Raw genomic sequence first — 64,112 nt, forward strand, 5'->3', positions numbered from 1 at the left:
CGCCTCCTGCCGCCGCCGCCATCTTACACAGAGCCCCCAAGCCGCGGCCCCGCCGAGATCCCGCGAGATCTGCGAATCCCGCGAGAACAGCGAGGTGGGGGGTGTGTGTGGAGAGGAGGGGCGGGGTTTGGGGAGTGGGAGAAGGGGGCGTGGCGTTGAACGCCGTCCAATAGGAAAGCGAGTGGCGCGGAGGGGAAGGCTCGCGAGAAGGGTGCGAGGGAACGGTGTGTGGGGGGGTGAAGTCTCGCGAGAGTTCGTGAGGAGAATGGGGGAGGGGAAGGGGTTCTCACGGAGAATGTGAGATTGTAACGGGGGAGGAACGGGGAACGGCTGCGTCTCGCCTCGTCACATAACGGCCCAAACGCCCCCGCGGTTCCCCCCCGGCGTTAACGGCAACCCCCCGTTCGTTCCATCCCGTGCAGCACCGGCACTCACCGGCGGGTTGAAGGGCGAGATCTCGCGAGGCGGCAGCGCTCGCGCCTTGAAACCTCGCGAGAGTCAGGCGGAGAGAGGAAGGGGGACGGGACCGAATCCGCTTTACCGGGAGATACCGGGAGAGATTGGGGGTGGGGATGGGGTAAACGGGAAAAGGGGGGGGGGGGGGGAACCGCGGCCGCTCCCTCAGCGACGGTAACGGCGGCGGCGCGCGGAGCTCTCGCGAGAGTTGGGCTGCTGAGGGGAGGACTAGATCTCGCGAGAGTTGGGCGGCGGAGAGAGAGAGATATCTCGCGAGCGTTGGGCGGCTGAAGGGAAGGCGAGATCTCGCGAGAGCTCGGAGGCCGAGGGGAATAATCTCGCGAGAATTCGGCGGGAGTTGCCGCGAGGCGCGCGCAAAAAGGGGGGGCGGGTCACGTGACTTTTGTTAATTACTAATTAATTTGAGTGGGTTTTTTTTTCTTTTTTTTATTCTAACAAATACAAAAGTGGGGGCGGGGCGGCGGCCTCCGGACACGCCTACAAAACCGGGAGGGGCAGCCAATGGCTAGAAGCCCCGCCCACCCGTCAATCAACCTGAAGACACGTAGGGGGTTCAAAAAAAAAAAAATCCTGTGGGGACCAATCAGAGAAAGCTCCGCCCCTTCTCCAGTCCAGAGGTAGGCCCGGCTCCTCCAATCGCCTCTTCTCAGGGCGGCGTCCAATGGGAAAGAAAGTCCCACCCCCTCCGGCTTGAGGACAGCCAATGGGAAGGAGCAGGCAGCGGTGTCAGGCAGTGGGCGTGGCCACACCCCCTCCGAGGGGCTGCAGGGGGTTTGACTGCCCAGGGGGTGTGGCCTGTCGATAGCCCCGCCCCGTGGGCGTGGTTCAACGTGGCCACACACCCCCCGGTCAGCCCTGGCTGCAGAGGATGGTTGGCAGTGGGGGGAAGGGGGCGTGGCCTGCTCTGCACCCCGCCCCCTCACGGGCAAGCCACACCCACTACGGACACAAGCCAGGCAGGGCTCCACCCCCAAAGGAGGCGTGGCCCGCAGCTGGCCACGCCCCTTCCCCACACACAAAGCCAAACTGCAAGGGGCAGCGGGGGGGCGGGGCGAAGGGGGCGTGGCCCACCGCAGGCTCCACCCACAAGGGGCGTGTCCCGCGCCGGGCCCCGCCCCCTCCCCTCAGAGCAGCAGCTTCCCGTTGCGATGGATCTTGAGGATGCGGCCCAGGCGCTGCTTGGCCGTGGCCAGCCCCTTCTTGGGGCGCTTTCCTGCCAAAAAACGGGGGGTCCCGTCACCAAAACCCCCCCCAAACATTTGGGGAAGGGCGGGGGGGGCACCCCAAGAGTGTATAAAAACCCCCTTACCCTGGGCGGCGGCGGCGGCGGGCCCGGCGGGGCGGCGGTGACTGAGGAAAACCCCCGGAGCCATGGGGGTAGTGGGCGAGCGGCCCGGTTGGGGGATCCCCCCGCCAAAACCCACCGGCGACGGCGACGGCGGAGTCACGCTCCCCGCGGCGGGACGAGCCGTGTATTCGTGATCGGCCAAACTCGGCGGGTAGGGAAGGTCCGGGGCCGAGGGGGGGGCGGCGGTTTCGGGGAGCGCCGCCGACCCCCCCCCGGGTTGAGGGCCGGGTACCGGGGGTTCGTCTTCTTCCTCTTCCTCTTCCGCTTCCTCTTCCTCAGGGGAAGGCGGGCTGGGCGGGCGGCGTTTGGCCGGGCCCTTCCGGCGTTGAAGCTTCCGGTGCTCCTGGGGTTTGGGGGGGGGGAACGACACACCCCAAAATAAACACCAAACATTTCCACACACGCACCCCCCCAGCTCCAAATTCCCCCCTAAACCCCCAAATATCCCCCTGAACCCCCAAATTCCCCCCTGAACCCCCAAAATATCCCCCTGCACTCCTGAAATATCCCCGTCCCCCCAAACTTCCACCCAACACCCTCCTGAACCCCCAAATCTCCCCCCGAACCCCTTAAAAACCCCCTGAACCCCCAAACCTTCCCCAAACTCCCCTGAACCCCCAAAATCTCCCCCCCGAACACCCTAAATACCCCCCAACACCCCCCCGAACCCCCAAATTCCCCTGAGGCCCCCCAAAACTCCATTGCCCCCCTATCCTGCCCCCCCAACACCCCCCTGAATCCCCAAATCTCCCCCCCAAACCCCTTAAATACCCCCTGAACCCCCTAAATTCCCCTTGAACCTCCTAAATCCCCCCAACCTCCCTTAAACACCCCCCTGAACCCCCAAAACCCCCTCCCCCCAAGCCTCCAAACCCCCCTGAACCCCTAAATTCGCCCCTGAACCCCCCAACACCCCCCCAAACCCCCAAATCTCCCCCCTGAACCCCCTAAATTCCCCCTTGAACCTCCTAAATCCCCCCCAACCTCCCTTAAACACCCCCCCGAACCCCCAAAACCCCCCCAAACCCCCCTCCCCCAAGCCCCCAAACCCCAAACCCCCCCCTGCACCCCAAAACCCCCAACCTGCTGGGCCAGCTTGGCGGCGGCGGCCGCCAGCCCCGTCTCCACCGACGCCACCCGCGTCCCCTCCCGCACCGGCCGGTTCTGCCGCGGCAAAGTCGGGGTGACCCGGGCTGCAAAAAAAAAGGGGGGGGCACCCCATTATTTTATTTTTTTGGGGGGACAGCATGTACCCCAAAAATGGAGTTATCTCTTCCCCCCCCTTTTCAAATGCCACCCCTAGGAACACCCCCAAAAAAAAATAATCAAAGGATTTGAAAGTGTTTCACCGCAAAATTCAGCCCCGGCCGCCCCCGAAATCTACCTGGGGACCCCCCCAAAATCCCCGGACCCCCCCTCAAGCCCCCCCAGCCCCTGGGGACCCCCCAAAATCCCCAATTCCTCACCCCTAAACCCCCTAGGGACCCCCAAAACCCACCCCCAGCCCCCCAAAAAGCCCCTAGGGACCCCCAAAACCCACTCCCAGCCCCCCCATAGCCCCCCAAAACCCCCAATTCCACCCCAGATCCCCCTCCACACCGCCTGGGGACCCCCAAAATCCCCAATGCCCCCCCAATTCCCTTCCCTAAAGCCCCTGGGGACCCCCAAAACCCACCCCCAGCCCCCCCAGAGCCCCCCAAAACCCCCCATTCCCCCCCCAAATCCCCCTCCACACCCCCGGGGACCCCCAAAATCTACAATCCCTCCCCACTAAGCAGCACAAGACCCCCAAAACCCAGCCCCCTAAAACCCCCTATTTGCCCCTCAAATCCCCCTCGGGCCCCCCAACACCCACCCCCAGCCCCCCCAAACCGCCTAAAGACCCACCCACACCCCCCCCAAAATAACCGGGGTACCCCCAAACCTTTGGGGCTCCAAGGTGCGTCGTCGGTGACCTTCTTCTTTTTGGGGAGCGATTTCAACGCTGGGTCGTCCTCGTCCGACTCCAGCGAGGGATAAACTTGGGGGGGGGAGAAAAAAGGGGGTTCAGGGGGAGAAAAATATTGGGGTGTCCCCCCCCCACACCCCAAAAAACTCACTGTATTCGGCGTCTTTAAAACAAGCCCCTAAACTGTCTTGCTCGTCCATGCTGGCTTCGTCCTCACTGTCGGTACTTCGGGGGGCTTGGGGGGGTCGTCGGGGTCCCCCCGATATTCCGGCCCCCCCCCGATCCGGTCCTGAACCCCCAGACCACCAATTTGGGGGGCCCAAGGGGGTCCCCGCGGGGAGGTTGGCCATGCAGAGCATCCCTTGGATGGCTTCGCGGGTGCTGGGGGAGGCGGGGGCCTCGCTGCGGGGGGGGGGGGGGCAGGTTTTGGGGGGTGCAAGGATTGGGGGGACCCCCCCCTAAATCTTGGAGCTCCCCCCCCCCCAAATCCCCTGGGGAAGGCCGACAGGCAGCTCGAGTCACGTCATTGCCCCCCTAAAGTCCCCACGGATCCCCAAAATCATCAGGGGTCCCCTCAAATCCTCCGGGGAAACCCAAAATCCAACCACAGCCCCCCAAAAAACCCCTGGGGAACCCCCAAATCCAGCCCCAGCCACCCCAGAGCCCCCCTAAACCCCCTGGGGAACCCCAAAACACAGCCCCAGCCCCGCCATGGTTCCCACAAACCCCCCAAATCCCCATGGGACCCCCAAAATCCAGCCCCAGCCACCCCAGAGCCCCCCCCAAACTCCTTGGGGACCCCCAAAACCCAGCCCCCGCCCCCCCCAACCCCTCCCCGGGGACCCCCCCAAATCCCCACCCCCCCCTCACCTAAGTTGGGGGTACTCCGAGCCCCCCACTTGCCGACTGGCCTTCAGCAGGTCGAGGATGCCGGCGGCGCTGCCCCCCGCTCCCCCCTCCTCTTCCTCCGTCGTGTAATCCTCCTGGGGGGGGGGCAGTGGTGAACCCCAAAACCCCCCTGGGACCCTCCCAGCACCCCAAACCCCCTCTGGGACACCCCCCCAGACTCTTCAACAGCCCCCCAAGACCCCCTCAGCACCCCAAAACTCCCCCGGGACCTGTCCCAGCCCCCCCCAAAACTCCCTCAGGAACCCCCCTAGCCCCCCCAAAAACCCATCTGCGACCCCCCCAAGACCCCTCAGCACCCCAAAATCCCCCTCAGGGGCCCCCCTGCCCCCCCAAAACCCCTCTGAGACCCCCCCCAAACTACCTCGATATCAAAGTCAACCTCTCCCGGCTCCCGCACCCGGTTGGGGTCCGAGCAGGGTTTGGCGCGGGGGAGTTTTCGGGGGAACCCTGGGGGGGGACACGAAATTTGGGGGGGCCCCAAGAAGTGGGGACCCCCCCAAAGTGGAATTTGGGGGGGGGGCCTGTCTGGGGGGGGTTAAAAGGGGATTTGGGGGGGTTTAAGGGGGGATTTGGGGGGGGATGGGGGTGCAAGGGGGGGGTTGGGGTTTGGGGGGGGTTTTGGGGTGCGGGGGGGGTCCCAGCTCACGGGGGAGGCGGCGGGGGCCGCGGCGGGGGGGGGTCTCGTCGATCTGAAGATCTTCCTCGGAATCCAGGTCCAGGGGGGGGCTGGGGGGGGAGCGGGGGGGGGTTTGGGGGGGCCGGGAACCCCAACGAACCCCCGGGCGGATCCGGCGGGACCTGGGGGGGGGGGTGAGGGGGGGTGGTAAGTGGGGGGACTCCCCCTGTACCCCAATGTTCAGTGAAGGGATCCCCCTCAGCCCCCCCAAACCCATCTAGGACCCCCCCCAGCCCTCCAAAACCCCCCGCAGTCCCTCTCAAGCCCCCCCAAAACCCCTCTAGAACCCCCCCTGCCCCCCAAACCCCTTCTGGGACCCCCCCCGGCCCCCCCAAACCCCCTCACCGAGCTCCGCCATTGGCCAGCAGAATTTGGGGGTCCCCCTCCGAATCGGGGTCCGTCTCCTCGGGGCTGGAACTGGGGGGGTCAGGCTGGAAAAGGAATTTTGGTGGGTGGGGGGAAGGCACCTCCAAATTTTAAAGGGGGGGGTCACAGGGGGGTTTTGGGGTTCACCCCCCCCAAAATCGCTCCTCACCTCTTCGTCCTCGGCCGGGGGGGCCGGGGGGGGTTTTGGGGTCCCCCCCTCAGCGGGGGGACGCGGGGCGGGGGGGCGCTGGCGGGGCCCCCCCTTTTTGAGGGGGGGGTCTTTGAGGGAGGGGGGAACCCCCCGGGGGGGGCCGAAGGGGGACCCCGACTTCCCGGCGCTCTGCTGGAACAGGTCCTGGGGGGGGGAGAGGGGGCGGAGGGGCTCCCAGTAACTCCCAGTAACTCCCAGTAACCCCCAAACCTCCTTGCCACCCCCCCCGGTGACCCCCCCCAATGCTCCCAGTCCCTCCCAGTAACCCCCAAACCTCTTCCAAACCCCTCCCAGTGCCTCCCAGTCTCTCCCAGTCCCCTCCCAGTGCCCCCCAGTCCCTTCTCATCCCCTCCCAGTCCCCTCCCAGTGCCCCCCAAACCTCCTCAAATCCCCCCCAGTCCCTCCCAGTGCCCCCCCAACTCCCCCCAGTCCCTCCCAGTGCCCCCCCCAGTGCCCTCTCACTGCCCCCCAGTTCCTCCCAGTGCCCCCCCAGTCCCTCCCAGTGCCCCACCTCCACCAGCCGTATCTCCTTGGCCAGTTCCCTGATGAGCTGCCCGGGCCGGACGGTGTCGGGGATCTCGTGTTCGTGTTCCCCCAAAACCTGATTTTTTGCGGGGGGGGGGGTGGGGGGTGTGTGTGGAGGGGGAGAACAGGGGGGACCCCAACTTTTACACCCCCCCCCCAACCTGGGGAACCCCTGAATGGGGGAGAACCCCCCCAAAAATATCTCCCCCCCAAAAAAAACCCTGGCTGCACCCATCCATCCCAACCCCGCCACAGCCCCCCAAAATCACCCCGTAGCCCCCCCAAAACCCCTCATAGCCCCCCAAAATCACCCTGTAGCCCCCCAAAACCCCTCAGAGCCCCCCATAGTCCCCCAAAAGCCCCTCAGAGCCCCCCAAAAATCCACCTGTAGCCCCCGCAAAACCCTGCAGCCCCCCAAAACCCCCCTGTAGCCCCCAAAAATCCCCCATAGCCCCCCAAACCCCCCCCTAAAACATGGGGGCCCCCCAAAATCCTCCCCCCCTCCCCAAACCCTGGTCCCAACCCAGCAATATCCCCCCTGTAACCCCCTCAACCCCCCCCGTAGCCCCCCAAAACCCCCCTGTAGCTGCCCAAAACCACCTGTAGCCCCCCCCAAACCCCCTGTAGCCCCCCCAAAATCCCTCAGGGGACCCCCCTAGCACCCCAAAACTCGCCCCCCCCCGTTACCTCCTTGCGGGTCCAGGCCCGGAAAGCGGCCGTCAGCGCCTTGGCCCCGTGGACCAGGTAGGCAGCAGGATGACGCCGGTTCTCCCGGAGCCCTGGGGAGAATTTGGGGGGGGGTGGTCAAAGAGGGGGGACCCCCAAATTTTTGGGGACCCCCAGGGGGTGGGGGACCCCCCAAGAAAAGCAGAGGAAGCATAGGGTGGGGGTGGGACAGCCAGGAGCACCCCCAAAATGAGATGCTCCCTTCTCAAGATGAGGTGGGGTAAGTAGGGGCACCCCAAAATTCCGCTGGGAGCCCCAAAAAATTCCCCCCCCCAAGATGGGGATGAGACCCCCGAAACCCCCCAGGATGGGGTTCAGGGCCCCTAAACCCCCCCCAAGGGACACCCCAAAACCCCCCTAGAACTCCCAAGATAGGGTTCAGGGCCCCCAAAAATGCCCTGGGTCCCCCCAGACAAAGGTTGAGGACCCCCAAAACCCCCGAGGACCCCCCAAAAGCCACTGAAATGATGTCAAAGACCCCCCCAGGACGGGGTTCAGGACCCCCAAAACCCCCATGGGACCCCCCAAACCCCCTCAGGATGGGGTTCAGGACCCCCAAAACCCCCTTAGAACCCCCCAAACCCCCTCAGGATGGGGTTCAGGACCCCCAAAACTGCCACAGGACCCCCCTGGATGGGGTTCAAGACCCCCAAAACCCCCATGGGACCTCCAAAACCCCCCAGGATGAAGTTCAGGACCCCCAAAACCCCCTTAGAACCCCCCCCAAACCCCCCAAAATGAAGTCAAGAACCCCCAGGATGGAGGTTGAGGACCCCCAAACCCCCCACCCCAGGACCCCCCAAATTCGGGGCAGGACCCACCTCGGAAGGTGTCCAGGAGGTGCCGTCCCACGTACCAACAGACGGTCTCGAAATTGGGGAATTTGAAGAGGTCGGCGGTGCTGAGGCGCCTCTCGATCTCGTATGCCCTGGCATAAAAATATCGGGGGGCTCTTAGGGGGCACCCCACGGCACCCCGAGGTGACCTGAAACGTCTTGCCGGATCCCCAAAAATCACCCCATAGATCCACTCACCCCTAACCCCAAAGCACACCCCCCCCCAAAACACCTCGAAGTGCCCCCCCAAAAGCCACGGCCCCCCCAAAAGCTCCCTCAAATCACCCCAAAATCACCCTGCGGCTCCCCAAATCACCCCCACAGACCCCCAAAACATCCCAAACCCCCTCAAACGACCCCACAGCCCCCCCAAATCACCCTAAAGCCCCCCAAACCACCCCAAATCCCCCCAAAAGCCCCATCAAACCACCCCAAAGCCCCCCTAAACCACCCTAAAGCCCCCCAAGCCCCCCAAATCACCCCAAAAGCCCCCCCAAAATCACCCCAAAAGCCCCCCCAAACCACCCCCAAACTACCCTAAAGCCCCAAAAGCCCCCCAAAACACCCCCCAGACCCCCAAATGACCCCACAGCCCTCCCCAAACCACCCCAAATGACCCCAAAGCCCCCCAAATCCCCCCAAACCACCCCAAATGACCCCAAAGCCCCCCCCGAACCACCCTAAAGCCCCCCAAAGCCCCCCCAAACCACCTCAAAGCCCCCCAAATCCCCCCAAAACCCCCCTCAAACCAGCCCAAATCCCCCCAAAGCCCCCCAAACCACCCCAAAGCCCCCCCAAACCCCCCTCAAACCAGCCCAAATCCCTCCAAACCACCCTAAAGCCCCCCCAAAGCCCCCCCCCCCCCCCAATCCCCTACTTGAGCTGCATGTCGATGTTGAGGCTGTGCAAGAAGTTCCCCCCAAAAGCCAAACAGTCGACGGGGGTCAGCACGGCGTGAATCCATCCTGGCAGGGGGTAGAAACACAATATGTGGGGCAGGAGACCCCGGAAAAGTTTCGGGGTCCCCTAAAACATCCCCCCAAAAAAATTAATTACCGGTGGGGATGAAGAGGGTTTGTCCTTGACGAAGGGGACAACGATAACAGCGATCGACTTGATCCCCAAAAAATAATTCGCCTTGGTTTCGGGAACTGCTCCAGGCCTCGAATAAAGCCAGGTTGGCCGCCGTGGGTCGCGCCAGGTAGAAGATCTTCTCGCCCTGCCGTGGGGCAGCCGTGGGGCAGGCGGTAAGCGGCACCCAAAGGTGGCCCGGGAAGGTTGGGGGGGGTATAGGGAACGCTAAAGCCACCCTATAGCTGCCCTAAATGCCACATAGATCCCAATTCCCACCCTATAGATACCCAAATCCCACCCTATAGGTGCCCAATCCCACCCTACAGGTGCCCCAGACACCCCGTAAACCCCCCAAATCCACTCTATACCTCCCCTAAACACCCCATAGCCCCCCAAAACCCATCCTAGAGTCCCCCAAACACCCCAAATTCCCCCCTAAACCCACCCTGTAGCTCTCCTAAACACCCCCAAGATCCCCAAATCCCACCCTATAGTCCCCCTGAACACCCCATAGCCCCCCCAAATCCCCCTCTAACCACCCCAAATCCCCCCTAAACCCCCTCTAACCACCCCAAACCCCTGCTAAGCTCCCTTTAACCACCCCCCAGCCCCCCAAATCCCCCCTAAACCCCCTCGCCCCCCAAATCCCCTTTAACCACCCCATAGGCTCCCAAACCCCCTCTAACCACCCCAAATCCCCCCTAAACCCCCTCCAACCACCCCGTAGCCCCCCAAATCCCCCTCAAATCCCCTCTAAACCCCCTCTAACCACCCCAAATCTCCCCCAAATCCCCCCTAAACCCCCTCTAACCACCCCCCAGCCCCCCAAATCCCTCCCAAATCCCCCCCAAACCTCCCCTAAAACCCCCTCTAACCCCCCCAAATCTCCCCTAAACCCCCTCTAACCCCCCCCGCCGTACCCTGAGGACGTGGTACCAGACGGAGGTCCCCCCGAAATCGATGTGGAAGTCGGTGTAGCTGTCGCGGGCCCCCATCAGACAATACTTCTGCACGCTGGGGCGTTCGCACGCCGACTCCCCCGGCCACAGGTTTTCCACCCACGAAAGTTTCCGGACGATCCGAGGGGTCTCCACCAGGTTTGAAAGGCTGAAAAATTGGGGGGGTGGGGGGGGTGTTATTTGGGGGACACACCCCCTAGGGTTGGGGATCCCCCCACCTGGAGTTGGGGATCCCCCTCCCTGGGGTTGGGGGGGGGAATGGGAGGGGGGATGTTGGGGCTGGGAGGGACCCAGGGATGGGGGGAGCTGGGAATGGGGGTTAAGGGGGGACCCCCAGATTTGGGGGGGTCCCTGGGAATGGGGGGACCCCAGAATTGGGGGTAGGGGGGTCCCTTTGGGGTCCCAAGGATGCTCTGGGGGGGGGTACTGGGATATACTGGGGGACACAGAACCCCCTTGGCGGAGGGGGGGGGTTGTCCCCCAATGCACCAAGCCCCGCCCCCTTCCCGACGTATGACATCACGCACCGCGTATCGGAGAACTCCAGGCTGATGACGTTGAGGACGCGGTCGCGGCGGGCGCCCCCCAGGTAAGCCACGAAGTCGCCCAGCCTCATCCTGCAGTCGGCTTGTCGCCCCACGTCGATGACGTCGACGATCTTCTCCCCCCCTATAGGTTCAAACCCCCCCCCCAACCAAAATCCCCTATAGAAAGGTCAAAGAGAACCCCCGCCCCTTTCGGTTTGCTCTATACCCCCCCCCCGAACCCCTAAACTCACCCACGTAATGTTCGACGTCGCGCGGGGTGAAGGTCGGGGGGGGTAAGGTCATCCCCAAACCTTCTTTACGGGCCACCAAGATGGGGACGCTGAAGGTTTTCTCCTCCAGGTATTCCACCGTCAGCTGGGCGCCGCTCGGCCGCAGCAGCACCTCGTCGGCACTACGGAACGTATAGAACCCCTATAGATAGCCCATAGCATCCCCGGTGTCTTCTCGTAGATCTCCTCTAAGTTCCATCGTGGCCTGAAGAACCATCGGGAGATGGTCGTTGAGTTGCTGCAACTCCCCAACTCAACCAACATGGCGGGTTGCTGAAGGACGGAGACCCTATAGATTCTATAATGGCCTAGAAAGGGTTCTATAGAGCCCTGAGAACCAACACAGACTCTTTAAGGTCTATACGGACCATAAACGGCTCCTATATGCCGCCGCGACGGACGATGGAGAAGTCGTCAGTCTTGAAAGAGCGTCGTACGTTGGTCGGATGGAGGTTCTATAGGTGCCAGGACGGCTCTATAGGGTTCCTATAGTGGTCTGATGAGTGATGCAGGTTCTATAGGGTGTCTATATGGGCGATGTAGGCCCTATAAGTCCCAGAATGGCTCCATAGGGTTCTTACAGTGGTCCAATGGGTGATGTATGTTCTATAGGATTCCTACATGGCATCATGATGGCCAACGTAGCCCATATAGCTCCTATAACAGCTCTATAAGGTTCCTATAGCAGTCCGATCGGTGATGCAGGTCCTATAGAGTTCCTATATGATGTCTATATGGATGATATAGATTCTACAGATTGTAGAAGAGTTCTATAGGATTTCTATACAGCGGCCCTACGAGTGATGGAACTCCTATAGATCCTATAATGGATTCCCAGGCTCCCTATAGTGCCCCAACGCACGCTGCACATTCTATAAGCCCTACGCCAGCTCTATAGGGTTCCTACACAGCGCTCCGCCGGGTACCGCAGCCCCTATAGCGCCTATACATCCCCTATAGGACCCTGAGAGACCGTACAGCCCCTATAGGGCTTTACTAGGGCCGCCGCCACACCCTAACGATCAATACGGCCCCTATAGATACCACAAGTCATATAGCACCATACTAAGGCTCCTATAGCACCCCAAGAATCTATATGGATTCTATAGAGCTCTTATAGGCTTCCCAGAGAGCATGCAGCCCTTATAGAGCCCAAAGACACCATAAAGCTTCTATATGGCACCAACAGGGCTCCTTTATCCCACCCAGAAGCCGTATAGCACCTATAGCGCCTCCACATCCCCTATAGCACCTATAGGAAGGGACGGCACGGCACCACCCTATAGGTGCTCCCCCCGTCCCCACCCTGACCAGCCCTCAGCTCACCCTCTGCCCGTAGGCGCACAGGGACCCTATAGACCTCCCCCGCGGGGCTCCTATAGAATCCGGAGAGCTCCTATAGAATCTATAGGGTAGTTTTCTATACGTCCCGCTCACCTGGGAAAGGTCCGGCTCCGGAGTTCCCGGATGAACTGGGCGCTGCCGGTGCGGACGGGGCGACCCGGCTCCATCTCCGGAGGCTTTGGGGGACCCCGGCGACGCTTCACTGCGGGGACGTATAGATCTATATGGACCCGGGGACGTATAGACCCGGTTCTATACAGCCCTGGGTACATATAGACCTGGTTCTATACAGCCCCCGTGGATAGAAGGAACCAGCTCCGGTTCTATACGGTTCAGGGTGGGGGAAGCGGCTTCAATTCTATACGTGCCTAGTTCTATACGGTTCCATATGGGCTGGGATGGGGGAACAAGGCCTAATTCCATATGGTCCCGGATCTATATGGTCCCATATGGACCGGGATGGGGGTAGCAGCCCAGCAAGACCCAACCGCAGCCCTGTACATCCCCCACCCCATACGTCCCCTGCCCCATAGGGCTCTGTAACACCCAGCTCTGATTCTATATGGCCCTATAAGACCCAGATCTGCTCCTATATGGTTCTATAAGGACCACACCCCATCCCATACAGCCCTATAGGGGAAAACCAGCCCACCCACCCACCCCCCATACATCCCCACCCCCATAGGGTTGTATAAGGCCCAGACCCAGTTCTGTATGGCCCACATCTGTCCTATAGGGTCCTGTAACGCCCAGACCAGGTCCCATATAGCTCAGATCTGTCCTATAGGGGCCTGTAAGGCTCGAACCAGGTTCTATAGAGCCCAGATGGGGTTCTATAGTGCTCTATAGGGCCCAGGCCCAGTCCTATACAATCGTGTAAAAGCTAGGTCCGGTCCTATAGGGCTCAGATGTGTTCTATAGGGCCCTATAAGACCCAGACTCAGTCCCATAGGGCCCAGCCCAAGTCCTATAGGGTGCTATAGGACTCAGATATGGTCCCATAGGGCCCAGACTCAGTTCTATAGGATGGTATAAGGCCCAACCCAGGTTCTATATGGCCCAGACTCAGTCTTATAGGGCCCAGACCTGGTCCTATATTGCCCAGCCCAGGTTCTATATGGCCCTATATGGCCTAGCCCAGGTCCTGTAGGATCCAGACCCAGTTGTATATAGCTCTATATGGCCCAGACCCAGTCCTATAAGGCCCTATACGGCTCAGACTCAGCCCTATATGGCCCAGCCCCAGCCCTATACGGCCCCATACGGCCCAGCCCCGGTCCCATAGGGCCCTATACGGCCCGGCCCGCCCCTATAGCGCTATAGGCACTCACTGACGGAGGGGCCGTGCAGCACCTCGCACTTGGGGCAGTGGTACAGGTCGATCTCGGCCGCCGCCTCCTCCTCCACCCCCACGCAGCTGCCGGGGCCTCGCTCAGACACCAGTGCTCCCAGTAACCCCCAGTAACCTCCCAGTAACCCCCCCAGTCCCAGTTACCCCCCAAACCCCAGGCACAGCCATTGCTACGTGCCTCCCAGTTGCTCCCAGTTTCCCCAGTGCCCTCCCAGTAACCCTCCCGACTCCCCCCAGTCCCTCCCAGTGCCCCCCAGTCCCTCCCAGTAACCCCCCAACTCCCCCCAGTCCCCCCCAGTAGCACCCCAATTACCCCCCAGTCCCTCCCAGTAGCCCCCAAACTCCACCCAGTCCTTCCCAGTAGCCCTCCAGGACCTCCCAGTAGCCCCCAAACTCCACACAGTTGCCCCCCAGTCTCTCCCAGTAGCCCCCAAATTCCCCCCAGTCCCTCCCAGTTGCCCCCAGCCCCTCCCAGTCACCCTCAAACTCCCCCCAGTCCCTCCCAGTCCCCCCCAGTCCCTCCCAGTCCCCCTCAAACTCCCCCCAGTCCCCCCCCAATCACCCTCAAACTCCCCCCAGTCCCTCCCAGTGCCCCCCAGTGCCGCACCTGCCGTGGAACCAGTCCTGGCAGCCGTCGCACTCGATCATGAAGCGGGTGACGTCGTAGGGCAGGCGGCACAGGCAGTATACGGGCACCGAGGCCATGGCCCCCCCTGCCCCTATAGGGCCCCCCCTGCCCCTATAGACCCTCCACCTGCCCCTATAGAACCCCCCAGACCCCTATAGACCCCCCCAGCCCCGCCCCCCAGCCCAGGACATCCGCCCCGTTACCCTATAGATCCCTATACCCCCCCTTTCCCACCCCCCACCCCCAATAAAACGCCTTCTTTTGGCTTTTCTATAGGTGATCCCCTATAGGAACCCTCTCCCTATAGCTGCCCACTGCCCTTTAGTGCTTCCCTATACGTTCTCTGCCCCGGGGGGGGGGGGGGGGGGCAGCTGAGGCTCCCTATAGGAGCCACAACACCCAGATCTATAGGTCCCTGGGACCCCCCCAAACAGATCCTATAGGCTCTCCCCTGCTCTATAGGTCCCTGGGTCCCCCCAAGGAGATCCTATAGGCTCTCCCCTGCTCTATAGGTCCCTGTGACCCCCCAAACGGATCCTATAGGCTCTCCCCTGCTCTATAGGGCCCTGGGACCCCCCCAAAAAAATCCTATAAGGTCTTCCCTGCTCTATAGATCCCTGGGACCCCCAAAAAGGTTCTATAGGTCTCTAGGACCCCCCCTCCAAAATATTCTATAGGCTCTCCCCTGCTCTGTAGGGTCCTGGGACCCCCTCAAAGGCCTACAGGGCTCTGGAACACCCCCAAGAGGACCTATAGATCCCAAGACACCCCCCTAAAAGTCTATAGGCTCTCCTCTGCCCTATAGGGCCCTGGAAGCCCCCCCCCAAAGGCCTATAGGGCCCTGAGACACCCTCCCCCCTAAAAAACGGGGCCTATAGAACTCCAAACGCTTACAGGGCCCCGGGTCCCCTTAAAGGGCCTATAGGGCCTCCCCCTCCTCCTTCCCCCGGCTCTATAGGGTCCTCACCCCCCTCCTCAGAGACCTATAGGGTCCGTCCCCCCACCTTGAGGCCTACAAGGCCCCAGGCGCCCCGCGAGGCCTACGCGTCTCCCACCGCCACCTTCCGATTAGGCCTCAGGCCTCACCGGCCGGGCCCGAGGCTTCTTCCCGTCGATCTATCACCACCTTCCGGTTACCGCAACCCGTTCCCGACCCGGCCCCGGTTCCGCCGCCACCGCCGAGGCTCCTGCCCGGCTACCGGCCACCCGATAAAGTTTTATTCAAACGCGGAAACGGGGAGGGAGAGGGCGGGGCCGAGGCGCCATTTTGACCGGGTGGCAACGCCATCTTGAGAAGGTCGCGGTCGCCATCTTGAGAAGGGCAAGCTCCTTACACTCCTCCCCATAGGCGGTGCATTGGGGGCGCCGCCATTTTGAGGAGGGCGCGGCCATTTTGAGGAGGGCGCCGCCATCTTGGGGGGCAGTCGCAGCGCTGCGGCCATCTTGGGAGTGGCAACCACCCCGCCACGCCTTTTTTTTTAATTTTTTTTTTTTTTAATTTTCGGGGGGGGGGGGGGGGTCGCGCTTTTTAACAATTTTCACTCCCAAAATAAACTACACCCCCCCCCCAACCCCGAACCCCCGGGAATTCACCTCAAAACTTCGCTGGTTGGCGAAGGGGTGAAGTAAATGGGCGGAAAACACAAAGAAATGACCCAAAAATGGGGGGGGAAGGGTGAAGTGGGGGGAGGGGCAGTCGCACCAGTACAACCAGTATTGGGGGGGGGGGGTCACCAGTAACACCAGTACAGCCAGTTTCGCCACAGCTGCACGAAGGGGAATTCCCAGGCCCGCGCTGGGGGGGGGATTTTGGGGCGAAATATGGTGGTTTTGTGGCTCTTGGTTGGTTTTTTTAGGGGAAAAAAATGAGGATTTTGGGAAAAATGAGGGGTAGGAGTCAAGCAATGGCGTTTTGGGGTGAAACGAGGCCGTTTAGGAGCTAAAAATTGGGGTGACCTCACTGGGAGGGCCCGTAAAAGGGCAATAGGCCCGAAAAAGGGGTTTTGGGGTAAAAAGTGGAGATTTTAGGGCCGAAAAGTGGGGTGAGCCATGGGGGGAAGGGCAAAACCCCAGGGTTTTGGGGTGAAATGAGGGGATTTGGGGGCTGAATTTGGGGTGACCCCATGAGGGGAGGGAAAGGGCCCCAAAAATGGGGAGTTTTGGGGTGAAATCAGGTGATTTGGGGGCTGAAAATTGGGGTCACCTAGTGGGGAAGGGAGGGGGCAAAATGGGAGTTTTTGGGGTGAAACCAGGCAATTTTGGGTCCGAAAAAAGTGGGTTCATCTCACAGGGGGAGGCACAAAAAAGGGGGAGTGCCCCCCCCCAAAAAAAGTCATTTTGGGGTAAAACAAGGCAATTTGGGGGCTGAAAAATGGGGGTTCATCCCTTGGAGGGGGGGAGAGCCCCGAAATAGGGAGATTTTGGGGTGAAACAAAGGGATTTGGGGAGGGAGAGAGCAGCGGTTTTAGGGGACCGGGGGGGAGGGGCACTTCACTCAGCCCCCGGTGGGAAGGGGGGAGCCCCTCCCCCCATGGAGGCTGTTTTTTTGGGGGGTACCCCCCATTTTTGGGGGGTCATCCGGGCAGTCACCCACGACGAGGTTCCCTGTGGGATTTGGGGGAAAAAAAAGGGGGTTTAGGTATTGGGGAACCCCCCCCAGCACTTCAAAAATGGGGTGTAGGGGTGCACAGCCCCTCCCCCCCAGCACCCCAAAAAAATGGGGGTTCGGGCCCCAAAAATTACCTGGGCTCGGGTCGTATCCTGCACCCACTCGTCCACCAACCGGTGCAGGTCGTCGGTGAAAAGTCCCTTTTTTTGGGGGGCTGGGGGGGGGTTTGGGGGCACCTGGGGGGTTGGGGGGCCTGTAGGGGGGAGGGGAAAGGGGTTTTTGGGGGGGCTAGCCAGGATTGGGGGGGGAAGGGGGAGCTCCCCGAATCCCTCCAGCGTACGGCAAAGCTCCCTATTGCACCCCCAAAAAAACCCCATTTCACCCCAAACCCCCCTGCACCCCCTTTCAGCCCCAAACCCCCATATTTCACCCCCAAAATGCCCCATTTCACCCCAAAACCCCCCTCCCCGCACCCCAACCCCCCTGCACCCCAAACCCCCCATTTCACCCCCAAATCCCTCCCTGCACCCCAAAACCCCCCATTTCACCCCCAAACCCCACCATTTCCCCCAAACCCCACCATTTCACCCCCAAACCCCTCCCTGCACCCCAAAACCCCCCATTTCCCCCCAAACCCCCCATTTCCCCCCAAACCCCACCATTTCACCCCAAAACCCCTCCCTGCACCCCAAACCCCCCCATTCCCCCCCCCCAAACCTGTCACGGCTGCTCCCTTTCCCCGTCCTCTTCCCTTGCCCCCCCTCATCCTTCTCGGGGATCCCCCAGAATCTCCCGGGGGGGGTCCCCCAAATTTTTGGGGTCCCCCTCGAGCTTCTTTCAGGGCTCGGAGACGCCCGTGCAGCTCCCGCAGCTCCTCGTCCTGCTGCGCCCGTAGCGTCACCACCTCCTGAATGTGCCTTTTTTGGGGGGGGGGGTTAGGGGTTCAGAGGGGGGGTACCCCAATATTGGGGTACCCCAAACTCTCCCCGTGACACACACACACCCCGCCCCTTAAATTTACTTTTCCCGAAGCCTTCGTAATTCCACCCGCAAATCTTCGTTTTCGGGGTCCGTCTCCGCGTCGTCGCTGCTCGTGGGGGACGATGGGGAACCCGGGGGGCGAGGGGGGGCTCCTGGGGGATGGGGGGGTCCCCCCTTGACCCCCCCGCTTTCGCTTTCCGAACTGGGTTCCCCCCAATCGGTTTCGGGGGGATCGGTCGATTCGGGGTTCGTTAGAGGCTGCTGGGGGGGGGGGGTAGGATATAGGGGAGGGGTGAGATTGAGGGGGGCTTTGGGGGTCCCAGGGATAGTTTTGGGGTCCCTGGGGTAATTTTGGGGGTCCCAGGGGCAGTTTTGAGGTCCCTGAGGGGAGTTTTGGGGGTCCCAGGGGCAGTTTTGGGGTCCCTGGGGACATTTTGGGAGGCCCTGGGATCAGTATTGGGTTCCCGGGGGGAGTTTTGGGGGTCCCTGGGCATGTTTTTAGGGTCCCAGATTCACTTTGGGGGTCCCAGAGGGGGAGTTTTGGGGTCCCAGGGTAATTTTGGGGGTCCCTGCACGGCAGCTTTGGGGTCCCCACGGCAGTTTTGGGGGTCCCTGGGGGTATTTTTGGGGTCCCCGGGGGTATTTTGGGGTCCCCCGGGCCCCCCCAGACCCACCTGGCAGCTCCCCCGCCGGGGGGGGTCCCCGAGTTCCTGCGCCTCCCCTGCGGGACAGGGGGGTAAATGGGGGGTATGGGGGGGTACAGAGGACATATAGGGGACATATAGGGGGATATAGGGGTGTATGGGGGGGTATAGAAAACATATGGGGGTATATAGGGAGTATATAGGGGTGTATGGGGGTATAGAGGACACATAGGGGACATATAGGGGTATATAGGGGTGCATAGGGGATACACAGGAGTATAGGGGGTGTATGGGGGTGTATAGGGGGTGTATGGGGGTGTATAGGGGATATAGGGGTATAGGAGGAATATAGAGGGTGTATGGGGGTGTATAGGGTGTATGTAGGAGATATAAAGGGAGTATGGGGGCATATATGGGGTAAGGGGGGTATAAGGGGTATATAGGGGATATATAGAGGGTTTATAGGGGTATATGGGAGCATGTAGGGGGGTGTACGGGGTGTATAGGGGTATATGGAGAGATATATATGGGGAAGGGTATATAGGGGAGAGGTAAGTACAAGTATAGGGAAAGATATGTAGAGCACAGATATATGAGGTACATATGGGAAAAGTATGTATGGAAGTGTGCACAAGCACGAATATATAGCACAGAAACATATATGGGTATATAAAAAGAGCTATATAGCACATAAGTATATGCATAGAGGCTATGTAGAAAAAGGTATATAGGAGAAGGGCATATAGGAGAATATAGAGCAAAGGATGTCGAAAAGCGCTATATAGGATTACAGAGAGCGAAGCACATAGAAGAGCAGCATATAGAGAGAACATACGATGACGAACATATAGGAGAAAGTTATATAATGAATATACGAATAGCATATATGGAGTGGGGCCGTATATATTGGGGGATATAGATGACATATAGGGGATATGTATAGGGAGAGTGTAAATGGGGGTAAGAGGAGGGGTATAAATCGGGGCACATATGGGGAGGGGGGTATGTGGCGGTATAGACAGGGCTATATATGGGAGAGTATATATGGTGCGGTATATCGGGGGTATATGTGAGATGGCATATATGGAGGGTATGTATGGGGGACTGTAAATGAGTGTATATGGGGGCTATGAATGGGAGGTACATATGGGTGGATATGCATAGGAGTATGTATGTGAGCGTATATATGTAGGTTATATATCGGAAATTATATATGGGGAATATATAGGGGACTATAAATGGGGGTATATATGGAGATATATATATGAAAAATATAGGCACGTGGATGTATACAGTGGTATATATGCGGGAGTATACACGTGGGCTATATATGGGGGGGTATATATGGAAACTATACAGGAGAGAGCATATACGAAAAAGTATATGTGAGCACTATATATGAGAAAGCACATATGGAGAACTACATAGGGGCATTATATACAAGAGAATATATATAGAAAAGTATATATGAGGGTTCTATAACAAAGATATGTATAGGAGTATATGTCGAGGAGTATACATGGGAGCGTATATGAGAAGGTATGGGGGTATATGTGTGGAGGTATATATGGGAGCGTATATGGGAAGGTATATATGGGAGCTATATGTGTGGGGGGATATATGGGGGCATATATGGGGGTATATATGGAGGTACAGATGTGGGGTACATATAGGATATATAGGGGCCACCCCCTACCTGCCCGGGGGGGTCCCCCTGCGCTGGGGGGGGGCTGGCGGAGGCGCCGGGCCCAGCTCTTGATCTTGCGGCCCCAGGTCTTCCTGCTGACGGGGTTCTTCAGGCGCGGGCAGGTGAAGCCCAGCGCGAAGTAGCCCCCGCCCGCGGCGGTGGGACGGCCCCAGGTCCTCGGCGGCGTGGGGGGCTGCGGAAACGGGGGTGGGAGGGGGGTGAGAGGGGCACCCCGAAAAAGGAAGGGGGTGGGGATGGTCAACGGGGGTCTTTGAGGGACAGCAGGGGGTTGAGGGACACCAAGGTTTTGGGTTGGGGATGGTCATTGATGGTCTTTGAGGGACGTCAAGGGCTTGGGGATGGTCATCGGGGGTCTTTGAGGGACATCAAGGGTTTGGGGTTTGAGGGACACCAAGGTTTTGGGTTAGGGATGGTCATTGATGGTCTTTGAGGGACGTCAAGGGCTTGGGGATGGTCATCGGGGGTCTTTGAGGGACATCAAGGGCTTGGGGATAGTGATCCAGGGTCTTTGAGGGACATCAGGGGTTTGAGAGACACGAAGGTCTTGAGGTTTGAGGGACAGGAAAGGCTTGGTGTGGGGACAGTCATTAGTGGTCTTTGAGGGACATCAAGATCTTGGGGTTTGAGCTACACCAAGGTCTGGGGACTGGGGTCTGAGGGACACCAAGGTCTTGGGTTGGGGACAGTCATCGATGGTCTTTGAGGGACATGAAGGTCTTGGGGTTTGGGGATGGTCATCGCTGGTCCTTGGGGGCCATAACAGTCTTGGGGTTGGGGACAATGGTCTCCAGTCCTTGGAGGATGTCTCGGTCTTGGGGTTTGGGGACAATCACCTCTGGTCCCGTGGGTGCATCCTGCTCCCAAGCTCCGGTGACGGTCGTCTCCAGTCCTCGGGGGACGTCCGGCTCTTGGGGTTTGGGGACGATGGTCTCTGATCCTTGGGGGACATCAAGGTCCTGGGGTTTGGGGACGATCATCTCTGGTCCCACAGGTTCATCCAGCTCTTGGGGTCCCCTGGGTCCATCCTGCTCCCAAGCACCAGTGACAATTGTCCCCTGTCCTTGGGGGACACCTGGGTCTTGGGGTGCGGTGACAACCATCTCCAGTCCTTGGGGGACACCCAGGTCACTGGCCTTGGGGACAATCATCTCCTGTCCTTGAGGGACACCAAGCTCATGGGGTTTGGGGACGATTGTCTCTGGTCCCTTGGGTACGTCCAGTTCATGGGGTTTGGGGACAATCATCTCCTGTCCTTCAGGGACACCCAGGTCACTGGCTTTGGACATCTCCAGTGCCCCAGGGCCATCCTGCTCCAACGCTCCAGTAATGACCATCCCTGGTCCTTGAGGGCCACCTGGATCTTGGGGTGCAGTGACAACCATCCCCGGTCCTTGAGGGTCACCAACATCTGGGACCACGTGGCCACCACAGGATGTCCCCAAAGCTTGCCGGTTGGGTGGGGGCCCCCCGGGACCTGTGAGAAGGTGACACCCACCAATCCATGGAGGTCAGGTGTGGGGACACTGGTGTGTCCCCCACCCCACCCATGTCCCCTCTAGGGTGACCCACCGGTGGCTTCGCGGTTCCTGATGGTCTGGTTGATGCAAAATCTCCAACGACCCACGGGTGACGATTGGGGGGCGACTTCTGGTGGGGGTGGGGTGGGGGGTGGGTGGTCAGGGTTGGGGAGGGGACATCGGTGTCCCCTCTCCCTTCCCTTCCCCCACTACTCACCACCTCCTGCCTGCTCAGAAGGTCCTGCCTGCGGGGAGACACGTTGGGGGGGGTCAACTGGGCTGGAGCCAAAAGGTCCATGTGGGGGGTGGGGGGGATGGGTGGAGCCGGGGGGGTGGGGCACCTGGAGGTCCACGGGGGGGCCACCGAGGAGCCCCCGCGCCTGCGCCACGATGGCCTTCAGCTCCTCCACAAACTTCTCCCGTTCGCCTTCCAGCACGAAGTTGTCCTCAACCTTCAAGGGGGTTGGGGACAATTTTGGGGTCGCGTTAATCGGGGGAGGGGTTTTTTTTGGGGGGGGGAGGAGTTTTGGGGTTCGAGGGTGGGGTGGGGTCACCATATAGCAAGCGATGTCCTCAGGAGCGTCTCCATCGGCGTCAAACTTGAAGGTCACCATCTTGCTGTCGTGGGTCTCCAGTTGACATTCCACCGTGTTGTCCCCGGGGGAAGAGACCTACAGGGTTGGGGACACAAATTATGGGGTGTCACCACATCCCTCGCGTGTGTCCCCCCCACAACGTCCCCCACCGACCTGGAGGACGGTCAGTTGGAAGCGAGGAACCCTCTCCGGGCGGGGGCAGGAGGCTCGGCGTTGCCGAACGCGGTCAGGTTTGACGCCGGGAGGTTCGGGGACAGCGGTGGCCTCGGGGACGCGGAGGAAGGCCACCGGATCTGGGAGGTTAGTGGAGGACGGCGGCGGATCGGGGTGAGGGGATGGGTCTTCGGGTGGGGGACACGCTGGTAGGGTGGGGAGTGGTGGCATCCCTGGGGTTGGTGGCATCCCCATGGCTGGTGGCATCCCAGATGGTGGTGGCATCCCTGGGGCTGATGGCATCCCTATTGCTGGTGGCATCTCCATGGCTGGTGGCATCCCTTGGGCTGGTGGCATCTCCATGGCTGGTGGCACCCCAGATGGAGGTGGCATCCCCATGGTTGGTGGCATCCCTTGGGCTGGTGGCATCTCCATGGCTGGTGGCACCCCAGATGGAGGTGGCATCCCCACAGCTGGTGGCATCCCCATGGTTGGTGGCAACCCCATGGCTGGTGGCATCCCGGATGGAGGTGGCATCCCCACGGTTGGTGGCATCTCCACGGCTGGTGGAATCCCAGATGGTGGTGGCAACCCAGACGGTGGTGGCATCTCCATGGCTGGTGGCATCTCCATGGCTGGTGGCATCCCAGATGGAGGTGGCATCCCCACGGTTGGTGGCATCCCTGGAGCTGGTGGCATCCCTATGGTTGGTGCCATCCCTGGAGCTGGTGGCATCCCAGACAGTGGTGGCATCCCCATGGTTGGTGGCATCCCTGGAGCTGGTGGCATCCCTGTGGCTGGGGCCATGGCCACAGTTGGTGGCATCCCTGGAGCTGGTGGCATGCCCGGAGCGGGTGGCTGCATGGTGGGCACCAGCTGTGGTGGCAACCCTGGAGCTGGTGGCATCCCTGGGGCCGGTGGCATCCCCTGGGCTGGTGGCATCGCCATAGGTGGTGGCATCCCTGGGGCTGGTGGCATCCCGGTTGGTGGTGGCATCCCAAGGGCTGGTGGCATCCCAGGAGCTGGTGGTGGCATCCCTGGGGCTGGTGGTGGCATTCCTGAAGCTGGTGGTGGCATCCCAGGAGCTGGTGGCATCCCCGGAGCCGGTGGCATCCCCAGAGCTGGCTGCACGCTGTGCAACGCCGATGTCATCACCGGACCCGGCGCCCCAGGAGCCGGCTGCAGCCGTGCCACCACCACCGATGACATCCCCCGGCTCTGCGTCACACCAACCCCCAGCTCTCCATCAACACCAGGTAGCTCCAGCACCGCTGTGGTGGCACCTCCGGTGACATCTGTTGATGTCCCCTCCACCCCATAGGGGACCTGTTGGATCAAGGTGTTGCGGTGGGAAGTGGTCCCACCATCCCCAACCCAACCCGGCATCACCGGGACCTACCGGCACCTGCAAGGGGACATTACAGCCACAAGTTGGGGACACTCCATCTTGGGGTGGTCCTGGTGACCCTCCTTGGTAGCACCCAAGGAGCTGCGCTGCAGGTTCGGGTGCCCCGGTGAGACCATGGGTGCTGGTGGCATCTGAGATGGGACCATTCTCCGAGAGTCCATCGGCTGTTGAGGAGCAACCAAGGGTGAGCAAATTTTGGGGGGGGCCACCAGCCATGGGGTGGGAGTTGGGGGTCTCACCAGCGGTGGGGGGTTGTTGCCGGAGGAGCTGCTGTCGGACATGTTGGTCCACCTCAGTGTCTTCGCTTTCGGGGAGCCCCCGACCTTCCGCTTGCTTCTTCTCCCTCGTCTTCCTCACCAACGTCAAACGATCCCGGATGGATTTGGCGACGGCTTTGGAGTCACTCTCGTGGAAGAAGCCGGATTTCACCTGGTTGGGGGAGACAGGGGGGTGTCCGTGGGGAGCAGGTGGTGGTGAACTTGGAGAACCGTTGGCTTTGGAAGGGTTTAAGATCAATTTGAGTGGCCAACCGTAGCGCTCAAGGCTAAATTTGGGGGATTGTTGGCTTTGGAAGGGGTTCGAGATGAGTTTGAGGGACCAACTGTAGGGCTCAAGGGTGAATTTGGAGGACTGTTGACTTTGGAACAGGTTCAAAATGAGGTTGAGTGGCCAACCGTAGGGTTCATGGAGGAATTTAGGGGATCACTGACTTCTGAACAGGTTCAAGATGAGTTTGAGGGACCAACTGTAGGGTTTATGGATGAATTTTGGGTAGTCGTTGGCTTTGGAAGGGGTTCAAGATGAGTTTGAGGGACCAACTGTTGGGTTCAGGGGTGAATTAGGAGGTTTACTGGCTTTGGAAGGGCTCATTGATGAGTTTGAGGAGCCAACTGTAGGGTTCATGGATGAATTTTGGGGTGTCGTTGACTTTGGAAAGGGTTCCAGAAGAATTTTTGGGGCCAACCATAGGATTCATGGCAAATTTAGAGGTTCGTTGACCTCGGGAAATTTGGAGGGGCCACGCCCAGAGGGGTTTTGGGGTCCCCGCCCGAACGCCACCACCCCTGGCCCCCGGCGCCGCTCACCATCTCGTAGGCCACCTCCTCGGGGACATCGGCCTCCAGATTGAAGCTAAACTCGATGGCTTCGTTGTCCTTGTGCTTCCCCTTTAGTTTTTTGGGGTCCTCCACCCATAACCGAAGCGCCAAGGAGGAATCGAGACCCGCGTCCTCCTCCGCCAACTCTACGCGTAGGCCGGTGTCTTCGGCGAAGAAAGCGTGGTTCAGAAGATCCCGGATGGAAAGCCTACGATGGGAGAGGCCGTGGTCAGCACCGAGATCGTCATCGGGGATGAGGGTCCCCAAATGTCACCTCGCTTCTCCCACCTCTCCGTTTTATTCTGCCGGATGCAACCTTCGATGATCTCCTTCACCTCCGGGTCCGTCACCTTGTCAAAACTTGCCGGTTTGATGCCCTACGAGAAGAAGAAGAACCATAATGGTGGTAGAAACCATCATGGCGGTAGAGGGCATCGGGCCGTGTTGGCAAGAACTGGGAACCCACGCTGGTGACTTTGCGGTAGATCTGGGCGGCGTTTTGGCACTCAGAGTAGGGATACTCGGAGGTTCCCATCTCCAACATGCACATCCCGAAGGCGTAGACGTCCACCGATTCATCGTAACGTTCCTCGTACATCTCCGGCGCCATGAATTCCGGCGTACCTACAAGACGGACGGTGAACGCCAACAACCGGCGACTGACGGCCGCATTTCGGCGTGGCGGCGGGTGGGGTCTTACCGATGACGCTCTTGGCAAAAGAGGTCCTCATGAGGGTGGCCAAGCCCAAATCGCCAATTTTGACGGAACCAGTGGGACCGGTGATGAAGATATTGTCGCATTTGAGGTCCCGGTGGATGATGGGCGGCGTACGGGTGTGCAGAAAGTGAAGACCCTTCAAAATCTGTCGGCACCAACTCCGTAACACCTTGGGTTTCATCACCTTGAACCTCTTGAGATACCTGCGAGACGAGAAGAACCCGATCGCCATCATCTCCCCCGCACGACGTCACCTCGCCCGCCACGAAATGCCCGTCGCTCACGTTTTGAGGGTGCCTGATGTCATCAGTTCAGTGACGAGGACGATGCACTTCTTGCCCTTGACTGTGGATTCCCAAGAGTCATAGAAACGAACGATATTGGGGTGCTGCAACCCCTTCAACATCTCCGCTTCTTCCTTGAACCGTTGTTGCTCCACCTTGGTCAACTTCCGGTCCTGGAGGGGGGCAAGAACCGACATCAACCCCCCCCCAAAATTCATAAATCATCATCATCATCCGTCTCCTTCACCGGCAAACCTCATCCCGCCGCGTCTAAAAGCTCTCTCAATTCCCCGCGGATCGTTTGGAGCGCGTTAAGAGATGCTGTAATTAATTAGCCGTGGCCTTGTGCCCAACTGTAGAAGCTGCCAAGGTTCACCGGCCGCTTGGGATGAGGAAATTTCGAGGGGTCAGAGGGGGCAAATGTAGGGTTCGTGGTGAATTTTGGGGGGTCACTGGCTTTGGAAGGAGGTCAAGATGAGTTGGGGGGGTCAATGGTAGGGTTCATGATGAATTTTGGGGTGTCATTGACTTTGGGAAGGGTTCAAGATGGATTTTAGGGGCCAACTGTAAGGTTTGTGATGAATTTTGGGGGGTCATTTGCTTTGGGGGGATCTTCCATGAATTTGAGGGGCCAACTGTAGGGTTCATGATGATTTTTTGGGGTGTCGTTGACTTTGGGGAGACCTTCAGGATGGATTTTAGGGGCCAACCACAGAGTCCATGATGATTTTTGGGGTGCCGTTGACTTGGGGAAGGGTTTGTGATGGATTTGAGGGGTCAATGATAGGGTTCATGATGGGGTTTGGGGTGTCATTGACTTTGGGAAGAATTTCAAGATGGATTTGAGGGGTCAACCGTAGGATCCATGATGATTTTTGGGGTGTTGTTGAGTTGAGGAAGAGCTTCAAGATGGATTTGAGGGGCTGACTGTAGGATCCATGAGGAATTTTGGGGTGTCGTTGACTTTGCAAAGAGTTCGAGATGGATTTCGGGGGGGTCAATCATAGGATTCATGATGGATTTTGAGGTGTCATTGACTTGGGGAAGACCTTCAAGATGGATTTGATGGGTCAATCACAACATCCATGCTGAATTTTGGGGCGTCGTTGACTTTGACCCCCCCCCAACCTTCGGCTTCACGCCCCACCAACCCCACCGCTGCCCCCCTCCGCCATCTTAAACCCTCTTAACGACCCCGCCCCTCAACGAAGCCCCCCCCCAAAACCTGATTTTTGGGGTTCACCTGCAGCTCGCACCACGCCACCTCCACCCAGGTATCGGTGTCGAAGCCCTTGAAGACGGTTTTGAAGGCGCCGCGCCCCAACTCGATGTCGAATTTGAGGAACCTTCCGCCCGGCGAGGTGGCCACCGCCTTCATCTCCGCTTCTTCTTCTACCTCTTCCCTTCCTCCGACGCCCCCCCGATATTTCGGGTCCCCCCGATATTTCGAGTCACCCCGAAATTGGAGAGCGTTCCGAAAATCAAGTTCTCCGCGAAATTCGGGGTCCCCCCCGTCGCTCGGTGACCCCCGATCTTCGTCCTCCAACAGTTCCACGCTCTTCCGGAAGAAACGTTTCGGGGGGGCGGGGGGGTCCCCCAAATCGGCAGCCATTGTCGTCACCCCTCCCCCTCGAAATATTGGGGTGCTCCCCCCCCCAAATTAACCCGAGGGACCCTATAGATCTATAGGGTGGGTGCGGGTGGGGGGGTGTCGCCTCGATTTTGGGGTCACCCCCCCCCTTATGGGGGGACCTGTTGGGGAAATAAAGAGGCTTCGTTAAGTTGGGGGGGGTAATTGATTGGGGGAGTTAATTAATTAGGGGAGGGGTTAATTAATTGGGGAGGGGTTGATTAATTGGGGGAGAGGTTGATTAATTAAGGGGGAGGGGGTTAATTAAGAAGGGGTCCCCAAAATTTGAGCCGCCTCCAGAGGGAGGAATTCTCAGGGGCAGGTGGCCTCCCCCTCCCCTATAGATTCTATAGGTACCCCAGGCCCCGCCTGCTCGCTGTGGGATCTATAGGTGTAGCTCTGCCCCCCCATCCTGTACCCCACCCCCTATAGATCCTATAGGCGCGGTGGATGCCCAGCCCCAACCAGTAGCCACCCCCTATAGCCCCTGTGTCCCCCCTATAGACCCTCTGTACCCCCACATCCCCTATAGACGCCGTGTGCCCCACACCCCCTATAGCCCCTATATGTCCCCCTACACCCCCTATAGCCCCTGTACATCCCACACACACCCTCTATAGCCCCCACGTGCCCCACACCCCCCATAGATCCCCTGCAGCCCTATAGCCCCCATATGCTTCCACATCCCCTATACCTGCCGTGTGCCCCTATAGCCCCCCACCCCTATAGCCCCCGTATCCCCTATAGATCCTGTACATCCCCACACCCCCATATGCCGCTGCGTGCCCCTATAGCCCCTGTATCCCCTATAGATCCTGTACATCCCCATATCCCCTATAGATCCTGTACATCCCTGTATCCCCTACAGCCCCCGCACCCCCATAGATCCCGTACATCCCTGTATCCTCCCACATCCCCTATAGATCCTGTACATCCCCGTATCCCCTATAGCCCCCGTATCCCCTACAGATCCCGTACACCCCCTATAGCCCCCGCACCCCCTATAGATCCCGTACATCCCCGTACCTCCTATAGCCCCCGCATCCTCCCCCAGCCCCCGCGCGCCCCTCCGGCCCCCCCCCCACCCCCCATCGCCTCCATACGTCCCCACAGCCCCTCGGCCCCCCCCCCCCCCCCCGCGCCCCTATGGCTCCCGCGCGCCCCACACCCCCCCGCCCACGGCCCCTCTACACCCGCCCCACCCCCCACAGCCCCCCCCCAGGGCCCCCCCCCATAGCCCCTATAGCCCCTATAGGGCCCCGCTCCCCTCCCTCCCTCCCCCCGCCCCTCCCGCTCACCTGCGTCACGTGACCGCCGCCGCGCGGGGGCCGATGGGAACTGTAGTACGCGCCGGCCTCCGCTTTAAGCCCCGCCTCCTCCTTTGGCACCGCCCACCGACACCGATCGCTCGGCGCTCGGCCCGCGATCGGTAACTCGGCGCTCGCTTAGGAAGGGCTTGAGTCAACGTCCAAGATGGCGGCGCCCGGGGTGGACGAGAGGGGCCTGTTCGCCCAGGGGGTGCGGGCGGTGCTGGGCGGCTGGGCCGCGCTGCAGGTGGGGGAGGGCGGCGAGAGGGGCGGGGGAGGGGGCCTGGGGGGGAGGGGAGGGGGTGGGGGGCACCGGGGGGGAGGGGGGAGGGACGGGGAGGGGGAAGGAGGGGGAGAAGGGGGGGAGGGGAGGGGGTGGGGGCACCGGGGGGGAGGGGGGAGGGACGGGGAGGGGGAAGGAGGGGGAGAAGGGGGGGAGGGGGAGGGAGGGAGTGGGGGGGAGGGGGCCTGGGGGGAGGGGAGGGGGTGGGGGGCATCGGGGGGGGAGGGGGCCTGAGGGGGGGGAGTGGGGGTGATAAAGGGGGAGGGGGTGTGGGGGAAGGGGGGACACCGGGGAGGGGGGACACCGGGGAGGGGGGAGGGGCCACGACACTTTGGGGTCCCCCAGTGAGACCTGAAGGGGTGGGGGGAGGGGAAATGGGGGGGAGGGGCCAAAGCGGCCCACGGGGTGGGGGAGGGGTTGTACGACACGCCCCTCCCCCCCCCAAAGCTGGCGCTGGCTCACGGTTTCGGGGGGCCCCAAGGACCCGAAAAAGCCGCTTGGTTGGCCGGAGCCCTCCAGGAGTTTTTCACCCAAAATGGTGAGGCCCCGCCCCTCCCCCACCCCTGCCCCTCCCCCACCCCTCAGGGTGGGGGGAGGGGTGACCAACACCACCACCCCCCCCCCCCCCCAAAATCCAGCGGAGCTGGGGGAGGAGGAGGTGGAGGAGTTCCTGGCCGAGGTCATGGACAACGAGTTCGACACCGTGGTGGAGGACGGCAGCCTGCGGCAGGTGGGCTCCCAGTATAAACCAGTATGAACCAGTATGAACCAGTAAGCCCCTAGTAGCCTCCCAGCCCCCCCCCCCAGTCACCCCCAGTACACCCCAGTTGCTCCCCCAGGCTTCCCTGGAGCAGCTGCTAGAGGGGCTGGTGCCCTCCAGTGGCTCCCAGTATATCCCAGTTCCTCCCAGTATATCCCAGTCCCCTCCCACTGCCTCCCAGTCCCCTCCAGTAGTCTCCCAGTGCCTCCAGTAGCCTCCCAGTGCCCTCCAGTAGCCTCCCAGTCCATCCCACTATATCCCAGTGCCCTCCCAGTCCCCTCCCAGTGCCCTCCCAGTCCCCTCCCAGTCCATCCCAGTAAGCATGTGCCGCAGGTGAGCCGGGAGCTGCTCTCGCTGTTCTCCCGCGCCAGCCGGGGGGACGTTGGGGGGGTGGGGGCGGCGCTGGGGGCTCTGGCTCGACGAGGCCCCGCCCTCCGTGCCGCCCTGGCTGCCGCCCACCCGGGGGATGGCCCCGCCCACCCGGACCCTGGCCACACCCACCTGGAGATTGGCCACGCCCACCCGGCCACACCCCCCGAGGAGGAAGAGAGCCGTGAGGAGGAGGAGGTGAGGGGCGGGGCGCTGGTGATGTCACTCCATTGGCGTGGGGCGCCGGTGATGTCACTTTACCGAGGGGAGGGCGCCGGGGATGCGGGCCGCGATGATGTCATTGAATCGCGGGGGAGACCCCGCCCCCCCCAGGAGTCCCTGGGGGGTTGGGCGGGGCAGTGGTGATGTCATCGAATTGGGGGGGTGGTGTTGATGATGTCATTGAATGGGGGTGGCACCCTGGAGACTCACAGGAGGGGGGATAAGTGATGATGTCATTGACTTGTGGGGAGGGGTCAGCAAATGGGGGATGATGGCGTGGGGTGGGGTAGCCACGCCCTGATGATGTCACCGAAAGAGGAGCGTGACACTGATGATGTCATCCCCCAACCCCCCCCTTCCAGGCGATGGAGTGCGGGACACCCCCTGCCCCCCCTGACGGCTGGACCCTGGTGCGGAGGCGGCGCCGATGAGGGGGGGGGGTGGGGTGTGTGTGATGCCCCTCCCCCCACCCTGCTCCCCAACTTGGGGGTCGCCCCTCCCCCACCCTCCCCCCCAACTCAGGGGCGGGGTCATGGGGGGCAATAAAGGGCCCCCCCCGATTTGGGGCATGGTGGAAAGAGGTGAAATGGTTTTTTGGGGGGGGGGGGGGAGGCACCACCCTATAGAGGCTCCACAGCCCCGTGGAGGCCCCTCCCAGCCCACCCGAGTATGTCCCAGTACCCCCAGCCCCTCCCAAAATGGCGGCCTCCACTCCCCGCCCCCAAAATGGCGGCCTCCACGCTCCTCCCCTTCCAAAATGGCGTCGCCCTACTTCGTCTCCACGGCAACGGGTGGGCCGGGTTCCTCCCGCATGCGGCGATTGGTCTTTCCTCACCGATGAGGTGGTGCTGTTCGGTGATTGGTTGCCGGCGCGCCGGAAGGCGTGTGCTAAGGAGTGGGGTGGGCGGGAGCGGGTTGTGATTGGTGGCTTCTGCCGGCGTGGGCGGGGCGAGGCGGGAGCGCGGGAAGAAGCAACGGCGATGGCTGCGGCGGGGCGGCTGGAGCGCGCGCGGGGGTGAGCGAGTGCGCATGCGCGGGGGGGCTCCTCAGGGGCCACGCGACGCCCCCCCGGTTCCTGAGGGGAGCCGCCATCTTGGATCGGTCTCCACGGGGGTCCCTCCGTCCCCACGCGTGTCCCTGGGGGGTTTCTGTGACCCCACGGGGGTCTCCGGCTCCTCACGCGTGTCCCTGGAGGGTCCCCGGTCTTCGTGGGGGTCCCCGGGCGGGTTTTCGTGTCCCCACGGGGGGGGGGTCCCAGGGAATCATCCCGTCCCTATGGGGGAGTGTGTGTGTGTCCCCAGCTCCCCACGCGTGTCCCTGGAGGGTCCCCGGGTCCTCATGAGGGTCCCCGGGGGGGAGGTTTCCGTGTCGCAACTGAGGGTCTCTGGCTCCCCACGCGTCTCTGGTGTGGGGGGTGTGTGTGTCTCATCCCCACGGGGGTCCCCGAAGTGTTCCCTTGATCCCACGCGTGTCCCTGGGGGGGGGGGTGTGTCCCTGTGTCCCCCCCACGCGTGTCCCCAGGGCGCTGGAAGCACTCGAGGCCGCCTTGGCCTTGGAGGAGGAGGAAGGCGAGGTCCCGGCTCGCGTCCTGGTCGAGCATCTGGTGGTGAGACCCACGGCTGCCCCACAGCACCCACAACCGCCCCCCCACGGCACCCACAACTGCTCCACAGCACATATAACTGCCCCATGGCACCTGTATCTGCCCCATAACTGTCCTACAGAGCCCCAAAATTGTCCCGCAGTACCCCATAACTGCCCCTTAGCACCCATAGCTGCCCCACAGCCACCCCATAGCACCCATAACTGCCCCATAGCACCCACATCTACCCCATAACTATTGTCTGCTACCCCCATCGCACGTCATGACTGCCCCACAGCACCCCATAAGTACCCACAGCACCCATTTCTGCCCACTGGCACCCCCATAACTGCCCCATAGCACCCATACCTACCCCGTAACTACCCTATGGTACCCCGCAGCACCCCAAACTACCAACTGGCGCCCCATTTTGCCCACAGCACCCCATAACCGCCCCATAGCACCCACATCTACCCCCCATAACTACTCTCTGGTACCCCACAGCGCCCTATAACCTCCCCTAACCCCCCCCCCCCTTCCCCAGGACACCCGCCGCAAGCAGAAGCTGTTGCTGACTCAGCTGCGAGTTCTGCGTCTTCTTCTGGGGGTGATCGAGAACCCGGGGCCCCCCCAAACTCCCCCAGACCCACGTGAGTGTCACGTTCCTCCCTCCCCCACCCCCAAAACCCCCCCTCCCCCCCCCGAAGGGGGGGGGAGGGGGGGTTTTGGGGGTGGGGGAGGGGATTAGTGGGGCGGGGCTTTTGAGAAAGGGGGTGTGGCTACTCAAGGCCCCTCCCCCCCCTTTGCGGGCGTGTCCCCGCAGGCGAAGCGGGGCGCTTGGCGCGGAGCCGTTGGCGGGAGCTGAAGTCGGGGTACGGGGGAGCCGTGGAGGTTCTGGGGGGGACCCTGCCCCCCGCCCTGACCCAGCTGGGGAAGGGACGGAACCTGCTGCGACGCTGGAGGGGGGCGCTGGGGGGGCGGCTGCGTCAGGTATGGCCGGGGATGGGGACTATAGGGGTTGGGGGGGGTCTTATAGGGGGTTGGGGGGGGTGTCTATGGGGGGGGTTCTATAGGGGGTGGGGATGGGGTCTTATAGGGGTTTGGGGGGTCTTTAGGGGGTTCTATAAGGGTTGGGGGGATCTATTGGGTTTGGGGGGTTCTATAGGGGGGTTCTATGGGGGTGTCTTATAGAGGTTTGGGGGGGTCTATAGGAGGGTTCTATAGGGGTTGGGGGGTTTTATAGGGGCTGGGGGGGTGTCTATGGGGGGGTTCTATAGGGGGTGGGGATGGGGTCTTATAGGGGTTTGGGGGGGTCTTTAGGGGGTTCTATAAGGGTTGGGGGGATGTATTGGGTTTGGGGGGTTCTATAGGGGGGTTCTGTGGGGGTGGGGGGGTGTCTTATAGAGGTTTGGGGGGGTCTATAGGAGGGTTCTATAGGGGTTGGGGGGTTTTATAGGGGCTGGGGGTGTGTGTCTATAGGGGCTTGAAGGGGTTCTATAGGGGCTGTGGGGGGGGTGTCCTATAGGGGTTGTGTGGGAGTTCTATAGGGGTTTGGGGGATCTATGGGGGTTGGGGGGGGTTCTATAGGGGGGTTCTATAGGGGTTGGGGGTCTATAGGGATTTGGGGGGGGTCTATGGGGGGGTTCTGTAGGGGTTGGGGGGGTCTTATAGGGGTTTGGGGGGGTCTATAGGGGTTGGAGGAGTTCCATAGGTATTGGGGGTGGGGTGTGTCCATAGGGGTTGCAGGGGGTCCTATAGGGGTTGGGGGGGGGGGTTGGGGGGTCTACAGGGGTTTGGGAGAATCTATAGGGGGGTCTGTAGGGGTTGGGGGGGGGCTCTATAGGGGCTGGGGGGGGTCCCATGGGTGCTCCCCCCCCCCAAGGAGGAGCTGGAGGCGAAGGTGCGCGAGGCCACGGAGAGACGGGAGCAGGTGGGACGCCCCTCCCCCCTATATCCCCCCGCCCCTCCCCCATCCCCCCCGCCCCTCCCCCCATATCCCCCCGCCCCTCCCCCCCATATCCCCCCGCCCCTCCCTCCTATATCCCCCCCCCCCGCCCCGTGCCGGGACCCACGTGACCGGTTCCAGCTGCGCCGGCGGGTGGAGCAGCGGCGGCGGGAGCACCTGAGCCAGCAGGGGGCGCTGCAGCGCCAGCGGGGATTGGCTCAGAGGTGAGGGGGCGGGGCCACAGGGGGCGGGGCCACAGGGGGGCGGGGCCGCAGCGGCAGAACACGGGGTGGGTGGGACCACGGGGAAACCGGGGGCGGGGCCAGGGGCGGGGCCACAGGGGGTTGGGGGCGGGGCCCTGGCCATGGTGGGCGTGTCCCGTGGCGGCCCCGCCCCCAGCGGTGTCCCTGCAGGGCGGGGGCTGGGTGCCGCCTCTACCACGCCTTGAGGGGGGGGGGAGGGGAGCTGCCGTCCCCTCCCCCCCCAGGCCGAGACCCCGGAACTGGGACCCCCCCAGAGCGTGTCTGACCCTGCGGGGGCACGGTGAGGGGGGGGCACCACTTGGGGGGCTGGGGGGGCACTTGGGGGGCTGGGGGGTCCTGAGGGGATGGGGGGGGCACTTGGGGGGCTGGGGCGGTCCTGAGGGATTTAGGGGGGGGAGCTGGGGGGGGCTCTGGGGGGTTTTGGGGGCTCCAGGGGGGTGTCTCCCCTCCCCTCCCCCCCTGACCCCCCTTTTTTTCCCCCTCCCCCCCAGGCCGTGCCCACCCCCAACCCCCCCAATAAAGGAGGGACCCGGCTGCCGCTGCCACCAACTTTATTACTGGGGGGGGGGGGGCGGGGGGGTGTCTGTGTCTCGTCTCCCCACGTGGGGGCGGGGTGGGTGTGGTCAGGGGGCGGGGTCTGGGCGGGGCCGGCGGGGCTGGTTCCTCTCGGGGTGCAGCAGGACGACGTAAACCTTGGGGGCGTAGAGCAGCCCCAGGGGCACCGAGGCCGAGAGGCTCATGGACACCGTCAGCGTCGCCGTCTGCACGTGCACCTGCGCAGGAAGGGGAAACGGGGGGGAAGGACAAGAGAAGGGATGAAAAAAGAGGAGGGAAAAGAAAAAGGCGGGAAAGAGGAGGAAACGGAAAAAGAGGACCGGAAAAAAGGAAGGGAAGAGGAGGAAAAAGGGGGGGAGGAAGAGGAAGGAAAGAAGAAGAAGAGGGAAGAGAAGGAGACAAAGAAAAATGAGGAAGGGGAGGAAAAAGGAGAGGGAGGAGGAAGAAGAGAAGGAAGGGGAAGAGGAGGAAAAGGAATAAGAGGAAGAGATGAGCAAAAGGAGGAGGAAGGGGGAAGGGGAGGAAGAAACGGAAATGGAAGAGGAGTAGGAAGGGTAAGAGGAGGATGGGGAGAAGAAAGGAGGGGAACGAGGAAGGGGGAAGAGGAGGAGGAAGGGGAAGAAGGGGTGAAAGGAGGAGGAAGAAAAATGGAAAGGAAAAGGGAAGAGGAAAAGCAGGAAGAAGGGGAGGAGGAAGAAGAGGAAGGGGAAAGAGGGAGGGGAAGAAGAAACAGGAGAAAGAGTGAGGGGGAAGAGGGTGTGGAGGAAGAGGAAAAGAAGAAGTAAGGAAAAAGCAAGGGGAAAGAGGAAAAAAGGAAGGGGATGAGGAAAGGGAAGTGGAAGAGGAAGGAGGAAAAGGGACGAGGAGGAAGGGGAGGAGACAGAAGAAGAGGAAAAGGGGGGAGGAGGAGGAGGAAGAAGAAAAAAGGGTGGAAGAGGAGGAAGAGGAAGGGGAAAGAAGAGGAAAAATGGGGAAGAGGGAGGAAAGGAGGAGGAAAAGGAAAAGCAGGAGGAAGAAGGGGAGGAGGCAGAAAAGGGGGAGGAGGAGGTGGAAGAGGGAGGAGAAGAAACATGGGGAAGAGGGGAAAGGAGGAGGAAGAGGAAGGAAAAGGGATTAGGAAAAGCAGGAGGAAGAGGAGAACAGGGGAGGAAGAGGAAGGAGGAGGGGAAGAGGAGGAAGAAAAAATGGAAGAGGGAGAGGAAAAATGGGGAAGGGGAAAGGAGGAAGAGGAAGCAAGAAAGGGAAAGGAGGAAGAGGAAAAGCAGGAGGAAGAAGGGGAGGAGGGGGAGGAAGAAGAAAGCGAGGCGGAAGGGGCAAGAGGAAGGTGAGGAGGAAGAAGAGGCGTTAGGGGCGGAGCCAGCGATGCCCCGCCCCCAGCCCCGCCCCCCTCCTCACCCTGTCGGCCGATTGGGCGGCCCCGAAGAAGATGGGCCCGAAGGCCAACCAGACCACGCAGGTGGTGTACATGGCGAAGCCGATGGGCTTGGCCTCGTTGAAGGTCTCGGGGACGCCGCGGGCCTTGACGGCGTAGACGGTGCAGGTCAGCATGAGGAGCAGAGCGTAGGCCAAGCAGGCCAAGGTCCCGCCTTCCGCCATGTCGCACCGCAGGACGCCGCGAGCGTCTTCCGGGTCGGGCGTCCGACCCATCTCGTAGTCGACCAAAGCGTGAGGAGGGCGGAGGAGGAGCCAGATGATCACGGCTAAGAGCTGGAGGCCGCTCAAGGAGAAGGTGATGACCAGCTGGGAGGTGGGGCTGATGAACCGGGGTGGGGTGACCGAGCGTTTGCCTGGGGGGACACGGCTGGGTCATCCAGAACTCTTTCCCCCCGCCATAACTCACCTTCCCTGAAGATGCGGTAGATGGTTTTTGGTGTCAATGATAGCCACGGGGTTGGTGGAACCCCATCCCGCGTCCCTCATGGACCTCAACCTGGACTGCTGGGTGTTCCTCAGACACCTGGGTCCTTCAGAACTCCTGGTCACCCCATAACTCACCTTCCTTGACGATGTGGCAGATGTGGTTGGTCTCAGGGATCACTACAGTGTTGGTGGAACCCCATCCCACATCCCTCATGGACCTCAACTTGGACTCCTGGGTGTCTCCTGGACACTTGCGTCCACCCTCAGTCAGCTAGGTTCTTCGGACCTCTTGGTCACCCCCATAACGCACCTTCCTTGAAGACATAGTAGATGTGGCTGGTCTTGGTGATGACCATGGGGTTGGTGGAACCCCATCCCACATCGCTCATGGACCTCAACCCCCCTCAGCCTGGACGCCTGGGTGTTCCTCAGACACCTGGGTCCTTCAGAACTCTTGGTCACCCCATAACTCACCTTCCTTGAAGATGTGGTAGACGCGGTTGATCTCGGCAACGCCCAACAATGTTGGTGGAACCCCATCCCACATCCCTCATGAACCTCAACTTGGACTCCTGGGTGTCTCCTGGGTCCTCCAGAACTCTTGGTCACCCCATAACTCACCTTCCCCGAGGTCCCAGTGGCTGCGGTTGGTCTCAGCGATGTCCACGGGGGGGGTGGGGGGGGTGGAACCCCATCCCACGTTCCCTCAACCCCGCCCTCCCCTTTCTCCTCTCCGACTCACCCTGCTCGAAGATCCTGTAGATCCTGTTGGTCTTGGTGAGGAGCGCGGCGTAGGTGAGGCTCATCCCCAAACCCAAGAAGAGCCGCCGGAGGGCGCAGACGCCCACCCCGGGTTCGGCCACCATGATGAAGGTGATGGCGTAAACCAAAGCGATCCCCACCAAGAGGACGTAACTCAACTCCCGCCCCGACGCTTTAACGATGGGCGTCTCGTGATGTTTAACGAAGGTGACCAAGACGAAAGCGGTGGCCATCAACCCCAAAGTAGCCAAAGCCAACGGGACGGCGGCCCAAGGGTCACCCCAACGAAGACGAAGGACCGGGGTTGGACGACAGGAGGTCCGGTCTGGGGTGGGACGGAGATGCGCCGGGCAGGGCAGGCAGGTGAGGGGGTCGGCGCGGTACCGGTAGCCGGCGCAGAGCTCGCAGTGCCAGCAGCAGGGGACACCTTTCACCGGCTTGGTCCTTTCTCCTGGCCCACAGGGGAGGCTGCAGACGGACGGAGGTGGGGCGGTGGAGTTGGAACCCCAGGTCATCTCATCCGCCTGCAGGAGGGACAGGAGAGAGAGAGGTCAGGGGGTGGGGTGGGGTGGGACGGGGTGGGACAACCACCGGCAGCCGTGCCGCACGGGGAAGGGGTGGTGCACCGGGAGATCCAGTTTGGGCGGGGAGGGCCGCCGGTTGGGCGTGGGGACACCCAGTTGGGCAGGGAGTCCAGCAGTTGACCATGGAGGTCCAGTAGTTGACCATGGTGAGACCCAGCTGGCCATTGAGGTCCACCAGTTGGCCACAGAGGAGCCCAGCTGACCATGGAGGAGCACTCGTGGGGACCCAGATGACCATGGGAGCACCCAGTTGACTGTTGAGGTCCAGCAGTTGACCATGGAGGTCAATCAGTTCAACCATTGAGGACCATGGAGGCACCCAGTTGACCATGGAAGTCCACCAGTTGACCATGGGGACCCAGATGACCATGGGAGCACCCAGTCGAACATTGAGGGCCACCAGTTGATCATGAGGGCACCCAGTTGGGCATGGAGGTCCACCACTTGGCTATGCCGGCACCCAGTTGACCACTGAAGTCCACCACTTGGTCACAGGGGCACTCAGTTAGCCATGGGGGGGACCCAGTTGGCCACAGAGGTCCACCAGTTGACCATAGGGGCACCCACTTGGCCATGGAGGTCCACCAGTTGACCATGGTAAGACTTAGTTGACGATGGAGGTCCACCAGTTGACCATGGAGGAGTGCCCATGGCAGCTAGGTGACCATGGGGGCACCCAGTTGGCCACAGAGGTCCACCAGTTGGCCATAGTAAGACCCAGTTGACTATGGGAGCACCCAGTTGACTGTTGAGGTCCAGTAGTTGATCACAGGGGCACCCAGTCGGCCACGGAGGTCCACCAGTTGACCATGGGGGCACCCAGTTGGCCGTGGAGGTCCACCCACTGGGGGTGGGCCACCCGTGGGCCCCAGCACCCACCTGCAGGCGCAGACCCTGCACCCACTGCCCCACGGCTCGGTAGGTGCCGCTGCCGTTGCCCCCCTGGAACTGGAAGATGTCGTAACGTCCCGGCGCGTCCCCGTTCTCGTTGAAGGTCACCGGCGTCCCCGCGCTGCCTGCGCACCAGTACGAACCAGTACAAACCAGTAACACCCACAGCCACCGCACAGTAAAGCTTGGTGATGCCCCCCCCAGTACCGGCACCCCCCTGCTACAGGGCAAACCAGTGCTCCCAGTATATCCCAGTAAGACCCAGTATGGTTTCCAGGGCCCCCCAGTCCCTCCCAGTATATCCCAGTACAGTTTCCAGGGCCTCCCAGTCAACACCCAACAGCCTGCTCCAACCCCCTCCCAGTATGGCCTCCAGCACATCCCAGTGCCCCCCAGTATATCCCAGTATAGTCTCCAGTACATCCCGGTGCCCCCCAGCATGGTCTCCAGTGCCTCCCAGTCCCTCCCAGTGCCCGCCCAGCCCATCCCAGGGCCTCCCAGTGCCCCTCAGTTCCTCTCCCAGTGCCTCCCAGTGCCCCCCTAGCCCCTCCCAGTCCCTCTCCCAGTACATCCCAGTATATTCCAGTATATGCCAGTACCTCCCAGTATGCTCTCCAGTATATCCCAGTGCCTCCCAGTATGGTCTCCAGTGCCCCCCAGTTCCTCCCAGTGCCCCCAGTCCCTCTCCCAGTCCCTCCCAGTGCCCCCCCTAGCCCCTCCCGGTGCCCCCCCAGTCCCTCTCCCAGCACATCCCAGTGCCCCCAGTACCGTTGAAGGCGACGCGGCGGATGTGGGCGAGGAGGCGGCGGCCGTCGGGGGGGTCCATGTGGGCGCAGAGGCCCCCCCCGGGACAGGCCTCCCCCAGGAGGCTGTGGAGGCCGTGGGCCATGGCCAGCACCGCGTCGATGACGAACTGCACCTTCCCCTCCTGCTCGTAGGGCGAGTCCCGCCCGATCCGCTCCCGGCCTGCCCCACACTTAGGGGTCAGGGACCCACGGCTGCCCCATAGGTTGGGGGACACCCAAGGGTACCCCTTAAATAAGGGAGGGGGCACCCAAGGGGCAACCCGTGTGTGGGGTGTAGGGGTGAGGGTGCCCCGTGATGTGGGGAGGAGGTGGGTGGGTAAAGCTCTGCCCCACATGTGTGGGTCTGGGACCCACGGCTGCCCCCACAAGCGTGGGGTGGGCACCTACTCACGGCCGCGGGGTTACCTGTGCACTTGCGCGTTGGGGCGCCGTGGGTCTCGCCGTGGGTCTCGCCGTGGGTCAGGCGACAGTTGAAATCGTCCTCCCAGAACTCGTGGAACCAGAGGTTGCGGCGGTTGTTCTCCAGCGAGCGGGAGGTGAAATACTCGTCGAAGCCTGCCGAGGGGAGTCGCCCCATAGCGCTGCGGGGCAGCCCCATAGCGCCGTGGGGCAGCCCCACAGCCGCCCCTACTCACCGGGCACAGAGGCGCGCTTGGGGAGGATGGTGATGGCGCCGCGGGCGGCTTCCTCCAGCCCCTGCACGGGCGCCATCTTGGCCCCCCAGCTGTCGGAGCCCACCCAGGAGAAGTGACCCGAGAGGTTGGCCAGGGCGGCGGCCTCCAGCACCCGCCTGCGGGGAGAGGGGTTACTGGGGGGACTGGGAGGGACTGGGAGGGGAGGGGGGGTTACTGGGGGCACTGGGAGGGGTTACTGGGAAGGGAGGGGGTTACTGGGGGGACTGGGAGGGGAGGGGGGGTTACTGGGGGCACTGGGAGGGGTTATTGGGGGGACTGGGAGGGGTTACTGGGAAGGGAGGGGGTTACTGGGGGGACTGGGAGGGCACTGGGAGGGGAGGGGAAGTTACTGGGAGGGACTGGGAGTGTTAATGGTACTTCCTGCTCTGTACTGGTTTACACTGGGGAGCACTGGTCTGTACTGGGGGTCACTGGTCTCGTGTCACCCCCACTGGGGAAGCCACTGTGTGCCATGCCGGGGGCGAGTCACTGGTCTGTACTGGTTTGTACTGGTCTGTACTGGTCCTTACTGGTCTGTACTGGGGGTTACTGGTCACTCAATTCTCGCTGGTGAAGCCGCTGTGGGTTGTGCTGGGGTCACTGGAGGGGGCTCCTGGGGCAACTCCCGCTGTGTACTGGTCTATACTGGTTTATACTGGTCTGTACTGGTTTGTACTGGTCCATACTGGTCTGTACTGGTCTCACCGGATGTCGTCCTCGTTGGCGAAGAGCACGACGCCGCGCGCGGTGGACGTCTCCATCAGGCGGCCAATCACCTTCGCGAACTCCCCCGGGCGCGGCTCCCGCGGGATCTTGATGGACTGGGCGATGCACAGGCCCCCTGCACCAGTACGGACCAGTACGGACCAGTACAAACTGGTACCGGCCCCCCCAGTAGAGCCCAGTGACACCCGGGTGAGGGGGACGCCAGCCCCACGTCATGTGAGGCCCCCGCTCCCAGTCTAGCCCAGTGTTCCCAGTATGGCCCAGTGCCCCTCCCAGTGCTCCCAGTCTAACCCAGTCCCTCCCAGTATATCCCAGTCCCTCCCAGTATATCCCAGTCTAATCCAGTCCCCTTCCCAGTACTCCCAGTATATCCCAGTGCCCCTCCCAGTCCCTCCCAGTATATCCCAGTCCCCCTCCCAGCTCTCCCAGTATATCCCAGTGCCCCTCCCAGTCCCTCCCAGTCTAACCCAGTCCCCCTCCCAGTCCCTCCCAGTATATCCCAGTCCCTCCCAGTGCATCCCAGTGTCCCTCCCAGTGCATCCCAGTGTCCCTCCCAGTGCCCCCCCCAGCGTTCCCAGTCCCTCCCGGCGCCCCGACCTGCCTCGCGGGAGCTCTGGACGAAGGCCTCCACCCCGCTCTCGCCGTAGTTGCCCTCGGAGGCCAACGTGGAGACGTAGGTCCAGCCCAGCGCCCTCACCACGTCCACCATGGCCTGCGCCTGGTACGAGTCCGGCGGCACCACGCGCGAGAAATACTCGTAGCGCCCCGGGTCGCTCAGCTCCGGCGCCGTCGAGGCGTAACTGATCTGCGGGATCTGGGGGAGCGGGAAGCGTCGGGCGGCGAGACAACCCCCCCCCAGTCCTTAATCCACACCCCCCCCCCGAGGAAGGTTCCGGAAGGAGCCGCCGGTGCCAGCGCGTCGCCGGCGTTACTCACGGCGAAAAGGCGCAGGACGTTGGCCACCATGATGGAAACAGAACTGGCCGAAGCGCCGATCACCCCCACTAATCTTTCGGGGGGAGGGCGGCGAGGGGGGGTGCCGTCGGGACACGTCCCTTCGCCCCCCGCCGGGGGTAAGAGGCTGCGAACGAAGCTGAGGGCTTGTTCGAGGGCGTAAGTGTCCCGGGAACACGTGTCCAGGATGCGGGCGCCCAAGGTCAAGTTCGGGAGCACCCTGGGGTCCCCGTTCACCCGGTCCAGGGCGTAGAGCATGGCCTCCAGGCGGTGGATCCCTTTTTCCTTCTTGACGGGACCGCAGGGGACGCCGGCGGGTCCCCGGGCGTGGACGGGGAAAAGCCCCCCCAGGGTGAGGTCGCCCTCCAGCCGGATGGCGTGGGGCTGGGTGGGGGAGGGAGGGGCGCCGCTTGGGTGCCAGAGGGTGCTGAGGGTGCCCAGGGTCAGCAGGAGCAGCATGGCGGGGCTGGGGGAGAGGAAGAGGGGGGTTAAAGGCGGGGGAGGCTGGAGAGGGGGGGCACCCTGTGGGGCGGGGAGGCACCCTATGGGGTGGGGGGAGCACCCTATGGGGTGAGGAGGAGGAGGGTGGCACCCTATGGGGTGTGGGCAGCACCCTGTGGGGCTGGGAGAGCACCCTATGGGGTGAGGAGGGGGTCCCTGACACCCTATGGGGTGTGGGCAGCACCCTATGGGACAGGGGGAGCACCCTACGGGATGGGGGTGGCACCCTATGGGGTGAGGAGGGGGGAGCTGACACCCTATGGGGTGTGGGTGGCACCCTATGGGGTGAGGAGGGGGGAGCTGACACCCTATGGGGTGTGGGTGGCACCCTATGGGATGGGGGGAGCACCCTGCGGGGTGAGGAGGGGGTCCCTGGCACCCTATGGGGTGTGGGGAGGGACTTGGGGGTCCCCCAGCCCCCCATGGGGTGAGGATTTGGGGGTCCCGCCCACCCGGGTGCCCCCCAGCGCCGCTCACCTGGCTCGGTGCTCCCCAGACGAACGCCCGGGTCCCTCGAGAGCCACGGGAAAAAGCGGGGGCTGCCCCCCCCCCCCCGTGCCCCCCCTCCCCCTCCCTGGGTCCCCTCCAGCTGCTGGGTGGGGGAGGGGGAGAGGGGCCCCTCCCCCAGCTTGCCCCAACTCCCACAATCTTCTGCCCCCCCCCAATTAAAACCAGTTTGTTAATTACTTAGAAAGGGGGTAACTAGGATGGGGGGTGCCCCCTCCCACCCCCAAACGCCTCCTGGGGGTCCCTCCATGGGGCTGAACCCCCCCCGGGGGGGATTCGGGGGGGGCCCTAATCCCCCCCCACAGCTGCCGGATTAAAGGGGGGGGGCTGAGGGGGGATAATCCTGCTGCTCAGCTGCAGCCGGGGGACCTGGGCATCCGGGCCCGGGGGGGCCCCCCCGTCCCCTGGGGCTGCGGGGACACGGGGGGGGGCTGAGGGGACAATAGGGGGGGGCTGAGGGGGAGGGATGCTGAGGAGAACCGGGGAGGGGGGGCTGAGGGGACATTGTGGGGGGGCTGAGGGGACATTGGGGGGGGGCTGAGGGGACAATAGGGGGGGGCTGAGGGGGAGGGATGCTGAGGAGAACCGGGGAGGGGGGGCTGAGGGGGCATTGTGGGGGCTGAGGGGACATTGGGGGGGGCTGAGGGGACATTGGGGGGGGCTGAGGGGACATTGGGGGGGGCTGAGGGGACATTGGGGGGACATTGAGGGAGGGGGGCTGAGGGGGGGGACAACGCTGAGGAGAACCACGGAGGGGGGAGCTGAGGGGACAATGGGGGACTGAGGGGACACTGAGTGGACCCCGGTGGACGTTGGGGGTGCTGAGGGGAGGCTGAGGGGACCCGGGGGTGCTGAGGGGACCCAGAGGGACATTGGGAAGCGCTCAGAGAACCCGGGGGGAACTTGAAGAGCCCTGAGGGGGGGAAACGAGCCTGAGGGACGCGGAGCCTGAGGAGCCGCCGCCGCCGCCGCCCGTAACCGCTGAACGATCGTTACCGACCGTTGAACGCCGCCGCCGCGCGCCCTTCCCGCCCAAACGCCGCCGCGCGCCCTTCCCGCCCAAACGCCGCCGCGGCCACGCCCCCGGCCCCTTGACCACGCCCCGTCCCTCCACACGCCCCGCCTCCACCGCGCCCCCGCCTCCTCAAACCACGCCCCGCCCCATTAACCACGCCCTCACCGCTGTAACCACGCCCCCTGAGCCTTAACCACGCCCACACACGCTTCGGCCCCGCCTTTCCGCCGCGCTTTCCGGCTCTTTCGCGACAGCGGCCTCCCCTTCCCGGCGGCGCTTGGTGGCTTTTTCCTTTTACGACCGAAGCCGGCGATCCTGTCAGAGTGCGGAGCTGGGGGGGGGGCACGATTTTGGGGTCCCGGGGGGGGTTTTGGGGGGTTCGGTGGGGTTTTGGGGGTCCGGAGAGGGTTGGGAAGCAGCTGGGGAAGGGAATGGGAGGGTTTGGGGGTACGAGGGAGGCTCCAGAGGGGGCTCTGGGTGGGGGTTTGGGGGTGCAGGGGCACCCTAAGGGGCCCCGGGGGGGGGGAATTGGGGGGTTTTGGGGTGCAGAGGACCCCGGGGGGGGCTGGAGGGTCCCTGAGGGGGGTTGGGGGTGCAGGGGCGCCCTAAGGGGCCCCGGGGGGGGGAATTGGGGGGTTTTGGGATGCAGAGGACCCCGGCTGGAGGGTCCCTGAGGGGGTTTGGGGGTGCTGGGGTGCCCTAAGGGGCTCTGGGGGGGAATTGGTGGGTTTTGGGGTGCAGAGGACCGCAGGGGGCTTGGGGGTGTCCCTGAGGGGGTTTGGGGGGGCTGGGGACCCCCCCTTTAATCTCCCTCCCCCCCCCCCAGCGCCATGGCCGCAGCCGAGCGGGACCCTCCCCAGGAAGAGGAAGAAAGGGAGGAAGAGGAAGAGGAAGAAGAGGAAGAAAAAGTAGAGGGGGGACCTGAAGGCTCCCGGCCCCGCCCCCCAAAGTTGGGGTGCCCCCCCGAGGGAGATGGGTGCCCCCCGGCGAAGCGGGTGGTGCCGGGGGTGCTCTACCTCTCCTTCATCCCCCCGGGGTTCGGCCCCCGCCAGGCCCGGGTGCTGCTGGGCACCCACGGGGAGCTGGGACGCGTCTTCTTCCAGCCCCAGGGTGAGCACCCATGGGTGGGGGTCAGGGTGCTCCTTGGGGGGGGGGGTCAAGGTGCCTCTATTACCAACACACATCTCCCCCAGCACCTGTGATGGGTGTTTGGGGGGTGGGTGGGTGGCCAGAGCAGCACCCATGGGTGCTCACCCATCTTCCCCCCCCCTTCCCTTGCAGACGGCCGGGTGAGGAAGCGCCGGCGCCGCCCGGCTCCTTCCTCCTCCTCCTCTTCCTCCTTCACGGAAGCCTGGGTGGAATTCCGGGACAAACGAGCAGCCAAACGAGCGGCCGCCATCTTACACGGCACCCCCATGGCACCCCGCCCCCGCAGCCCCTTCCGGCACCATCGCTGGAGCCTCAAGGTGGGTGTCCCCCCCCCACCCATGGGTGCTCCCCACCTCAGCACCCAGCAGCGCCCTTACCCTCCTATTCCGGACTTACAGGGGCACCCTGACACCCACCCCACCCCCCCCAGGACCCCTCTGACCTCCTGAGGAGCACCCTGCCCCCCACCCATGGGTGCTCCCCACCCCAGCACCCCCATTGGGGTGCCCTGACACACACCCCCCCCCCCCACTCTGGACTTACAGGGACTCTGTGGGGCACCCTGACCCCCACCCTGACCCCCCAGGAGCACCCTGAGCCCCACCCTACCCCCCACCCATGGGTGCCCCCCACCCCAGCACCCCCATCACCCCCATTGGGGGTGCCCTGACACCCCCCACCCCCCCCCCAATTCTGGACTTACAGACCCTCTATGGGGCACCCTGACCCCCTCCCCACCCCTCCCTGGGACCCCCCTGCCCCCCCCACCCATGGGTGCTCCCCACCAAGCCCCCACTAGCACCCTATTAGCGCGCCCTCACCCCTTTACGCTCACAGGGGCTCCGCGGGGCACCCCCGGCCCCCCGGAGCACCCTGACCCCCCCCCCTGACCCCCCCTTTCCCCCCCCCCAGTACCTCCCCGGGTTCCGCTGGCCGCACCTCAGCGAGCGCCTGGCCTACGAGCGGCAAGCGCGGGGCCAGCGCCTGCGGGCCGAGGTGGCCCAGGCCAAGCGCGAGGGCGACTTCTTCACCCGCCGCACCCCAAAAAGAAGGGGGGACCCCCCTGCGCCTCTCCCCTCCCCCGCCCCCGCCTGGGCCTTCGCCCAGCGCCCCACCGAGACGGAGATTTGGGGGCGCAAAGCCCGGCCCCCTCCCCCCGCGCCCCCTCGCCGGCTGCTGGAGAAGGTTTTTGGGGGCCCTCCCCCCCCCCAAAATCCCCACGTTTCTCCTTAAAACTTTTTATTACGTTAAAAAAAATAATCTGTTCCTCGCGGGCTCTTTAATTCGGGGGGAAGGGGCGGGGCTAGAGGGGGAGGGGGCGTGGCCGCGGGGAGGGGGCGTGGCCCGGGCGGTGGGCGGGGTTATGGCTTCGGCGCGAGTCTCCCTGAAGGCGGGGCTAAAGGGGTGGGGGCGTGGCCTGGAGGGGGCGTGGCTTCCCCTCCCACGTGACCCGTTTAAGCCATCCGTCATGCCGCCCCCCCCCCCCCCCCCCCCGCACAAATTCTCTTTCCCCAAATTCCCATTTTTTCAACCCAAAAAACCAAAACCACACCCCGGAGGCTTGAGGAAAGGGGGGGCGGGGCCTCGGCAGGCTCCGCCCCTCGAGGGAGAGCGGGGGGAGGGGCCGCGAAGGGAAGGGGCGGGGTCTTAAAGGGGCCACGCCCCTCCCCCCTCAGCGCCTTAAAGGGGCCGCGCGCGGGCGGGCCCCACCTAAACCTCTACGGGGGGGGCTCTTAAAGGGGCCGCATAACATTATGGCGGGGGGGTCTTAAAGGGGCCGCACCCCCGTTTGGGGGGGGGGAGGGGAAAGGGGGGGCGGTTCCAGTGTCAAAAATAGAAGCTCTGAGGGTGGGGGAGGGGTTGGGGGGGAGCTGGGGACCCCCCCCCCTAAACCTGATGTCCCCAAAGCTGGGGAGGGGGAACCCCAAAAAAGTGGGGGCAGGGGGTGCCTGTGCCGGGGGGGGGAGGGGCACCCCAATAGCTCTGGGAAACTCAATTGGGGGGGGGAGCCTAAACTCGGGGTGTCCCCTGGGGGGGGAGGGGCGGGACCCCCAAACTCGGGGTGTCACCCTGCCCCCCATTAACACCCTATGGGTCCGTCCCCTAATACCCTCCCCCACATCCCACCTACGCAACACCCAAACCCTCCCCCCCGCACCCCAAAACCCCTCACCTTTAGTTCCCCCAACTTTAGTTCCCCCCAATTCCCCCCCCCCCCCCCCCCCCTTTACCATCCCAACTTTGGTCCCCCCTCAATTTCCTTCCCCCCCACTAATTTGGGTCCCCCCTCAATTTACTTCCCCCAACTTTAGTTCCACCCCCCCCTTTGGTCCCCCCCCCAATATCCCCCATTGTGTCCATCCCCTATTCCCTTCCCTCCAACAACACCCTCCCCTCAACTTTAGTTCCCCCCGCTTTTAATTCCATTTTACCACCCCCCCAATTCCCCCCCCAACCCTTTGGTGTCCCCCCCAACTCCCCCCCCCCATTTTAACCCCCAACTTTAGTTCCCCCCCAAAATCCCCCCCAAACCTTCAGTCCCCCCCCAATATCCCCCCATTGTGTCCATCCCCTATTCCCTTCCCTCCTACAACACCCTCCCCGCAATTTTGGTTCCCCCCGCTTTTAGTCCCGTCCCCCCCCCCCAAATTTGACGCCCCTCCCCCCCCCCCCCCCCCACTTTCCCCTCAGTCCCCTCCCCCCCCCAGCAGCAGGCAGGGTTGGCAGCACCTCCCCCCCGGTACTAAAACCTGACAACGGGGCGCGGGGGGACGAGGGGCTTCGCCGGGAGGTCCCGGACAAGGTCGATACGCTTCGAGGTCACAAAGGAGTTCGACGACATCATCGACGGATCGCAACCGGGCGGGGCGACACGTCAACACCTCGTGACCGGGCGGGACGGGACGCCGTCGAGCCACCAAAACCCGAAAAGCCAAACCGGGGGCCAAAAGGACGACGGTGGCGGCCATGGGGGAGCGGGGGGAACGTTGCACCAAGCGGAGGCCGGGGGAGGTGGGGGAGGGGGCGATGGGGGAGGGGACGGGCCCGGCGGTTGGCGACGGGGGAGGGGAACCCGCTTCGTCCTGACCTACCACCCCCCAGTGAGCGGGGAGGGGGATTTCGGCTAATTCGGCTAAAAAAGCGCCGGGCCAACGTGGGGGGGGAGGGGGGAGGGGGAGGGGCTGGAGGGGGGGGAGGGGCGAGAGAGAAAAAGAGGGAAAAAATAAATTAATTCAAGGGGAGGGGTTAAGGGGGGAGGGGCCTCGTTACCACCCTCGGCGCCCCCCCAAATTCACCGTGAGCCCCGCCCCCCCCAAAATCACCAAGACCCCTCCCCCCACAAAGGACACCCCTCCCCCCCCCAGGACACCCCTCCCCCTCCCCCAAATTCCCAGCCTTCCCCCCCCCCCCCACTCCTCCCCCCCCTCCCCACCCCCTCCCCCACCCCCAGCCCCTCCCCCACCCCCGCAGCCCCTCCCCCCCCTCACCACTCGGCTGCTTCCTCCTCCTCCTCCCTCCTCCTCCTCCTCGCTCTCATCCAGCACCACGACCTGGGCGGGGGGGAGCCGGGGGGGCACCTATGGGTGGGGAGGGGGGGAGGGGTGAAATAAAGCACCCCGGCGGTGGGGGAGGGGCAGCTCCCTTCCCCTCCCCCCCCTTCCCCTCCCCCACTCACCGGCACGAGGGAGGCGCTGGGCTGCGGCTGCTCCTGTTTGACTCGGGGGGTGGCGGCGATCAGCACCCCCAAATCCCCGGGGGGGGGCTGTGTGGGAGGAGGGGGGGGAGGGGTAAAATGAGACCCCTCCCCCCACCCCCTACACGCACTTTAAGGGGGGGGAGGGGCAGCCTTACCGGTCTGGGGGTGACGCTGGGTTCTGGGGGGGTCCCTTTGAGGCGGGGGGCTGAGGCGATGAGGAGCCCCAGCCGGGGGTCCTGGGGGGGGGGGGAGGGGTGTCAGTGGGGATGGGGGAGGGGGGGGACACCCTCCCCCCCATGTGGGGAAGGTGGGGGAGGGGGGAGCTCACCTCGAGGCGGGGGAGGGGTCCCAGCTCTTCCTTCAGCGGGGGGGGGCCCGGGGGGGGCCCGGGGGCTTTTTCATCCGGGGGGTCCTCGTCCTGGGGGGGGGAGGGGCACGTCAGGGGGAGGGGGGCACCTCACCCCTCCCCCACCCCCAAATCCACCCAGGAACCCCCCCCCCCCCCCCACCCCCCCCAAAAAAAGGCGCCCAGGGAGCGACTCCCCTCCCCCGCAAAGGGAAACTGAGGCACACACAAGCCTTGGGGGGAGGGGGATCCCCCCCCCAAACCCCCCCTCCCCCCCCCCCACGGGGTTTGGGGGGGGTGGGGGCACCCGGACGCCTTTGGGGGAGGGGGGGAGGGGAGCAGAGCAGCAGAGCAAGCAGAGCAAGAAAGGGGGGGGGTCCCCAAATTTGGGGGGGGGGGTATGTCCCATAGATTTGGGGGTCCCGGGGGTGTTTTTTTTGGGGGGGTGGGGGGTCCCGTTACCTTGCGGGGGGGGCGGGGCGGGCGGCGGCTCCGGGCGGCGGCGCGGGGGGGTCGGGGGAGGAGGAGGCGGCGGCGGCGGCGGGGGGGCCTGGAGGGGGGGAGGGGGCGACCCCTCCATTGGGGCCCCCCCGGACCCCCCCCCCGCCGGTAACAGCCGCCTCTGCGCCGGGAGAGAGACCTCAGATTGGGGGGGGAGGGGGGGGCACCCCGGGTTTTTTTTGGGGGTGGGGAGAAAGATGGAGGAGCAACCCGCCCCTCCCCCGCGGGACCCAGGTGTTTGGGGACCCTCCCACCCCCCCCCCACCCCCCCCCCTCGGGGTGAGCCCCCCCCCCCAAAAGCCAAGCAATGCAGAAAGGACCCAGGCGTCCAGGCACCACAACAAACACAGCCCCCCCCCTCCCCAAACTGGTCCATACTGGTCCAAACTGGGATTCTGCCCCCACCCCCCCACCCCCAACCTTGCGCGTGCCTCAGTTTCCCCGTCGGAAAGAATTTTGGGGGGGGGGGTAATGGATGACTGGGGGTTACTGGGGGGTTACTGGGGGGTTACTGGGAGGTACTGGGAGGCACTGGAGGGGGGGGGCCGTGCACCCACCGCGGCGCAGCGCAGGCATTGCCTCCAGCGACACTTCTGACGTTTCAGGTTCCGACCCCCGAACTTGGGTTTGTCCCGGCAGAAATCGCAGCGGCCGCAGTCGGCCGGGCGCAGGCACGCCTCGCACGCCCCGCACCGACGGTTCGCACGGCTCCGCGGACCCCGCTGGCGGCAGAAAGCGGGGGTCACACCCCCCCACACACCCCTCACCTACCCCCCCCACCCCCTCCCGGGGTCCCGGTTCGGCGACGCCGTTAGCGCCTGAGCGGCTCTTCGGGGTGTTACAGCGGCTGGGGCGGCTATTAGGGGCGTTATGGTACCTGCACCCCCATTAACCCCCTAAGTACCCCCCAAAATTAAGCCCAGGCGCTCCTATTAAGCTAATTACAGTACCCACGCCCCTTTACACCCCTAATTACTCCCCCCAAATTAAGCCGGGTGCTCCTATTAAACCAATTACGGTACCCACACCCCTTTACACCCCTAATTACCCCCCACGCCCCCCAAAATAAATTAACCAGGTGCTTCTATTACCACCATTACGGCACACCCCCCACCCCATGGGGGCAGCTATTAGGGGAATTACGCCCCCCCCCCCAAATTCCCCCTGCGCAGCTATTCCCGCCATTATGGCCCCCCCCAGCACCTAATAGCTGCGCAGACAGAAAATTGGGGGGGGGGGAGGGGGGGGGAAATGGGGATTTGGGGGGGGAGGGGGTTGGGATGGGACTCACCCCACCCCCGCCGCGGTTTCCGGGGTGCTTGGGGGGTCGCCCCGGTTTTTTCTTCTCCTTGTCCAGCTGTTTCTGGGGGAGGGGGGGGGAGGGGGGGGGGTAGGGGGAGGGGGGGGGGAAGGGGGGGGAGGGGGATTGGGGGGCGGGTGGGGGAGGGGTGACTCACCCTGTGGCGGGGGGCGGGGGTGGCGCTGGGTTCCCGTTCCAGGGGGGGTTTCCATTTCTGGGGGGGGGAGGGGATATTTAGGGGGAGGGGCTAGACGGGCACAGCCCCTCCCCCCACCCACCCCTCCCCCCCCCCAGGGACTCACCGGCGTCAGTTTTCGGGGTCCGTACGTGGTTTTTTTGGCCGCCCCCGATTTCTGCGGGGTGGGAGACTGGTGAGAAGGGGGGTGGGGGGTAGGGTGGGGGGGGGTGGTGGGGTGCGGGGGAGGGGTCGGTCGGGGGGGGTCGGGGGGGGGGTGCCCACCTTGGGGCGCAGGCAGCGCCGTCGCAGGCAGCGCCACTGGCGCTTGAGGCCGGGCTGGAGGCGGCGCAGGCAGATGCAGCAGGAGCCGCAGTCCTCCGTGCTCAGGCAGCCCGGGCAGGAGCCGCAGCCCAGGCCCTGGGGGAAGGGGGGTGGATGAGGGTTAAACGGGGGGTAACGGGGGGTAACATGGGTTAAACATGGGTAAACATGGGTTAAACATGGGTAAACATGGGTTAAACACGGTGTAACGTGGCGTAAATATGGGGTAACATGGGTTAAACACGGGTAAACATGGGTTAAACACGGTGTAACGTGGGGTAAATATGGGGTAACATGGGTTAAACATGGGGTAACACGGGGTAAACATGGGTTAAACATGGGGTAACATGGGGTAACACGGGGTAAACATGGGGTAACATGGGGTAAACAGGGGCTAACATGGGGTAACATGGGGTAACATGGGGTAACCATGGGGGAACATGGGGTAAACATGGGGTAACATGGGGTAAACACAGGTTAAACATGGGGTAACAGGAGTTAAACATGGGTTAACATGGGTTAACATGGGGTGACATGGGTTAAACATGGGGCATCATGGGTTAACATGGGTTAAACATGAGGTTACATGAAGTAACATGAGTGAAACATGGGTTAACATGGGGTAACACAGGTAAACGTGGGGTTAAATGAGTAAACGTGGGCTAACATGGGACAACACGGGATAACATGGGGTAAAAGCAGTTAACAGGGGTTAAACATGGACTAACATGCGATAACACGGCTCAACACGCAGCCTCAGACATGGGGCGGGGGAAAGGTGGCCCCAGAAGGACCCACATGGGTAAAACAGGGGATAACATGGGATAACACAGGATAACATGAGTTAAACATGAGATAACATGGGTCAAAGACAGGATAGCACGGGGTAACGTGGGTTAAACATGAGATAATGCGTTAAACGTGGGATGACAAGAGATAACACAGGTTAAACATGGGATAACATGGGTTAAACACAGGAGAACGAGTGAAACATGGGATAACAGGTTAAACGTGGGAAAACATGGGACAACACAGGAGCACATGGGTTAAACATGGGGTAATAGAGGAGAACATGGGTAAAACACAAGATAACATGGGTTAAACATAGATAACATGGGTTAAACATGGGGTAACGAGGGATAACATGGGATAACATGGGATAACACAGGTAAGACGCCCCAACGCGCCCCCTCGGCCGCGTGTCGCCGCGTGTGGCTGCGTGTGGCCGCCGTACCTTCTTGACGATGCGCAGGCAGCGGCGCAGGAGGCACTTGGGGGGCCGGGCGGGGCCGGGGGCGGGGGCGGGGCGGGCGCAGGCGCTGCAGATGCCGCAGTCGCGGGGGATGCGACAGGCCTGGCAGGAGCCACAGCCCACCCGCTGCGGGGGAGCGGAGGGACGGGGGGGTCGGGGGGGGACACACACACACGTGCACCCCCCGCCCCTCCCTCGTGTCATGGGGGTGCACCGACACCCACCCACCCCCAAGGGGGGGGGAGCACCCATGGGTGGGGGGGGGGGAGCGCCCAGGGGTTGGGGGGGGGGCACGGGGTAGGGGGGCACCCAGGGATCAGGGGGAGCACCCAGGGGTTTGGGGGGGCACCCCTGGGTGGGGGTTACCTTGAAGAAACGCTGCTCCCGGTTGAAGTCCCGTCGCTGAGCTGGGGGGGGGGGGGAGGGTTAGGGGGTGGGGGCACCCTGACCCCCCCCCAGGGCACCCCGACCCCCCCCAACCCCCCCCAGCACTTTAACCCCGCCCTCAGGTACCCTGACCACGCCCCCACGGACCCTGACCACGCCCCCAAGGACACTGGCCCCGCCCCCAGAGACCCTGGCCATGCCCCCTGCCCCCCCCGGGGGCACCCAAAGCAGAGGAGGGGGAGGAAGAGGAGGAGGAAAAGCAAGAGGAAGAGGAAAAGGAAGAGAACGAGGAAGAAGAGGAGGAGGAAGAGGAGCAGGAGGGAGGGCGGAAGGCGGCTCAGGAGGATGATGCGGGGGAGGAAGGCTCAGAGGACGCCGATGATGCTGATGCTGACGACGGGAGGAAGGCTCACCGCGGCACTCGGGGCAGAGCCAGCGGCACCGGCGCTGACTGGGCAACGTCACCCCCGGGAACAGCCTCTGGCAGCCGGCGCAGCACCTGGGGGGGGCACCCAGGGGTCGGGGGGGGGCACCCAGGTGTCTGGGGGGGGCACCCATGGTCGGGGGGGGGCACCCAGGGGTCGGGGGGGGGCACCCAGGTGTCGGGGGGGGCACCCAGGGGTCAGGGAGGGGGCACCCAGGTGTCTGGGGGGGGCATCTATGGGGGGGGGGGGACACCCAGGCGTCCAGGGGGGCAGCCATGGGGGGGCGGGGGGCACTCAAGGGCCTGGAGGGGCACCCATGGCAGGGGGGTGGCACTGAGGTGTCCAGGGGGGTACGCAGGGGTCAGGGAGGGGCACCCAGGGGTCCAGTGGGGACACCTATGGGTGGGGAGCGCACTGAGGTGTCCGGGGGGGGCACCCAGGGGTCTGGGGGGGCACCCATGGGTCTGGGAGGGGGGACACCAAGGTGTCCAGGGGGGGCACCCATGGCAGGGGCGGCACCCAGGGGTCCAGGCCCCCCCCCCCACCCCCCAGCAGGGCCCCAGGGGCGCCCCTCCCCCACTCACGCCACCACCCCCTCCTGGGGGGGCTCCGGGGGGGGCCGCTTCCGGGTGCGCCGGGGGAGGGGCAGGTCCGGCGGGGGCGGAGCTTCAGCGGGAGGAGGCGGGCTCAAAGCTGGTGGGGGCGGAGCTTCAGCGGGTGGGGGCGGAGCCTCCTCAGCTTCGGCCCCGCCCACCGGCTGCTGCGGCTCCTCCTCCTTCAGGGCGGGGGGGGGGCGACGGCGAGGGGGGCGCGGGCGGGGGCGGGGGCGGCCGCCATTTGGGGCCTTTCCTGGCCTGGGGGGAAGAAAACGGGGGGAGGGGGGGGGTGTGTCAGGGCGAGGGGCCAAATTTGGGGGGGACCCCCCCATTTAACCCCCCTGACCCCCAATTTTACCACCCCCCCCCAAATCTCAGGTTTCCCCCCCTTAATCTCCACCCCCCTTCCCTCTGGATTTTGGGGGTCCCCGGCTTTTGGGGAACACCCAAAATTTTGGGGGGAAACCCCCCCCCCCCCAACTTTGTACCTTGGGGGGTCCGGAACATTCCAGCCCTTGTTTGAAGTTGAAGTTGCGGAGGTCGCGGTCGGGCCCCAGGAACCGGCTCAGCTCGATCTTGCTGCGGAATTTCTCCCCTGTGGGGCTTTTTTTTGGGGGGGGGAGGGGGGGGGTGTGTGCCCAAAATTAAAAGGGGGGTCCCCAAAATGAAAAAGGGCCTCCCAAAATGAAAGGGGGGGGCCCAAAAATGAAAGGGGGGGGGTTGTTTGAGCAGGGGGGGACCCTGAAATGCGAAGGGGAGCAGCAAAAATGGGGGTCAAGTTAAAGTGGGGGGGGGGCGCACCCCAAAAGTGGCTGGGGCGGGGCTTAGGGAGGGGGCAGGGCTTAGGGGGGGCGGGGCTTAGGGAGGAGGGGGCGGGGTTTATGAAGGATGGGGCAGGGTGTAGCACTTGGGGGCGGGGCTAGCCATAACTCCACCCCCCAGGTTATGGGGGAGGGGTTTGTCGCCGCTCGGCCGGGGCGGGGGAGGGGTACCTGCGGTAGTAGGTGTCGGTGCGCCCGCAGGTGGCTCCCGATTTTCGGAACGCTTCCCGGCGTTTCCAGCCGGGCCCCAGGGCGGGGCATTCCACCCAGCCCTCCGCCATGCTGCTCGGGGGGGGCTACTGTGGGGGAGGGGTGGGGGGAGGGGTTAGGGACCCCCCCCAGCCCCCCCAAAAAAACACCCCCCCCCCGCTGGGGGCTGCAGGGGAGGCAGGCAGTGCCCGGAGCCACGCCCCCCGCTCCATAGCCACGCCCCCTGCTCCATAGCCACGCCCCCTGCTCCATAGCCACGCCCCCTGCTCCCTAACCCCGCCCCTCCCTAACCCCGCCCCCCGCTCCCCTAACCCCGCCCCCCGCTCCCCTAGCCCCGCCCCCCGGAAACCCCGCAGGTGCCCCCTCGGCCCCGCCCCCTCTCTGCCCCGCCCCCAAACACGGCCGGGCCACGCCCCCTCCCGCCACCGCGCGGCGCCCGCGGCTCCTTCCCCTCCCCCCACCCCCCAAAACACGGCCCCTCCCCCACACCAACACACACCCCCCACCCACCCCCCCCCTCGCCGCGCGCCCCTCCCCCACACCAACACCCCCTCCGCGCGCCCTTCCCCCTCCCCCCTAACCCGCCCCTCCCCCCTCCCAAACACCCCCCCTCCCCCCCCAAACCTCCCCCCTCCCCCCCTCCCCGTTTCCCCCCTCACAACCCGCCCCTCCCCCCCCCACAACACACCCCCCCACACACAACCCGCCCCTCCCCCCCCCACCCCCCCTCCGCGGCCCCTCCCCCCGCTCCCCCGGGCCCTGCCCTGCCCCCCAGCCCCCCTCCCCCCGCTCCCGCCGCCCCCTCCCCCCGGTACCGGCCCGGCCATGTCGCTCCTGGCGCAGCAACGGCCGGCGCGAGGGGAGGGGCGGGGAAAGGGGCGGGGCGATGGCGGCGGAAGCGGAAGCGCCGCGCGGGAAGGGAAGGGGAGGGAAGGGGCGCGGGGCACGTGAGGGGTTCGGCGTCCAATAGGGAAAGGGAAGGGAGGGGAGGGGGCGTGGCTTGGTGCGGTGAAGGTGGAGGGGGGATAGCACGTGATGTGCGGGGGGAGGTCACCTGACGGCGCCCGCGCGCAGGGGGAGGGGAGGGGTTATGCAAATGAAGGAGGACCACGTGGCGTCGGGGCACCGCCCCCTTCCTCCCCTCCCCGCCGCGGGAGCCCGCGCCGCGGGGGCCACGTGACGCGGGAGAGGCGGGGATAGGATAATTAAAGCCGCGCGGCGCGCCGGGAGAGGGGGCGGAGCTATGTTAATGAGGGCGGCTGGTGCGGCGGTGGGCGGGGCTATGCTAATGAGCCCCCGCGCTTCCCGGCAGCTCCGCAGAGCCCCTCGCGGCTCCTGTAGATCCCCTATAGAGCCCCTATAGAGCCCCTATAGAGCCCCTAAAGATCCCCTATAGAGCCCCTATAGAGCCCCCCGGACCTATAGAGCCCCTAAAGATCCCCTATAGAGCCCCCTGGACCTATAGAGCCCCTGTAGATCCCCTGTAGATCCCCTATAGAGCCCCTATAGATCCCCTATAGAGCCCCTATAGATCCCCTATAGAGCCCCTATAGAGCCCCTATAGAGCCCCTATAGAGCCCCCCGGACCTATAGAGCCCCTATAGAGCCCCTATAGATCCCCTATAGAGCCCCTATAGAGCCCCTATAGAGCCCCCCGGACCTATAGAGCCCCTAAAGATCCCCTATAGAGCCCCTATAGAGCTCCTATAGAGCCCCCCGGACCTATAGGAACACCCCCCCCCAGCTCTATAGGGACCCCTCCACAGGCACTTCCCCAGCCCTATAGGTGTCCCCTCACCCTATAGAACCCCTCTCACCCCATAGGGGATCCCCCCAAACCCCATAGAGACCCCTGGACCTTACACACTCCCCCCACACCCATAGGACTCCCCCCTCGCAAACCCTATAGTAACCCCCTGGCCCTATAGAGACCCCCCCAGCCCTATAGGAACTGCTTGGCCCTACAGGAACCCTCCCCAGCACTATAAGAACCCCTTGTCCCTATAGACCCCCCCCAGCCCTATAGGAACGCCCTCCAGCCCCACAGACCCCCTCCCCCAAACCCTACAGGAGCCTCCCAGCCCTATAGAAAGCTCCCAGCCCTATAGTGACCCCCTGATCCTATAGGAACCCCTTGGCCCTACAGAAACTCCTCCAGTCCTATGGTGACCCCCCCAGCCCTATAGCCCCCCCCCAGCCCCATAGAACCCTCCCCCCCAGCCCTATAGATCCCCTCCAGCCCCATAGATCCCCCCATCCCCATAGTGACCCCCTGGCCCTATAGAAACCTGCCCAGCCCCACAGCCCCCCTTCCAGCCCCATAGCACCCCCACATCGATCCAGTGACACCCATTTTATTGGGGGGGGGGGGGGGGGAGAACAACACATGACATTGGGGGGGGGGAGGCAGCACTTTGGGGGGATCCGGGTGGGCACCCAGGGGTCGGGGGGGGGCACCCATGGGTCCGGGTGGGCACCCAAGGGCGGGGGGCAGCCCTGGGCGTCAGCGGTCGGTGCGCAGGTCGGTGGTGAGCGGGTCGTGCTGGATGGTTTGGTGCAGCATTAGGGCCAGCAGCCCCGCGCGGTTCGTCATGGCCGCCCGCACGTTGCGCTCCTGCTCGAACAGCTCGTCCAGCTTGTACCACTGCGGGGGGGCGTCAGGGGACACGGGGACATTGGGGGACACGGGGAGACACGGGGACATTGGGGGACACGGGGATAGGGACAGCCCTGGGGACATGGGGACACCCGTGGGGATGGCACTGGGGACAGGAGGAGGCTCTGGGGGAGCCTGGGACACCCTCGGGGACATGGGGACACCCTTGGGGACACCACCAGGGACATGGGGACGCTGATGGGGACATCCCTGGGGACACCACCAGGGACATGGGGACGCTGATGGGGACATCCCTGGGGACACCACCAGGGACATGGGGACACCGATGGGGACATCCCTGGGGACACGGGGACACCCTTGGGGACATCGCTGAGGACATCGGGACCCCCCTGGGGACATGGGGCCACCCTTGGGGATGTGGGGCCACCCTTGGGGACATCACTGGGGACATGGGGACCCCCCTGGGGCCACCCCTGGCTCCCCAAAACACCCCCAAGTCCCCTCCAGGGCCCACTGGGGACCCCTCAGCGCACCCCCCACCAGGTGACGTCACCGCCCCCCGTGAGGTCATCACGCACCACGCGGACGCGCTCCAGGTCGACCTCGGCGCGCCGCAGCTTCTCCCAGCAGTAGTGACGGTGACACTTGCGCTTGGGCACGCGGCAGAAATCCCCCGTCAGCTCGAAGACGTCCCGCACCAGGGGACAGCCGCACACCTCGTCCGCCGGCACCTGGGGGGGGGGGTGACGTCACATCCCCCATCACCCGCGGGGGGGGGGGGCGTCACATCCCCCATGGGGTGGGGGAACCGGGGGAGTGGCCCTCCAGGCCCCGCCCCTGCCCTTAAGCCCCTCCCACTCCCTCCCTGGCCCCTCCCCCCCGGGCAGCACCCATGGGTGCCGCTGACCTTGGGGTCGCGGGAGTGCTCGGGGCAGAGCACCTGCAGCCTCTTGCAGTAGGTTTTGCTCTGGGGGTTGTAGACGTCGCAGAAGAGGCGGGTGGCGCTGGGCGGGGCCAAAGGGGGGGGCGTGGCCAAGGGGGACACACCCCCGGGTTTTTCCCTGGGTGCCCCCCCCCCAAAGCACCCAACACCCCCCAAAAAATCCAGAATCCGGGTTCCCCCCCCCCCCCCCCGGCCTCTGCCAAGTAGTTGAGTGCTGCCCCACCCACCCAAGCCCCGCCCCCTGCCCAGGCCCCGCCCCTCACCCAAGCCCTGCCCCTCCAGGCCCCGCCCCCTGCCCAGGCCCCGCCCCCTGCCCAGGCCCCGCCCCCTGCTCACCCCTCGATGCGGGTGGGGTACATGGACCCGAAGGACGTCTGGCTCTCGTACTGCCGGGGGCAGGCGGGGTCAGCGTGGGGTCAGCGCGGGGTCAGCGCGGGGCACGAGGGTCGACAACCCCCAGCCCCCTACAGACCCCCCTACAGACCCCCCCCTGCACCCTACAGACCCCCCCCCTGCACCCTACAGACCCCCCCCTGCACCCTACAGACCCCCCCCAGCCCCCCCCAGACCCCCCCTGCACCCTACAGACCCCCCCCAGCCCCCCCCCAGCCCCCCCCTGCACCCTACAGACCCCCCCCCAGACCCCTACAGACCCCCAGCCTGGTCCCTCTGGCCCCTATAGCCCCAGAAACGCTGCCCTCAGGTTCTATACGTCCCACAGCCCCTATAGGGCCCAAGAGCAGGATCTGTGTGGCTCCTGGGGATCCCAGGGGAGCCCCTGGGTCCCCTATAGAACCCAGGGGAGCCCCTACACCCCCTATAGACCTGTGCAGTGGGTTCCGTATAGCCCCTATACCCCCCCGTGAGCCCCTATATCCCTTATAGCGCCCTAACCCAGAGTCCCTATGGCCCCTATAGACCCGGGGGAGCCCCTATACCCCCTATACGTCCCCAGAACAAGATCCATACGGCCCCTATAGACCCGGGGGAGCCCCTATACCCCCTATACATCCCCAGAACAAGATCCATACGGCCCCTATAGACCCGGGGGAGCCCCTATACCCCCTATAGATCCCAGGAACCGGATCCCCACGGCGCTGAGAGGACCTGGGGGGGGGCGCCTGGCCACAGCCCGGGGGTTCCCATAGGTTCCCATAGGTTCCTATAGGCTCCCCCAGGGTGCCCGCAGCCCCTATAGGGTGCCATAGGGGCGGCACCTTGGCGTAGCAGCGCTCCATGTGGCGCAGGGCCACCTTGGGGTTGATGGGGTGGCCGCAGGAGACGCAGAAGATCTGGAGGTCGGTGTCCTCGCTGTCACCCTCCGTGCTCTGGCGGGAGACAGGGGTGGGTGGGTGGGGGGCACCCATGGGTGGGGGGGCACCCGTGAGTGGCGGGGGGGGGAGCACCCACCTCCTCGTCCTCGCGGGGCGGGTGGCCCTTGGCGCGAGCGATGAGGCCCTCGAGCTCGTGGAAGCGTCGCTCCATCTCCTGGAGGCGGAGACGGGCCTGGTGCTGCTCCCGCCGGATCCGCTCCAGCAGCCGCTTCCCGTGTTCTTCCGCCACGCAGGGGCTCTGCTGCCACTGCTGGATCCGCTGCGGAAGGATCTCGTAGATCCGGCTGGGGGGGCGGGGAAAGGGGCGGGGTCAAGGGGAAGGCAGAGGGGTGGGATTGGAGGGGGGATGAGGAGGGGCGGGGCCAGGGGGTGGGCGGGGCCAGGGGTCACTGAATGAGTTGGGGGTGGAGTCAGAGTGGGGTCAATGGGTGGGGTCAGGTGGGCGGGGCTAGGGGCGGGGTCAGCGGGTCTATCACACTCTATACTGGTCTCTACTGGTCCATACTGGTCTCTGCTCACCCAGCACCCACCATCCTCCCTCCAGTACTTGGATGAACGGGGCATCATACGGGTCTATTATACTCTGTACTGGTCTGTACTGGTCTATACTGGTTTGGGTCTCTACTGGTTTGTACTGGTCTATACTGGTCTGTACTCACCCGGCGTCCACCTCGACACCACCATCCTCCCTGCGCTACTAGAAGGACTCGGGCATTACAGAGGTCTATTACGCTCTGTACCACTCTATACTGGTTTGTACTGGTCTATACTGGTTTCTACTGGTCTGTACTGGTCTGGACTCACCCAGCATCCAGCTTGACATCACCATCCTCCCTCCACTACCCCTGTGACCGGGGCGTCACACATGTCTATCGCAGTCTGTACCACTCTATACTGGTCTGTACTGGTTTCTACTGGTCCATACTGGTCTATACTCACCCAGCATCCAGCTTGACATCACCATCCTCCCTCCACTACCCCCGTGACCAGGGTGTCACACATGTCTATCGCAGTCTGTACCACTCTATACTGGTCTGTACTGGCTTCTACTGGTTTCTACTGGGCTATACTGGTCCATACTGGTCTACGCTGGTCCATACCGGTCTACGCTGGTCCATACTGGTCTACGCTCACCCAGCATCCACCTCGGCCCCCACCACCCTCCCCCCGCTACCCGCGTGACCGGGGCATCACCTGCTTTCTACCGTGCTCCGTACCCGCTCCGTACTGGTTTGCACTGGTTTGTACTGGTCTGTACTGGTCCCTACTCACTTGGCAGCCAGCTTGACGCCGCAGGCCTCGCTGCAGTACTTGGAGGGCGGCCGCGCGGGGCGGGTGCAGCCGGGGCCCAGGCACTGGCCCAGCCCGGCGGGGTCGCGGGCGTCGGGGCGCTCGGGGTGCCGGTTCCGCTCCCGGTGCCGCGGCTTCTGCCGGTGCCGCTTGTAGCGCTCGTCCTTCTGCCGCACCAGTAAGAACCAGTAAGCACCAGTAAGCACCAGTTCTGACACCGGCTGCCGCCAGGAGCCCTCCTGCTGGCTCCCGGGAACCGTCCCAGTAAGATTCGGGGATTCCCAGTAAGGTTCAGGAGCTCCCCGTAGGTCCCGGTAAGCCCCAGTTTGCACCAGTAAGCCCCTCGGGGATCACCACAAGCTCACTCAGGGCTTCCCAGCAGCTCCCAGTGCCCACCAGTAGCCCTCCCAGTGATTCCCAGTAACTCCCAGGGCCCACCAGAACCCCACCAGTATCTCCCAGGAGCCCTCCCAGTAACTCCCAGGAGGGATCCAGTAAGCCTCAGGGCCTCCCAGTAACTCCCAGAGCATCCCAGTAACCACCAGCAGCCCTCCCAGTGACTCCCAGTAGCTCCCAATGCCCACCAGTTACTTCCAGTAACCCTCCCAGTGACTCCCAGTAACCCGTAGCACCTCCCAGTAGCTCCCAGCAGCCCTCCCAGTGACTCCCAGTGCCCACCAGTAGCCCTTCTAGTGACTCCCAGTAGCTCCCAGTGCCCACCAGTACCTTCCAGTGACCCTCCCAGTGACTCCCAGTAACTCCCAGAGCCTCCCAGTGCCCACCAGTAGCCCTCCCCATGACTCCCAGTAACCCCTAGCGCCTCCCAGTAGCTCCCAGCAGCCCTCCCAGTGACTCCCAGTGCCCACCAGTACCTCCCAGCAGCCCTCCCAGTGACTCCCAGTGCCCACCAGTACCTTCCAGTAACCCTCCCAGTGACTCCCAGAGCCTCCCAGGGCCCACCAGTAGCCCTCCCCGTGACTCCCAGTGACCCCTAGGGCCTCCCAGTAGCTCCCAGCAGCCCTCCCAGTGGCTCCCAGTAGCTCCCAGTGCCTGGCCCCACCTTTTTGTCCGACTTCTTCTCCCGCCGCTTGACGTGTTTGACCTTGACGGCGCGTTTGCGCAGGACGGGGTCGAGGAAAGGGGCGTCCTCGGGGTCGCTGAGCCACGGCTGCGGCGGGAACATGCCAAGAACACGCCTCAGCACCACAAAAACACGCCTCGACACACCAAGACATGCCCCGACACGGTAAAACCTCCCCCCCGACGTGGAGAAACCTCCCCCCCGACACGGACGACAAATAGATCCTGATGCGCTAAAAACGTCCCGATGTCCTGAAAGTACGTAAAAACACGCCACAACATGCAAAAAACACGCCCCAGCATGCCTGAACACGCCTCGGCATGCCTGAAGATGCTTAGAACACACTTTGACAGGTGTGAACATACTTAAAACACCCCACAGTGTGCCTAAACGCTTAAAACACGCCACAGTGTGCCTAAACACGCTTAAACCACACTTTGACATGTGTGAACACAGTTATAACATGCCTCAACATGCCTAAACGTACTTAAAACATGCCTTAGTGTGCTTAAACATGCTTAGAACACACCTTGCTGTGCCTAAACATCCTTAGAACACGCTCCCACACACCTAAACATGCTTAGAACGTAGTCTTGTGTGTCTAAAGATGCTTAAAACATGCCTCAGCACACCAGAACACGCTTAAAACATGCCCTAGTGTGCCCAAACACGCTTGAAGCACACTATGACATGTGTGAACATACTTCAGACCTCAGCACGCCTAAACATGCTTAAAACACAGCTCTGCACACCTAAACACGCCTAGAACACAACTCGGCATGCCGAAGCATGTTTAAAACATGCCTCAGCACACCAGAACACGCTTACAGTGCACCTTGGTGTGACTAAACACACTTAAAACATGCTTCAACATGCCTAAACATACTTAGGCACACTTAAACATGCTAAAAACACGCCTCAGTGTGCCTGATGCTTCAAAATGGGCAGCGAGATGCAAAAAACACGCCTCGAGGTACCGTGCCACGCTAAGAACACGCCTCAACACAGGGAGGGCGACACGACGGAGGGGTTGGGGATGGTGACAGGCAGGAACACGCCACGGCATGGGGAAACATGCCGTGACACGTGTGTACGAGCCATGACGGGGGCAATGGGTGGGTTTGGGGGCGATTTGGGCTCCCCGAGGGTGAATTTTGGGGAAATTCTGGGGAATTTGGGGGTCTCCAAGGAAAATTTTGAGGAATTTTGGAGAAATTTGGAGAAATTTGAGGTCCCCGGGGTGGGGTTTTGGGGTGATTTGAGGCGATTTGGGGTCCCCAAAGCAGAATTTGGGGTATTTGGGGGAAATCTAGGATCCCTAGAGTGAATTTTGGGGCGATTTGGGAAAATTTGGGGTCTCTAAATTACATTTTAGGGCATTTCAGGACAATTTTGGGTCCCCAAGGCAAAATTTGGGGCATTTTAGGGATATTTGGGGTCTCCCAAGGAAGAATTTGAGATATTTTGGGGTGATTCCAGGGGGACTGGGGGTTCGCAGAGCAAATCATGGACATTTTGGGGCAATTCTGGGTGGATTTGGGGTTCCTGAAGTTCATTTT

The 64,112-nt window shown here is 63.4% G+C and overlaps 9 protein-coding genes across 13 annotated transcripts in view; 3 read left to right on the forward strand and 6 right to left on the reverse strand.

The window, feature by feature from the left end:
• The window catches only part of HUWE1 (HECT, UBA and WWE domain containing E3 ubiquitin protein ligase 1), a 22,124-nt gene extending 22,033 nt beyond the window's left edge, over nt 1-91 (reverse strand). The window contains exon 1 of the mRNA XM_075738677.1: nt 28-91. The gene's annotated coding sequence lies outside the window, so the exon portion shown is untranslated. The remainder of the gene's footprint in view (nt 1-27) is intronic.
• Nucleotides 92-1,601: 1,510 nt separating this feature from the next.
• On the reverse strand, nt 1,602-14,346 carry PHF8 (PHD finger protein 8). Its single transcript, XM_075738678.1, has 21 exons — nt 14,175-14,346; nt 13,548-13,633; nt 12,310-12,418; nt 10,834-10,994; nt 10,583-10,724; nt 10,017-10,203; nt 9,079-9,241; nt 8,900-8,987; nt 8,008-8,114; nt 7,148-7,239; nt 6,447-6,536; nt 5,894-6,079; nt 5,704-5,789; nt 5,329-5,408; nt 5,044-5,129; nt 4,644-4,756; nt 3,925-4,175; nt 3,750-3,845; nt 2,909-3,018; nt 1,787-2,168; nt 1,602-1,690 (listed from the first exon to the last, which is right to left on the reverse strand). Exons 1-21 carry the CDS (start codon nt 14,270-14,272, stop codon nt 1,602-1,604), a joined length of 2,802 nt encoding a protein of 933 aa, XP_075594793.1. The 5' UTR covers nt 14,273-14,346.
• An 827-nt stretch (nt 14,347-15,173) lies between these two features.
• On the reverse strand, nt 15,174-28,884 carry WNK3 (WNK lysine deficient protein kinase 3). 2 transcript variants are annotated; one of them, XM_075738698.1, is made up of 21 exons: nt 28,838-28,884; nt 27,153-27,661; nt 25,910-26,082; nt 25,608-25,828; nt 25,374-25,531; nt 25,196-25,284; nt 24,896-25,115; nt 24,050-24,239; nt 23,802-23,974; nt 22,403-23,728; nt 22,208-22,324; nt 21,995-22,105; nt 21,870-21,898; nt 21,706-21,785; nt 20,970-21,610; nt 20,125-20,308; nt 18,459-18,505; nt 17,825-18,042; nt 17,521-17,720; nt 16,938-17,056; nt 15,174-16,799 (listed from the first exon to the last, which is right to left on the reverse strand). In XM_075738698.1, the coding sequence occupies exons 2-21, from the start codon at nt 27,519-27,521 to the stop codon at nt 16,686-16,688; spliced, it is 4,779 nt and encodes a 1,592-aa protein (XP_075594813.1). In that variant the 5' UTR covers nt 27,522-27,661; nt 28,838-28,884; the 3' UTR covers nt 15,174-16,685. The 2 variants fall into 2 exon arrangements, with proteins under 2 accessions (XP_075594813.1, XP_075594814.1); XM_075738699.1 differs by lacking the exons at nt 15,174-16,799; nt 16,938-17,056; nt 17,521-17,720; ... (2 more) ...; nt 20,125-20,308; nt 28,838-28,884 and adding an exon at nt 20,345-20,921 and having other exon boundaries at nt 27,153-27,883.
• A 77-nt stretch (nt 28,885-28,961) lies between these two features.
• Nucleotides 28,962-30,911, forward strand: TSR2 (TSR2 ribosome maturation factor). Its single transcript, XM_075738679.1, has 5 exons — nt 28,962-29,093; nt 29,577-29,667; nt 29,768-29,859; nt 30,223-30,456; nt 30,843-30,911. Exons 1-5 carry the CDS (start codon nt 29,013-29,015, stop codon nt 30,909-30,911), a joined length of 567 nt encoding a protein of 188 aa, XP_075594794.1. The 5' UTR covers nt 28,962-29,012.
• Nucleotides 30,912-31,425: 514 nt separating this feature from the next.
• Nucleotides 31,426-34,540, forward strand: ZWINT (ZW10 interacting kinetochore protein). The gene is made up of 7 exons (XM_075738771.1): nt 31,426-31,495; nt 32,002-32,086; nt 32,607-32,712; nt 32,886-33,052; nt 33,945-33,992; nt 34,149-34,231; nt 34,421-34,540. Exons 1-7 carry the CDS (start codon nt 31,461-31,463, stop codon nt 34,533-34,535), a joined length of 639 nt encoding a protein of 212 aa, XP_075594886.1. The 5' UTR covers nt 31,426-31,460; the 3' UTR covers nt 34,536-34,540.
• A 353-nt stretch (nt 34,541-34,893) lies between these two features.
• Nucleotides 34,894-42,546, reverse strand: LOC104636456 (metabotropic glutamate receptor 6-like). Of its 2 annotated transcripts, XM_075738711.1 has the most exons (11): nt 42,065-42,546; nt 41,726-41,942; nt 41,108-41,243; nt 40,364-40,518; nt 40,134-40,283; nt 39,691-39,888; nt 38,911-39,047; nt 37,428-37,971; nt 36,429-36,612; nt 36,221-36,343; nt 34,898-35,043 (listed from the first exon to the last, which is right to left on the reverse strand). In XM_075738711.1, the coding sequence occupies exons 1-11, from the start codon at nt 42,539-42,541 to the stop codon at nt 35,019-35,021; spliced, it is 2,346 nt and encodes a 781-aa protein (XP_075594826.1). In that variant the 5' UTR covers nt 42,542-42,546; the 3' UTR covers nt 34,898-35,018. The 2 variants fall into 2 exon arrangements, with proteins under 2 accessions (XP_075594825.1, XP_075594826.1); XM_075738710.1 differs by having other exon boundaries at nt 34,894-35,043; nt 36,221-36,612.
• A 1,801-nt stretch (nt 42,547-44,347) lies between these two features.
• ABT1 (activator of basal transcription 1) lies at nt 44,348-46,511 on the forward strand. The gene is made up of 4 exons (XM_075738766.1): nt 44,348-44,428; nt 44,932-45,215; nt 45,387-45,571; nt 46,167-46,511. The coding sequence occupies exons 2-4, from the start codon at nt 44,936-44,938 to the stop codon at nt 46,485-46,487; spliced, it is 786 nt and encodes a 261-aa protein (XP_075594881.1). The 5' UTR covers nt 44,348-44,428; nt 44,932-44,935; the 3' UTR covers nt 46,488-46,511.
• A 1,407-nt stretch (nt 46,512-47,918) lies between these two features.
• LOC142599121 (methyl-CpG-binding domain protein 1-like) lies at nt 47,919-55,369 on the reverse strand. The gene is given in 17 exon segments (XM_075738778.1): nt 47,919-48,436; nt 48,743-48,832; nt 48,931-49,017; nt 49,107-49,187; nt 49,280-49,369; nt 50,356-50,520; nt 51,090-51,161; nt 51,256-51,312; nt 51,401-51,451; nt 51,559-51,693; nt 52,832-52,975; nt 53,216-53,256; nt 53,650-53,735; nt 54,246-54,473; nt 54,475-54,515; nt 54,746-54,860; nt 55,250-55,369. Coding segments are annotated over 17 exon segments (2,088 nt in total). The 5' UTR covers nt 55,360-55,369; the 3' UTR covers nt 47,919-47,941.
• A 2,259-nt stretch (nt 55,370-57,628) lies between these two features.
• CXXC1 (CXXC finger protein 1) overlaps nt 57,629-64,112 on the reverse strand; it is a 9,890-nt gene continuing 3,406 nt past the window's right edge. For all 3 annotated transcript variants that reach the window (XM_075738720.1, XM_075738719.1, XM_075738721.1), the window contains 8 exons: nt 62,533-62,640; nt 61,455-61,639; nt 60,259-60,466; nt 60,066-60,176; nt 59,185-59,234; nt 58,813-58,909; nt 58,484-58,636; nt 57,629-57,932 (listed from right to left, as the gene is read on the reverse strand). In XM_075738720.1, coding sequence (XP_075594835.1) covers nt 57,792-57,932; nt 58,484-58,636; nt 58,813-58,909; nt 59,185-59,234; nt 60,066-60,176; nt 60,259-60,466; nt 61,455-61,639; nt 62,533-62,640 — 1,053 coding nt within the window. In that variant the 3' untranslated portion in view covers nt 57,629-57,791. The remainder of the gene's footprint in view (nt 57,933-58,483; nt 58,637-58,812; nt 58,910-59,184; nt 59,235-60,065; nt 60,177-60,258; nt 60,467-61,454; nt 61,640-62,532; nt 62,641-64,112) is intronic.

Source organism: Balearica regulorum, chromosome 35, assembly GCF_011004875.1.
Source record: "Balearica regulorum gibbericeps isolate bBalReg1 chromosome 35, bBalReg1.pri, whole genome shotgun sequence".
NCBI classification, from domain to species: domain Eukaryota; kingdom Metazoa; phylum Chordata; class Aves; order Gruiformes; family Gruidae; genus Balearica; species Balearica regulorum.

Coding starts and splice junctions, on each gene's coding strand:
- LOC104636456 (XM_075738710.1), bottom strand. CDS start 42,541: ATGCTGCTCCTGCTGACCCTGGGCACCCTCAGCACCCTCTGGCACCCA. Junction 41,943..42,064: donor ACGTCCTGCGCCTTTTCGCC/GTGAGTAACGCC, acceptor CCGCTCCCCCAG/ATCCCGCAGATCAGTTACGC. Junction 40,284..40,363: donor CAAGCGCGCCTCTGTGCCCG/GTGAGTAGGGGC, acceptor TCCCCTCGGCAG/GCTTCGACGAGTATTTCACC.
- ZWINT (XM_075738771.1), top strand. CDS start 31,461: ATGGCTGCGGCGGGGCGGCTGGAGCGCGCGCGGGG. Junction 32,087..32,606: donor TCCTGGTCGAGCATCTGGTG/GTGAGACCCACG, acceptor CCCCTTCCCCAG/GACACCCGCCGCAAGCAGAA. Junction 33,053..33,944: donor TGGGGGGGCGGCTGCGTCAG/GTATGGCCGGGG, acceptor CCCCCCCCCAAG/GAGGAGCTGGAGGCGAAGGT.
- PHF8 (XM_075738678.1), bottom strand. CDS start 14,272: ATGGCCTCGGTGCCCGTATACTGCCTGTGCCGCCTGCCCTACGACGTC. Junction 8,988..9,078: donor AACCCTCTTCATCCCCACCG/GTAATTAATTTT, acceptor ACCCCCTGCCAG/GATGGATTCACGCCGTGCTG. Junction 8,115..8,899: donor AACATCGACATGCAGCTCAA/GTAGGGGATTGG, acceptor TTTTTATGCCAG/GGCATACGAGATCGAGAGGC.
- WNK3 (XM_075738698.1), bottom strand. CDS start 27,521: ATGGCTGCCGATTTGGGGGACCCCCCCGCCCCCCCGAAACGTTTCTTC. Junction 25,532..25,607: donor TTTTGCCAAGAGCGTCATCG/GTAAGACCCCAC, acceptor TCCGTCTTGTAG/GTACGCCGGAATTCATGGCG. Junction 18,506..20,124: donor AGGGGGACCCCCCCGGGCAG/GTAGGGGGTGGC, acceptor CCTGTCCCGCAG/GGGAGGCGCAGGAACTCGGG.
- ABT1 (XM_075738766.1), top strand. CDS start 44,936: ATGGCCGCAGCCGAGCGGGACCCTCCCCAGGAAGAGGAAGAAAGGGAG. Junction 45,216..45,386: donor CGTCTTCTTCCAGCCCCAGG/GTGAGCACCCAT, acceptor CTTCCCTTGCAG/ACGGCCGGGTGAGGAAGCGC. Junction 45,572..46,166: donor ACCATCGCTGGAGCCTCAAG/GTGGGTGTCCCC, acceptor CCCCCCCCCCAG/TACCTCCCCGGGTTCCGCTG.
- TSR2 (XM_075738679.1), top strand. CDS start 29,013: ATGGCGGCGCCCGGGGTGGACGAGAGGGGCCTGTTCGCCCAGGGGGTG. Junction 29,094..29,576: donor GCGGCTGGGCCGCGCTGCAG/GTGGGGGAGGGC, acceptor CCCCCCCCAAAG/CTGGCGCTGGCTCACGGTTT. Junction 30,457..30,842: donor AGAGCCGTGAGGAGGAGGAG/GTGAGGGGCGGG, acceptor CCCCCCTTCCAG/GCGATGGAGTGCGGGACACC.